Source organism: Triticum urartu, chromosome 6A (assembly GCF_056163025.1).
Source record: "Triticum urartu cultivar PI428250 chromosome 6A, HENAU_Tu73, whole genome shotgun sequence".
NCBI classification, from domain to species: Eukaryota; Viridiplantae; Streptophyta; class Magnoliopsida; order Poales; family Poaceae; genus Triticum; species Triticum urartu.
Genome location: NC_141878.1, coordinates 73,800,610 through 73,872,698, shown reverse-complemented (window position 1 = coordinate 73,872,698; position 72,089 = coordinate 73,800,610). Strand labels below are relative to the sequence as shown.

Here is a 72,089-nt window from a genome sequence, read left to right as displayed (position 1 = left end):
GGCCGCGTAGTGGCCGGTCAGCCGCATTGTACACTGGTGAATGAGGTTTCAATGCCTCCTCCTCGAGGTGAGGTAGCAACCTGCATTTTGGGTAACTCTTGGACGGGCGCGCGAGTTCATGCTCCTCGGCCGCAAGGACTGTTGGGGAACGTAGTAATTTCAAAAAATTTCCTACGCACACGCAAGATCATGGTGATGCATAGCAACGAGAGGGGAGAGTGTTGTCTACGTACCCTCGTAGATCGACAACGGAAGCGTTTGGTTGATGTAGTCGTACGTCTTCACGGCCCGACCGATCAAGCACCGAAACTACGGCACCTCCGAGTTTTAGCACACGTTCAGCTCGATGACGATCCCCGGACTCCGATCCAGCAAAGTGTCAGGGAAGATTTCCGTCAGCACGACGGCGTGGTGACCATCTTGATGTACTACCGTCGCAGGGCTTCGCCTAAGCACCGCTACAATATTATCGAGTACTATGGTGGCAGGGGGCGCCGCACACGGCTAAGAATATGATCACGTGGATCAACTTGTGTCTCTGGGGTTCCCCTGCCTCCGTATATAAAGGATCAAGGGGGGGGGGGTGCGGCCGGCCAAGGGGAGGCGCGCCAGGAGGAGTCCTACTCCCTCTGGCAGTAGGATTCCCCCCCCCCCCCCAATCCTAGTTGGAATAGGATTTGCGGAGGGGGGGGAAAGAGAGAGGGGGGCCGGCCACCTCTCCTTGTACTAATAGGACTAGGGGAGGGGGGAGGCGCGCAGCCCATCTTGGGCTTCCCCTTCTCTTTTCCACTAAAGCCCACTAAGGCCCATATAGCTCCCGGGGGGTTCCGGTAACCTCCCAGTACTCCGGTAAAATCCCGATTTCACCCGGAACACTTCCGATATCCAAACATAGGCTTCCAATATATCAATCTTTATGTCTCGACCATTTCGAGACTCCTCGTCATGTCCGTGATCACATCCGGGACTCTGAACAACCTTCTATACATCAAAACGTATAAACTCATAATATAACTGTCATCGAAACCTTAAGCGTGCGGACCCTACGGGTTCGAGAACAATGTAGACATGACCGAGACATGTCTCCGGTCAATAACCAATAGTGGGACCTGGATGCCCATATTGGCTCCTACATATTCTACGAATATCTTTATCGGTCAGACCGCATAACAACATACGTTGTTCCCTTTGTCATCGGTATGTTACTTGCCTGAGATTCGATTGTCGGTATCCAATACCTAGTTCAATCTCGTTACCGGCAAGTCTCTTTACTCGTTCCGTAATACATCATCCCGCAACTAACTCATTAGTTGCAAGGCTTGCAAGGCTTAAGTGATGTGCATTACTGAGAGGGCCCAGAGATACCTCTCCGACAATCGGAGTGACAAATCCTAATCTCGAAATACGCCAACCCAACATGTACCTTTGGAGACACCTGTAGAGCTCCTTTATAATCACCCAGTTACGTTGTGACGTTTGGTAGCACACAAAGTGTTCCTCCGGCAAATGGGAGTTGCATAATCTCATAGTCATAGGAACATGTATAAGTCATGAAGAAAGCAATAGCAACATACTAAACGATCGGGTGCTAAGCTAACGGAATGGGTCATGTCAATCACATCATTCTCCTAATGATGTGATCCCGTTAATCAAATGACAACCCATGTCAATGGCTAGGAAACTTAACCATCTTTGATCAACGAGCTAGTCATGTAGAGGCATCCTAGTGACACTCTGTTTGTCTATGTATTCACACATGTATTATGTTTCCGGTTAATACAATTCTAGCATGAATAATAAACATTTATCATGATATAAGGAAATAAATAATAACTTTATTGTTGCCTCTAGGGCATATTTCCTTCAAGGACTTCGGTCCACCTGTCTGCTAGCAAGTCTTGGTCAGCTTGAAGTTGTTGTTGCTTTTTCTTCAGGCTATTTGCCATGGCCATAAGCCGGTGCTTGAAGCGCTCTTGCTCGACGGGGTCCTCAGGCACGATAAACTCGTCATAGCCGAGGCTCGCCTCGTCTTCGGAGAGAGGCACGTAATTATCCTCCTCCGGTTCTCCATCTGCTGCCTGCTCTGGAGGGCTAGCTTGTTCATCCTTCAGCTCTACATCGTGCTGGAGGGGATTGTTGTTGTCTTCGGCACTATCCGGAGTGTTATTATCTCCTGTGCCAGTATCACTGCTCTTGCTGTGGCGAGACTTAGAGTGGCGCCGCTGACGTTGGCGCTTGGGTTGCTTCCTGGAGGGGTCATCCTACGCTGTCTCGTCGCCATTGCCTTCTTTGGGGGTGTCCACCATGTTTATATCATATGATGAGGTGGAGGTCCAGCTCCCTGAGGGCGGTGGTTCCTGTTCATCTCCGGCTTCGTCGTCCATACCGTCGAAGTCTTCGGAGTCGAAGTTGAGCATGTCGGTTAAGTCGTCGACAGTGGCTACTAAGTGGGTGGTGGGTGGGCAGCGAATTTCTTCGTCGTCCACATCCCATTCTAGCCGGACATGGTTCGGCCAAGGTTCTCCTGACAGGGAGAGAGACCTTAATGAATTTAGCACATCTCCGAAAGGTGAGTGCTGAAAGATATCCGCGGAGGTGAACTCCATGATCGGCTCCCAGTCGGACTCGACGGGCACGGATGTGAGCGACTCGAAGTCCGTGGCCGGAGATGAATCCAGTGGTTCGGCGACACGGCTCTCGTAAGGGGTGAAGTCAGTATCCAGCTCTATTGCCACTGAGAGTGCGACCTCCATGGTGGGTCCATCCCTGTGCTCTCGGATGGCGCGACTTGCTCCGGATTGATAGCCAGAGTAGTTGTGGATGCGATCTCCCGAACAATGTCCGACGGCAGAGTTACGTCATGCTCGTCGCGACTGTGTGGCGCGTCCAACATGGGCTCGAATCCGTCGAAGATCAAGTCTCCGCGGATGTCGGTCGTGTAGTTCAAGTTTCCAAATCTGTCCTGATGGCCAGGGGCGTAGCTCTCGATCTGCTCCAGGTGGCCAAGCGAATTGGCCCGCAGTGCGAAGCCGCCGAATACGAAGATCTAACCGGGGAGGAAAACCTCACCCTGGACAGCATCACTGGCGATGATCGAAGGAGCCATCCAGCCTTATGGTGATGACACAGTGGAACTCTCAATGAAAGCACCTATGTCGGTGTTAAAACCGGCGGATCTCGGGTAGGGGGTCCCGATCTGTGCGTCTAAGGCGGATGGTAACAGGAGGCAGGGGATACGATGTTTACCCAGGTTCGGGCCCTCTTGATGGAGGTAATACCCTACGTCCTGCTTGATTGTTCTTGATAATATGAGTGTTACAAGAGTTGATCTACCACGAGATCAGAGAGGCTAAACCCTAGAAGCTAGCCTATGGTATGATTGTATGTTGTCCTACGGACTAAAACCCTCCGGTTTATATAGACACCGGAGGGGGCTAGGGTTACACAAGGTCGGTTACAAAGGAGGAGATATACATATCCGTATTTCCTAGCTTGGCTTCCACGCCAAGTAGAGTCCCGTCCGGAAACGGGACGAAGTCTTCAATCTTGTATTTTCATAGTCCAACAGTCTGGCCAAAGGATATAGTCTGGCTGTCCGGAGACCCCCTAATCCAGGACTCCCTCAAGGATCATGAAGCAAAACTCAAAACTAGATCATACTAAAACTTTATTCTACTAGATCAAGATATTACCAAAAGGATCGAACTAAGAAAAACGGTAAAGGTAAAAGTGTGATGGTGATACGATACCGGGGCACTCCCCCAAGCTTGGCAGTTGCCAAGGGGAGTGCCCATACCCATGTGTTTAGGTCTCGTTCTTCGGGGTGGTGATGATGGAGTTATTGATGATGTAGGCTTGTTGTACGTCTTCCAAGGCATAGGCTCACCATCATAGAAGGATGATCGAGTCTCCAGGATCCTCAAATCTGCAGCCAAACTCATCCTCTTGAATCTATATTCATACTCATAGTTTTGGTTTTGCAGTTCATAGATCTGGGCTTGGAGGTGTTCAATTTTCTCGTGAAGCTTGAAGATGGCCTCCTCGATGTTCTTGTCATCCAGCTTGTGGTTGTTGGTGAACTCCGCAATCATTATGTGATTGGAGTCGAGTCCACGTTCCACCATCTCCTGGCACTTGAAAACTTGTTGCTCCATTGCTTCGAGTCTTGTCTCCACGCTTCCGGTCCTCCTTGGTCCCTCAACATCACGGATGTGCAGCAACCCCTCACGCATCTCAATGGTTTGAGGGTGTTGCAGCACCTCCGTGAGGTAGGGGTTGATGACCTTCTTGAAGAACTTGTCCTTGGGGGCACTTGAAGATGCCATGGCGATCTAGATCTGTCAGAAAAACAGCTCGAAACAAAGACAGAGAATATTTGCGTGGTACGGTGGTCAAAACCTTCGGGAGATTATATAATTAATTTTTACTAACCAAAATAAGTATCGTGCAAGAAAACGAAGTCCGGATAGCACACGAGGTGCCCACGAGGTAGGGGGCGCGCCCAGGGGGGTAGGGCGCGCCCTCCACCCTCGTGGACGCCTCGTGTCCTTCCCGGGCTATTTCTTATTTTCCTATTTTCTTAAATATTCCAAAACAGAGAAAAATTGCTATTAGAACTGTTTTGGAGTCGGTTTACTTACTGTACCACATATCTATTCCTTTTCAGAGGCTAAAACATTCTGGAAAGTGTCCCTTATGTATTACTTCGGGGTTACGGTCTCAATAACATTAGTTTCAACATTTATAGGATTACCCGAGATATAATGTTTGATTCTTTGACCGTTCACCACCCTCGGATTCGTGCCTTCAAAGTTGTTGATTTTTATGGCCCCGGAACGATAGACCTCCTCGATAATGTAAGGACCTTCCCATTTGGAGGGAAGTTTTCCTGCAAAAAATCTTAAACGAGAGTTGTATAACAATACATAATCACCTACATTAAACTCACGCTTTTGTATCCTTTTATCATGCCATCTTTTAAATTTTTCTTTAAACAGTTTGGCATTCTCATAGGCCTAGGTTCTCCATTCATCAAGTGAGCTAATGTCAAAAAGCCTCTTCTCACTGGCAAGTTTGAAATCATAATTGAGCTCTTTAATGGCCCAATATGCCTTATGTTCTAGTTCAAGAGGTAAGTGACATGCTTTACCATAAACCATCTTATACGGAGATATACCCATGGGATTTTTATATGCAGTTCTATAAGCCCATAATGCATCATCAAGTTTCTTGGACCAATTCTTTCTAGATCTATTATCAGTCTTTTGCAAAATTAATTTAAGCTCTCTATTACTCAATTCTACTTGACCACTAGACTGTGGATGATATGGAGATGCAATTCTATGATTAACATCATACTTAGCAAGCATTTTACGGAAGGCACCATGAATAAAATGTGAACCAACATCATTCATTAAATATCTAGGGACTCCAAACCTCGGAAAAATAACTTCTTTAAGCATCTTAATAGAGGTATTATGATCAGCACTACTAGTTGGAATAGCTTCTACCCACTTAGTAACGTAATCAACAACAACTAAAATATGAGTAATTCATAGGCATTTCTTGACGTCTACTAATATTACCAATTCTTTGACATTCATCACAAGACAAGACAAACTTACGGGCATCCTTGAAGAGAGTAGGCCAATAAAAACCGGATTGCAATACCTTGTGTGTAGTTCTATCTCCAGCATGGTGTCCTCCATAAGCCTCAGAGTGACACTTGCGTAGCATCAGTTCCTGTCATGCTCAGGTACACAACGTCTAATGACACCATCTACTCCTTCTTTATAAAGGTGTGGGTCATCCCAAAAGTAATGTCTTAAATCATAGAAGAACTTTTTCTTTTGCTGGTATGTGAAACTAGGTGGTATAATTTAGCAACAATATAATTAGCATAATCAGCATACCATGGAGCAGTACGAGAAGCATTTATGATAGCTAATTGTTCATCAGGAAAGCTATCATCAATAGGTAGTGGGTCATCAAGAACATTCTCTAACCTAGACAAGTTGTCTGCAACGGGTTTCTCAGCTCCCTTTCTATCAATAATATGGAAATCAAATTCTTGTAGCAAGAGAACCCATCTAATAAGTCTAGGTTTAGCATCTTTATTTTCCATAAGATATTTAATAGCAGCATCGTCAGTGTGAACAGTTACTTTAGAATCAACAATATAGGGTCTGAACTTATCACAAGCAAATACAGCTGGTAAAAATTCCTTTTCAGTAGTAGCATAATTTCTTTGAGCATTGTCTAGAGTTTTACTAGCATATTGGATAACATTTAATTTCTTATCAACTCTTTGTCCTAGAACAGCCCCTACAGCATAATCACTAGCATCACACATAATTTCAAGTGGTAAATTCCAATCAGGAGGCTGAACAATAGGTGCAGAAATCAAAGCTTTCTTAAGTATCTCAAATGCGTCTACACATTCATCATCAAAGACAAAAGGAACATCTTTTTGTAAGAGATTAGTCAGAGGCCTGGAGATTTTTGAGAAGTCTTTAATGAACCTCCTATAAAAACCAGCATGACCAAGGAAACTTCTTATACCTTTGATGTCCTTAGGACACGACATTTTTTCAATAGCATCAACCTTAGCCTTATCCACTTCAATACCTCTTTCATAAATTTTATGCCCCAAGACAATACCTTCATTAACCATAAAGTGGCACTTCTCCCAATTCAAGACAAGATTAGTTAATTCACATCTCTGCAAAACTCGATCAAGGTTGCTTAAGAAATCATCAAAAGAAGTTCCATATACGGAGAAATCATCCATGAAAACCTCAACAATCTTTTCACAAAAGTCAGAGAATATAGAAGTCATACATCTTTGAAAGGTAGCAGGTGCATTACATAAACCAAAAGGCATACGTCTATAAGCAAACGTACCGAAAGGGCAAGTAAAAGTTGTCTTTTCTTGATCCTCTTTTGACACAGGTATTTAAGAGAAACCAGAATAACCATCTAGAAAGCAAAAATGTGTATGTTTGGATAATCTTTCTAGCATTTGATCAATAAAAGGTAAAGGGTAATGATCCTTTTAGTAGCTTTATTTAATTTGCAGAAATCAATTACCATTCTATAACATGTAACAATTCTTTGTGGAATCAATTCATCTTTATCATTGGGAACAACAGTAATATCTCCCTTCTTAGGGACACAATGGACAGGACTTACCCACTGACTATCAGCAACGGGATAAATTATACCTGCCTCCAGAAGCTTTAGTATTTCTTTTCTTACCACTTCTTTCATCTTAGGATTTAACCGTCATTGTTGATCAACAACCGGTTTCGTGTCTTTCTCCAATTTTATTTTTTGCTGGCATAGAGTGGGACTAATGCCCTTAAGATCATCAAGAGTATATCCAATAGCAGCACGGTGCTTCTTCAGAGTTTTCAATAATTTATTTTCCTCATGCTCTGAAAGGTTAGCACTAATAATAACAGGATATATCTCTTTTTCATCAAGATAAGCATATTTAAGAGTATCAGGTAAAGGTTTAAGCTCAAACACGGGATCACCCTTGGGTGGAGGAGGATCCCCTAGAATTTCAACAGGCATGTTGTGTTTCAAAATAGGTCTCTGTTTAAAGAATACTTCGTCTATTTCCCTTATTTCATTCATAAACATATCATTTTCATGGTCGAGCAAATATTATTCGAAAGGATCATTAGGAGGCACGGCAATAGAAGCAAGACCAATAATTTCATCTTTACTAGGTACTTCTTTATCATGGGGTTGTCTACGAAATTTAGCAAAGTTAAATTCATGACACATATCCCCTAAACCAACAGAAACAATATCCTTATTGCAGTCTATCTTAGCATTAATAGTATTCAAGAAGGGTCTACCAAATATAATGGGACAAAAGTTATCTTGTGGGGAACCAAGAACAAGAAAATCAGCAGGATATTTAACTTTCCCACACAAGACTTCAACATCTCTAACAATCCCAACTGGTGAAATAGTGTCTCCATTGGCAAGCTTAATTGTGACATCAATTTCCTCTATCTCAGCAGGTGCAATATCGTGCATAATATCTTTATATAAGGAATGAGGTATTGCACTTGCACTAGCACCCATATCACATAAGCCATGATAGCAATGCCTACAACAGGTCTATGTTTATTTTTAGTATCGGGTCTAGCAATTCTAGCAGCTTCATCTCAGAAGTAAATAACATGCCCATCAATATTATCAGCCAAGAGATCTTTAACCATAGGAACACTAGGTTCGACTTTAATTTGCTCAGAGGGAGTAGGTGTTCTAGTATTACTCTTACGAACAACAGTTGAAGCATTAGCATGATCCTTTATTCTAATAGAGAAAGGTGGTTGCTCAATATAAGCAGTAGGAACAACAGGATCATTATAAGTGATAGTCTTTTATTCAACTTTAATAGGTGCAACTACTTTTACTTCAGTGGGAGGACTATATTTAAACCACTTCTCCTTAGGGAGATCAACATGAGTATCAAAGGATTCACAAAAATAAGCTACTATCTCAGAGTCAAGTCCATATTTAGTGCTAAATTCACGGAAAGCATCGGTATCCATAAAAGATTGAACATAATCAAACTTAGGTGTTATACCTGACTCCTTACCTTCATCGAGATCCCAATCTTTAGAGTTGCATTTAATTCTTTCCAATAAATCCCATTTGAATTCAATAGTCTTCATCATAAAAGAGCCAGTACAAGAAGTATCGAGCATGGAGCAATTATCCAGAGAAAGCCGAGCATAATTTTTTTGAATAATAATTTCTCTTGAGATCTCATGATTGGGGCCTGAATATAACATTAACTTAAGCCTCCCCCAAGCTTGAGTGATGCTTTCTCCTTTGTGAGGCCAAAAATTATATATATAATTACGATCATGATGAACAAGATGCATAGGATAAAACTTCTGATGAAATTCCAATTTCAATCGGTTGTAGGTCCATGATCCCATATCATCACATAGCCTAAACCATGTTAATGCCTTTCCCTTCAAAGATAAAGAGAAAACCTTCTTTTTGATAACATCCTCGGGCAAACATGCAAGCTTACATAATCCACAAACTTCATCCACATAGATTAGGTGCAAATCGGGATGCAATGTTCCATCACCTGTGAAAGGATTAGCTAGCAGTTTCTCTATCATACCCGAAGGAATTTCAAAGTAAACATTTTCATTAGGTTCAGTAGGTTGAGGAGCAACTCTTTGCTCTACTGGTCGCACTACAAAAAAATACACTTCCGTGATGATACGTGTTTGTCATAGTAGGTCGCTTTTTTTGTCATGCATGTACATCCATGACAAATTTATGACAAAATCAAGATAGTCATACCTGTGCTGTCGTAGAAGTGTTCCATGACATTACCAAAATTATCATCACGGAAGTGTCCACTTCCATGACGATAAAACGCGCATCACAGAAGTGCTTTCGTCAAGGGTGACCGACATGTGGCATCCACCGTAACAGAATGCCGTTAAGCTATCGGGTCGGGTTTTGGATCCGATAACCTGTTAACAGCCCCGACCAATGGGACATTTCCACGTGTAAAATTCTTATTAGCCGGACGAAACACATGTCAGCTCGTCAGTGGGTCAGATAGGCGCCTATGATACGTTGACACGTGGCACGGCCCAACAGAGGCCCATTCCTGTGAAAAGGCAGGCCCGTTTGACTTGGTCAAAAGGTGGCGGGCCGGCCCATGGAAAGCCTGTTAACGGCCTGTTCGCATATAGCCCATTTACAGCCCGCTAACCCAAGGCCCGTTACGCCCTATCCGAATTAGGCCTAGTAGCGTCATCTGGGCCATCCAATATGATTCCAGCCCGTTTTCACTTCTGGCCCATGTATGGCCCATGACGTCTTTCGGCCCATATGAGGCCCTATGTAACTCTTGGCCTATTAACGGCCCGTGGTGAAACTGGCCCGTAATGAACAGTGTATCACTTTATACCCATTAACGGCCCGTTATTCCGTTGGGCCGTTTCCAGCCCATGTTATCTTTCGGCCTTCTCAGAGCCCATTTATTCTTGGGCTCATTTCCAGCATTCGTTTACTTACGGCCCGTTACTGTCATTTTCTGTTTGTGGGCCAAATTCAGCTCGTGGTTACAGTCGGCCCATTTGTGGTCCGTTAATACGTTTCGCCGTTTTCATAGCGTCATCAAATACGGCCTATTAATGATGGCCCGTTACGGTCGGCCCATGAACGGACGATTCCAACTCTAGCCCGTTTACGGCCATAATGCGGCCTGTTATTGGCCCATGTTTGGCCAATCGATCATACGACCCGTATAAGGCCCATTGATGATACGACCCGTAGAAGGCCCATTGTTTCTACGGCCCGTAGAAGGCCTACTGTTTCTATGGCCCGTAGAAGGCCCACTGTTTCTACGGCCCGTAGGAGGCCCAGTGTCACTACAGTAAATATTAGCCCATGGTTATTGTGGCCTAGTTTTAAAAAATAGGTTATTGCAGCCACTAGTTAACTGCGGAAAAAGAACTGCAATGACTACAAGCAAACAAATAAACAAGACAACAAGGAAATAAATAAGCAAGCAACTAACGCTAGGCTATCACGGCTATTACACATATTACATCCACTGGGCATCAAAGTTCGCCACCAGTGCAAATATAGGGAACAAAGCAGCATATCATATACACTGGCCGTCAAAATTGGCCACCAGTGCAAATAAACGCGGCAGCAAAACAAGAGCATAACTGAAACAACTTCAAAAGAGCTCAAGAAACATTATCCTGGGTATCCACCATGCTGGCAATAAGCTTAGCAAGCTGATTAGCTTTGTCCTGTTTGGCGCTAAAATCCTCCAACGCTTGCTGTTGCACCAGAAAGTATGCATCTGAATGCTCTAGGGACTTCCGCAGTCCTTCCGCTTCTTGTCGCGGCACAGCTGAACAATGTCTTTCAGCTTGTAGTTGAGACTCAAGAAAATGAACTGATTCAGACAGTGAGTTTGAATAGCTTGTGCAAGTGGTAGTGGCCAGTAACTCCAACACCAAACCAAGACAGGATGTGTCACTATCCTGAACCTTATCTGCATTAGTTCCTTTACCGTTGCTTAATAAGGCACTCTTCCCCAATATTTTGTCAGCATTCTAAAAGAAGAAACAAGCAGACACATAACAAGTTTAGCATGTACTTGTATATGAAACTCATTTCGGTGAACTAGTTCATTAGTAAGGTGGACAGGATTAAACTACCAAGTCTTTTACTGCCAAGTACTAGTACATAATAAAAGCATCAAACAAACATATATCTATGTCCTATGGTAGCAATGGAATCTTAAATTAGAACAGTTGTTCTTCAGGTTTAGGCACTTGTTCTACATGAACAGAGTACAGTAAGACACAAGAATATAATACTTAAAAATAGAAAATGAGCTCATAGACCTTACCACATTCTTGGTTCGGGACCAGTACAGAACAATGTGTTCCCAGTCATCGTCCAGTAAATGTGTCTTAGGAGAACGTAAGGGAACTTGATGAGTTTCTTTGCCGGTGAAGTACGTTTTCTTCAGGTAATTCCGATACTGCCACCAAGCATTCTTCAAGATAGCAGAGGTATTAGCACATGTTACCTCATCCTGAGTTTCCAAATCGGTCCTTCTCTATAGAAAAAAATGGGAAAATTTGCTGTATTATAACCGTCATGGAGGTAGGATGTATGGGACGAAGCAAAGTAATTGCCATGAATAACATTACTTACACATAACTCATGGACAAACACCTGCAACTGGCATTTTCCTTCATCTTCAGTATAATATTTCCAAGATGGGAAGATACGCACATACGATTTAACAATATCAAATGCGATAGATGCTAAACTACGACTAGCTGGTTGTGCTTCCTCCACGGGAATAGGCGTACTAACTGGTGGAGTTGGGGTTCGCCGTGATAGTACTGGCCCTTTGGGCACTGGAGCTGCCTTACTAACTGCTCTTGTTTGGGAGCTCTGTGGTGGAGATGGTGTTGTGTCAATAGGAACTAGGTTACTATCGGCTGGGGTTGGGGTTAGATTGGGTGAAGCTGGTTCTCTGTCCATCGTAGTAGGGGTACAATCTGCGAGAGTTTGGGTTATGTGTGGTAGGGCTGGTTCTTGTGCATGTACAACTAGGGTGCTATCTCCACCAAGAGGTAGCACTGTTTGATTTGAAGACCGTGTTTTTAGTCCGCTAGATACTGGCATCACCCGCTCCAATTCAAATGGCTGATAAACAGGAAACATAGTTGAATGTACAAACATTGTATGAGAGACAGATGCAATAGATAGTGTGGGAAAAAGAGGGCATGAAATAGTTTACATGTATATTGTTTAACTAAAACGGATAGCATGACATAATTTCACATATATGATGTCTATCTAAACTGGATAGCATAGCATAACATAATTCAAAGAAATGATGAATAACTAAACAGGATTGCATGACATAATTCACCTACATGTTATCTAAGTAACCAGGATCGCATCATTTAATTCACATATGTGATTTATATGCTAAACAAAGGGCATTCGATATGATGTCTGAACTAAGAACATGGTGTTGAATATTGTGTATATGATGTCTAAACTATGCAATGCAAGACACCGTATGCATGATATGAGCAGTATAACTGTGCCAAGTTAGAGCATACACCTCAGTGGGGGAATAGGACTGGTCATCTGTCTCTGAATCCATCTCTGAGGAGCTATCGGGACCCAACAAGAGATCTGCTTCGACAGGTAGCACTGTCTGCTCTGAAGGCCTTGTTTTCACTCCAGATTTTTCCATCTCCCACCCAAATGGCTGATTCACGGGAAGAGTAGTTTAATGTACAAACATTGTCGACAAATGGAAATGTAATGAAGAAAAGGATGGGCAAGATATCATTCAAATATATGATGCCTGGTTAAACAGGATGGCATTGCACATTTCACATATATTATGGCTGGCTAAAAGACATGAGACTGCATAATTCCCATATATGATATAGAAACTAAACAGGTGGCGTTACAGAACAAGTATAAACTAAGTAGATGATATATATGATGTCAAAAGTAGGCACTGCAAGGCAACATATGCATGATATGACTAACATCATCATGCCAAGGTAGAGAAAACACCTTGGGGGTAACTAGGAGTGGTCAGCGGCGTCCCAATCCGCCTCAAAACAGATATCTTCCTCTGGATTACAATCTGGAGAGGGGTGGGGAGGGTTTGCCATTGAACCCACCATGGAGCGATGTCTGCATGACATTGTATTGCCGTGCAAAACTCTTCTCTTTTTCTCTACATGTTCAGCATGACTGTGTACAATATCTGACATGCATACGAAAAAAATATGGTGAGATTATGTAAGGAGAGCATGCAGAAATTTAGAGTGATGGTAACAACCAGTGGATCGATGTTTTTCCGTTGAACCAAAATAGCCCTAATGGATCGACGTTAATGTATAGTAATAAGTGATGCAACAAGTGTACAACATCTTTGCCGTAGCCGTGTCGACCTCACTATCATTGGGTTGGTCATTGAAGCAGTTGAGGCAGAGGTGGCTGTCGGACGTGTGGAGGAATATCTGAGGAATCTGTAGACGGCGTCCAGGGCACTGCTATTGATGTAGGGTAGAGACCCTAATCGCCCGATCTTTCACGAAAGGAGCGGATCCCGGGGAAAACATGAAGAACACGGGGAAGAACGGAGGGAAAACACGAGAGGAAAACACTAAACCGACACGAATAAGTCACACATGGGCTAGATCCTCGAGTACATAGAACGATACACGAATCCACGGACAACTAGGGACGACACACGGTAGCCGGTTCTTCTCCGTGAGGAGGTCTTGAATCCACAAGGGGATCTTCCCGTAAAGGGGTCTTGAATCCAAGGTGGATCTTCTCCATAGAGGGGCCGCGGTCTCTCTCGTGGAGTAGATCCGATATGGATGAGTAATGCTCTATCTCTAAAACGAGCTAAACCAATGCTAACCCTAGAAAGGAGGTGGGAGAGGTCTATTTATAGTCTAAGCGCAACTAGGGGCGAAAGTAGGGGTACATGGGCCTCGGGCCCGAATCTGGACGCAGCCAATACCGGACGTCCGCTGGTGGCCGGTCGTCCGGTGTCTCAGGAGCGGCCGGTCGTCCGGTGTCCTCCGGACGTTTGCTGGTTCTGCTCTGTGATGGGGGTGCCAGACGTCCGGAAGCGTCGATCGTCCGCTGATGTTGGTTCGAATGCAGGTGCGCCGGTCGTCCTGTCCGGACCGGACGTCCGCTCGTTTGCTTCGAGTGCAGGGGCACCGATCGTCCGGTCTGGACCGGACGTCCGCTCGCTGGGGCTCGGCTGATGCTTCTGGCGCCGGACGTCCGGTCCCGGCCGGTCGTCCGGTGGCTGGGACTTTTCCCTCAGCCCTCCTTCTTCTCCGTCTTCTCGTCCATCTTCCTCTTCTTCTTGTCCTTGCTCCTTAGCTTCTCCATGGTACCTGAGTATGCACAAAGTATCCATATGAGGTAGTAGCCATGCTTCATGTGCATCGAAGTGGAATTGTGAGAGGAGAGATGTCACCTCGGTTTCAAGAGCTCTTGCACGTGATCGAGTCATGGGTCCACTAGGCACTTGATGAGACGATGGTAGGTCCATGGGGATGACCTTGGGATGCTCCGCATCATCTCCCCTCCCTTGGGGAAGATCCGACCTCGGATCGAAATCCTCATCACCATGGTACGGGGAGAGATCTTTGATGTTGAAGATGTCGCTCACGTGGGATGTCGATCTTGTATGCGTTGTTGTTGTAGCGTGCAAGCACCTTGAATGGTCCATCGGCTCGTGGTAGTAGCTTGGACTTGCGTTCGTTGGGGAAGCGTTCCTTGCGAAGGTGTAGCCACACAAGATCTCCAATGTTGAATATCATGTGATTCTTGTTGACGTTGAGCTTGGTCACGAGTCGTTGTACTTGGAGCTCAATGGTGTGCCTTGTATCTTCATGCATCTTCTTGAGGTGGTTGGCTTGGTCGCTCGCTTCCATGTTTGTTCGCTCGTGGAGTGGTAGAGGTAGGATGTCCAATGGGGACAACGGGTTGAAACCGTAGACAACCTCGAAGGGGTATTTGCCGGTAGTCGAATGTCGTGCGCGGTTGTAGGCGTACTCGGCGATGGGTAAGCACTCCTCCCACTCCTTGGTGTGGACGCGAAAGGTCGCTTTGTTTGGAAGCGGTGCTCCGGGGATGAGGTCGATGCAGTGCTCAATGCCTCGTAGTGGAGGTAGTCCCGGAGGTAGCTCATCGGGGAAAACATCTTGAAATTCCTGCAAAAGAGTAGACAACACTAGAGGAAGAGTGGGAGAAGTGTTAGTTTGTGATACATTGTCCTTGCACACGAGGACGTAGTGTAGGGCACTAGATGGGTTCTCACACACTTCTCTCATCTCACGTTTGGTGGCAAATAGAACTAGGTTCTTGTTTTCGCTCATCGTGGAGGCACTCAATTAGGGCTTGTGGCGCTCACTCTCTTTTTGGTGGCTCACTCTCTCACCATTCTCTCCATGATGGGTGGCTTGCTTATCGGCGATCACTTGGCTTCGCAACATTGGACAGAGAACGTACTCCTTGCCCTTCATCTTGAAGATGTAGTGGTTCGCTTGGCTGTTGTGTACGACTCCTCTATCGAATTGCCATGGCCGTCCAAGGAGAATATGAAAAATAGTCATGGGAACGATGTCGCACTCCAAGGTGTCTTCGTAGGCACCGATCTTGAAGGAGACTTGTACTCGGTGCTCGACTTGGATAGTGCCGGAGTCACTAAGCCATTGTACTTTGTATGGATGTGGATGCTTCGTCTTGGACAATTGGAGCTTGGAGCAAAGATCTTCACTTGCGAGATTATGACAACTTCCTCCATCGATGATGACCTTGACGGATCGTCCATTGATGCCGGCCTTGGTTTGGAATATGTTGCATCTTTGGTCTTCTTCTTGGTGATGTTGGAGGGTCAAGACTTTGGAGACAACAAGGGCGGGACTTGAGTCTTCATCACAAAAGACTTGTTCTTCTTTATTGTTCACTTGGCGGTGCATGGCGACTTGCTCGAGGGCTTCCATTTCGCCTTCGCTCATGGAGTCATAAGTGCCATCGTCGTTTAAGACCATGGTTTGCTTGTTGGTGCACTCGTAGGACTTGTGGCCTCGGCCTCCTCAAGTGAAACACTTGAAGGAACTCGTCTTGACGGTCTCATTGGTCGGTGTAGATGATGAAGAAGCTCTCGGCTTGAAGTTGTTCGTAGGAGGATGGCTTGTAGTTGACGAAGCTTTCTTGGAACTTGACTTGTCGCCGGTACTTGGTGATTCTCTAGTTGAGGTAGGAGTTGCCGAAGTCGCGGGAGCTTGATAAGAGGAGCCGTAGGTCTTGGACGAGAACTTGGCATACTTGAAATCATCTTGCACTTGGCATTACGCTTTCGTGGCTTGGTGCACTAGCTCGATGAGGTTTGAGTATGGTTGGAAGTCGGCGATCTTCTTGATGGGATGGTTGAGGACATTCAAGAAGCGTGCCATTGTTTGTTCATCGTCTTCCGTGACATTGGCTCTTATCATTGCAATCTCCATCTCCTTGTAGTATTCTTCAACGCTCTTGGTTCCTTGCTTGAGTTGTTGGAGTTTCTTGAAGTGGTCGCGGTTGTAGTAGGTAGGCACGAGGCGTGCTCTCATGACATCCTTCATTTGTGCCCACGTAGTGATGGGTGGTTCACCTCTTGCCTCGCGGCGCTCTATGATTTGTTCCCACCAAATGAGGACATAGTCTTGGAACTCAAGGGATGCCATTGCGATCTTCTTCTCTTCTTCATAATTATGCAAACGAAAGATCTTGTCAACTTTCAATGCCCATGAAAGGTATTCTTCGGGATCGTTGCATCCATTGAACTTGGGCATGGTGAACTTGAGCTTGCCGTAGCGTTGCTCTTCATTGTGTTGGGGTCGGGGATGATGACGCCCATGTTGTAGATGATTGTTCAACTCGTGGTGGTCTTGACATGGAGGGTTGTCAACCTCGTGTTGCTCTTGTCGCGGAGGATTCCCATTGTCTTCATGCTCTTGATGAACTTGATGGTCTTGGCGAGCTTGTGGAGGAGCGCGTCTAGCTCGAGGAGGAACTAGATGATGCAAGCGCGCTTGAAATCGCCGTTCATGAAGTTCTTCGCGAAGTGCCTCCTCTTGTTCACGGGCTTGTCGGCCTCGGTCGGCAACGGCTCGACTCGAATCGTGTAGAGCTCATTGTGCCTCGAGTGCTTGAGCGTCACGAAGTTGTTGTTCTTGACGTTGAGCCTCGGCATCTTGTGCATTTTGGTGTAGGCGCGCGCGTTCTTCTTCTTCATGTTGGTGTTGTTGTTGCCGTTCTCGAGCTAGCGCAAAGGCTTCTTCGGCTTGACATCGTCGATGTTCTTGCGAGTCGGTGTCTCGAAGTGGGTTGAGGTTTGCTTGACGCTCGCTGCGCGCGGCACGTCGAAGAGTGTTTGACGACGGTGTACTTGAGCCGGAGAGGATAAAGTCGGAATGGCGGCTTGAACGGCTCCTTCTTGAAGTGGAAGAAGAGCGGTTGAGCAACAAAGCGCGAATCTCGTCCATCCTTGCGTCGTTCTCTTGCTTGTGATCGTCGAGCTTGTGGTCGAAGTAGTCCCTTGTACGTTGCTTGGAAAGTTGCAAGTCGGCGGCAAGGTTGTCGATGCATTCACTCATAGCTTGTTGCTCTTGATGCAAAGCACATTATGCACCAAAGAGATGACTTTTGGTGACAAAGGAGTTCATGTCGTCGTCTTGCTCCATGAAGAGTGGATTGGTAGAAGTACTTGGCCTATCCATCATTCCAAGACAAGTGTGAGTGGTAGAAAGAGAAGAACGAATACCAAAGGTACCTTGACCGAAGTTGTAAGTGAATCGATTATCACTCCAATGTAGGACAAGGAAATAGCCCAATTGGTACGAATTCTCGTTGGTTTCTCACACCTACACAAGTAAAAGCTTATGTGGAGCTCGGTTAGGATGGTGGCACAATTTTTAATGTGAATGTAAGCAAGATTCAATAATGTTGGAGAAGATTCGCAAGATGCAATGTAACAAGTATACCAAGCATATACGGTACACGGAGACACACGCGCAAAAAGATAAGTGGGTTGTGCAACCAAGGGTGAGCCAGAATGTGGAATCCACAAGAATGCTCTTGTTGCACAACACTAGAGATACGCTAGCACGATTGCATGATAGGCGGATACAAGAACTTGTGCACAACCTACTTAGCAAAAATGCAATGACTTCTATCCCAAATATGTTCTATGCCAGGTGTTGCTATGATATGATCCAAGATGATCGAGTATGACAATCTTAATGTTGTATGATGCTATGGTTCTTGCTTGAAAGCTCTTTGCTTATCTTTCCTCTTTGCTTAAAAGCTTGTTTGGATCTTTGATGTTTGAGCTCTTTTCTCATGCAATGCTTGACGAACCAAGATAGCAAGTGAGTATGCGATGACAACTTTGTGACACAAGAGATTATACAAAAATAGGCAACAATGATGTATGTATGTATGTATGCTATGGGAAGTATGATCACTAATGTGCACAAGTCTCGTTGCCGGCAATACTCAATGGCTAGTCTCGATGGGTAAGCAACGCAAAGGAGTAAGGCTATGATGGCTATCAATGTAATGGCAAGAGTGATATGTCCAATACCAAGATGAGGTTACCGGTCTTCCTTCCGGTATGGTGTCAAAATGGTGGCACAAATTCCAAGTCGTAGTCGATGTGGTCGTTGATGATGACGCGTCCGTGGCGAAAATGAGCAGCGGTGATGTCGATGTTGAACCGTACCTAGATAGCCGAAACACAAAAGGATACGGTACCACAACTCAAATTCTCAAACCTCAAAGTAGCAATTGGTGGAGTAGGTAGCGGGTAAGTGGTGGTGTGGGTTGGGATATTGGAAAGGTTTTTTCGGAAGTCGGTGGTGGTGTAGCGGATGATGTGGTGGAAGCCTCAACAACAATTTGAGCGAAATCAGTTTTTTGAGTAGCGATCATCCGGAAATGGACGGATGTCCGGTCGCCGGACGTCCGGTAGGTTTGGAAATCCACTAATTTCAGCTTGTTTTAGAGGTTCCGGTCGTCCGTTAAGGTCGGACGTCCGGTGGTTCCTGGGTCGCCGGACGTCCGGTAAGTTGTGGTCGTCCGGTGGGTCGGGGTCAAAATCGATATGATTTCATGGATTTTGGATGGATTTCGAAGTGGAGATGGTGGGGGATGGCTAGATCCACTTGCAACACAACAAATTCACGGATCAAAACCAACAAAACATCATCAAAACTCACAAAATATAAGAAAAATTTTTGGGGCTATTTTTGTGGGGATTTTCGGATTAGGACGAAAAACAACAAAATCAAGCTAGAAAACGAAGAGGGGGCTCTGAAATCGTGACCAACCTTGCTCTAGATACCAAGATGATGTAGGGTAGAGACCCTAATCGCCCGATCTTTCATGAAAGGAGCGGATCCCGGGGAAAACACGAAGAACACGGGGTAGAACAGAGGGAAAACACGAGAGGAAAACACTAAACCGACACGAATAAGTCACACATGGGCTAGGTCCTCGATTACATAGAACGATACACGAATCCACGGACAACTAGGGACGATACACGGTAGCCGGTTCTTCTCCGTGAGGAGGTCTTGAATCCACAAGGGGATCTTCCCGTAAAGGGGTCTTGAATCCTAGGTGGATCTTCTCCGTAGAGGGGCCGTGGTCTCTCTCGTGGAGTAGATCCGATATGGATGAGAAATGCTCTATCTCTAAAATGAGCTAAACCAATGCTAACCCTAGAAAGGAGGTGGGAGAGGTCTATTTATAGTCTAAGTGCAAATGGGGGCGAAAGTAGGGGTACATGCGCCTCGGGCCCGAATCTGGACGCAGCCAGGTACCGAACATCCGCTGGTGGCCGGTCGTCCGGTGTCCTCCGGACGTCCGCTGGTTCTGCTCTGTGATGGGGGTGCCGGACGTCCGGTAGCGTCGGTCGTCCGCTGATGTTGGTTCGGATGCAGGTGCGCCGGTCGTCCTGTCCGGACCGGACGTCCGCTCATTTGCTTCGGGTGTAGGGGCACCAGTCGTCCGGTCTGGACCGGATGTCCGCTCGCTGGGGCTCAGCTGATGCTTCAGGCGTCGGACGTCCGGTCCCGACCGGTCGTCCGGTGGCTGGGACTTTTCCCTCAGCCCTCCTTCTTCTCTGTCTTCTCGTCCATCTTCCTCTTCTTCTTGTCCTTGCTCCTTAGCTTCTCCATGGCGCTGTGGGGATGGAGCAGCCGCGATAGACGAGGTGATCGTCGGAGCAGCTCCTTGGAGGTGGAGGACGGGGCGGCTGAACCGGCGGGACGGCGAGATGGACAATGGATCCTCATCCGGGGAGGTGGACGAGGGACGTCTAGCTGTTGCGGTGGATGACGTTGTCGGGGAAGAGGCTCCGGCTGGGCAGCGGTGACGTGGCAAACGGAGGAGGGTGGGGTTTCGCGGCTGGAGCGGAGAGGTTATGGCGGCCTGGGATTTCGAATGGCGAAAAGGGGGCGATGGGAGGGGGTGAAGCATGACTTAGGAACGCGCTTGTCCAAAATGTAGGGTGTGTTACAAAAGTACCCCCCACCGATTTGAACTAGCGGCCCTTTCGGCTCAGGGTTAGAAGGGGGGTTTCGCGCGTCGGGATTTGGCAACTGGAGGGAGTTTTCGCGCGCGTTGTAATTTCGGGATAGCAAGGCGTGGGTTGTGAAGGCGCCAGTTTTGGGAGCACGATATCTGAATTTTCGGGATATAACAAGACGCGGGTTGAATTTTAGGGACAAGCCTAACGTGTAGTAATATTGTACTTGTACGTACCAAATCAATTCGCACTTCCCTCAACCAAAAAGAAAACGAAAAAATAAAACTATTCACACCACACAAAGAGAGAGTCTTGCCCCATTTTACTATACAAATGCTATTCAAAGCTACTCCCTCCTTCCATCTATATAGGGCCTAATGCGTTTTTCGATGCTAACTTTGACCAAATATTAGAGCAATGATATATGACATGCAACTTACACAAAGCACACCATTAAATTCGTCTGTGAAAGGTTCTTTCAATGATATAATTTTCACATTGTGCATGTCATGTACTATTAATCTTGTCAATAGTCAAAGGCGGTCTTAAAAATCTCATTACGCCCTATATAGATGGAAGGAGGGAGTATGAATCCATGTTATGTCCAATTAATTTTTTTTCGCTTGCTGTATAATGCATGTAACCTACTCATACCAACATTTTAGTGCATTCCAAATGTCTATACTACCGCTGCAATTCGAACTAAATTTGAATTCGTTTCTCTATTTCAATAAGAATCTACAATCATGATTGTTGCCAACTTCAACCATCATAGTTTCCTTGCTATCCGCTAGATATAAATCAGACGGCCTATAATGCAGGATGGCAGGCACACCATCATCAACAACTCCGTTTTTTATAAGAGTAGAGATAAAATATATTAAATGTAGTATACCATGTTCATAACCACACCATGTGTATTACCGTTATATATATTCACACATCCGTCGGTTTGAAACACTATGATAAATTCTTCAAATATCCGAATTCGCTTTTTATAATGAAGTATATACGATCTCTATTCGTCTTTTACACCCACACAACCCTCTTATCTTTGTAGCTAGTGCTAACTTTCTCTTGTGCATGCACACGCCCGCATCCCTCTCACCCTCCCTCAGCATTCTCTAGCTCCATTGCGCAAATTCGTCTTTTCACTTTACGTCATTCACCCACGGTGTGTGTAGGCCCCCCAGCTCCTTCTTTATGGCACACATCGATTGGTATGCCTCTCTAGCCAGGTGTGCCTAGCACAAACACAAGCTTCCCCTCTTCTCTTGTCACCGTCCATGCCTCACTCCCACCACTCCTTTCATCGTTCTCGTACTCGCACACTCCTCCCCATCGATATAGTATGCCTCTCATACCACCTCCGACATGCATCCATCTCTCTCTATCCTTCTCCTCGTGCCTCATTTGCTTCTAACATACACATGCATGTATACCGATCGATCTCCCAACATATACCTAGATCGACTTTAACTACCCCCATCGATCGACGTACCTCACAAGTTATGTCTCTCCTTTCTCTTACAAAGGGTGATTGATCTTCCTATGTAGTTACATCTTCTTACCACAGCCACATCGTCCCCCCTCATCATTCGTGCATGCCTCCTGACCCGTCTCTCACACGCATGTGCACGCACAACAAGTAGCCATCTCCTCTCTTATTGATATTGCGAGCCTACCCTCCGTTTGTCTAGCAAGCCTATCCCACCATTTGTTAGAAGCAACTCCACTACCACCCCCTCCAACACTCTAGCTCTATCTCTCTCCCAACCTTATTCATCTCCTGCACATATGCATGGATGCCGATCGATCTCCCTTAATACATGAGCCAGACCGATCTCCTTAATACATGAGGTAGGCCTCTCTCCTCCTCCACACATATACCAGCCATTGTACCTCTATAGTTAATTGGGCCTCCCTCTTCCCCCACCACACACTGATAGTCGAGTGCTGCAGGTAGGTATCCATGCCACAGAGACAAACTGCACATGTCCCATCTCACGTTCCAGTAGGCCAGCCACTCTATATCTTTGACGTGGGCACACACAAATTCGATGGCACTCTTTATCGATTGCGAGCGCGCGCGCACACACACAAACACATCATCATCCCTCTCTTCGATTCTATGGACACCTCAAGCCGATGATACCTCCACTCTCTTCTCGTGGATCGCCCCCTCTATATATATGTTATATCCAGGACTCTATTTCACACACATTGCATATGTTAAATATTTTGATTGACCCCCCAAAAAAACTCTCAAGAACCCACACACTATATCTCTCTAGGTTTGTATCTCTCTCACACAACCCCACGTAGGTGGTGTACGTATACAAGAATAGAATAGGTGCACCATGCACGTACTCACGCTTCGTGCCCAGCCACACCCGCGCGGGTACACGGTGGAGCTCATTTCTCCGCAGAAGCTGAATTTGTTTTTGAAACATCAAGTTAACAGAGACTCGAAAACTTATTTGCCCATTAGTGACTTGTCAGGGCGGTGGATTTTAGTTTGTACGATAATGCTGCATCCACCTAAAGTAACGAAAGTTCTTACATAAACTTCCTAGTAATTCCCTCTTCGTAGGTGCAGCATTACTCCTAACATTTGTAATATCAGTTTGAAACTTGTAATATTGCCGTGTCCTATTCCCGCGTTTTCAAAATCCTGCGAATCAAACAGGTCCTGAGTTGGTGATGATGTTGTGCCTCCCATCTTTCACCAATAGCCGTCGGATCTAGATCTGACGCATACAAACCAAGCTTCTCCATTTTTGCAAAAATATGCTCGCACTTGTTCCCTATTTACAAACAACTCCTTGTCTCTCACAATCAGCCTCATCACCTCCCCACCACATCTAGGAGTAGAAGGCCGTGGAAAAATCTGGCACGATGGTCGCTGCCGGAGCCGTCCACCCCCAATCTTGGTGTTCCGTGCAATGCACGGGCATCTACGCATGGGAAATTATGTTGAACAGGGCTAGTTGTAAGCAGGCTAGCTCTACAGCCATGATGATAGTGACTGCAGACGGTGAGGCTGACTATGGTATGCCGAACACGGCGCCTATACTCAGGTGTCATCTCCGGCGTAGGGTCTTGTCACTTCATTGTGAGGAGCAGCACGTAATAATTTGACCAACGGGTAGTACAGTGCTAGTACTCCTACTACTACATTGGTAGTACTACTACTAGTACTAGTAGCACCACCGTCTGGATTTAGGAGTACTACCACGATCCATCTGGATTTTATTATTTGACTAGCAATATCTAGTAATGCATGTCACCAAAAATGTACTACTCCCTCTGTAAATAAATACATGTTGTTTTATTCCTATCGGCGAGAGAACTTAATGTTTTTTTGCTACTCCTAACTAGAGTACTAATAGGATTACATGCAATGAACTAAACACTGCATGTCATGTTTGGTAGTCTCAAGTCATTGAAAGCATGCACGGCCCACATCTCTCATTGGTTGATATGTCACGAAATAAGAAACAAGGAGGGAGTTAATGCACCGTGCCTAAATATTTTGGGATTATTTGGTTTTCGTAAGGTGACTTACACAACATTTTTGTTTACATGCATTAACATTTTATTAGTTAAATCAAAGGTCAAAACTTGGCGCAAAATGCAAAGGGGACCAATAAACCAGTAAACATCAAACTTCTCTCATTTGGCCCCAACTAGAGGTCCGGTGAGATGACTATACTGCACCGGCACGGAGGGGGACGCAGCTTCATTGACTTACGGCAACTGCCTTTGGGTGAATGACACTTAGCCCCAGGGGGTGGCTGGCCCACCTATCATATAGCCAAAGGCAGGTGCAGTAGAGGGCCAAGGAGTAGTACGAAATCCTACGCACCTACGCACGCTAACCAAGGGCTGAGTGATCACTCGAATCGCAAGATCAGTTGACTAGAAGCTACGCTAGACCCATGGAGGCGATGAGCGCAAGCATCAGCCGGCTGTGCCAGATGGTCCATGACGCTGGCCTGCGGCCCGGCACCGAGGAACGTCTCCAGGTAGTATTGCTTGTGGCCACCAGGGTGAGGGGCCGCTTGGACGACAGCTTCGTCTCCTTGTTCGACGAGGTCCTCGTCAGTTTCCTCGACAAGTTCACCGTCGTCAAGAAGCTTGCGGACGACTTTGACGTAAGCCTCCAGCCGACACGCCCAGGCTCTGCGATGCCCGCCACCCTCAACGGCCACTATGGTAACAACCTCTTGGACGCACTGGTGGCTCTGCGGTTGCCCGCCGTCGCGCCGGAGAATGTCCACCTCGAGGTCGCGCTCGCCGCGCAGCGCCTGGCGCAGGACATAATCACCCACGTCTACGCACAAATCGTCCACAAGGGCTACTACATGCAAGAGGAGGACGATAGGACGCTGGCCTTCTTGGAGCGCAGGGCAACCTTGGACGGCACTGTTCAGAAGCACGTTGAGCTCGCCGCCAACGCCGCTGCTCCTCACACGTCGGTTGGTGACCCGGCGCACTAGGGCGTGAAGATGTCGTTGAACGTTGATGGATCCGTATGTATTTTTATCTTTCCGTCAAATCCATGTAGTAGTATATGATACTACAGTAATTAGCTTACCTTTCGCATCAACTTCATAATTTTCGTACGTACTCCATGCATGAACGGCGCCAGAACCAAACTTCTCATTACTCTAGGCAAAATCGTTATTTTCTATCTATCGGTCGCGCCATGGAGCAGAACCAAATTTTACAAGTTACGAGTTCAAAAGGAAAAGCCTGCCGTGTTCGCGTCGCACCCCCACATGGTTGGTCCGGCACACTACTCAAGCGGGAATGCGTGCGGTGTTGCATTTTCACTTACAAGTGGGACCGCAGTTAAGCAAACCGACTATCGGCAAACCCCCACCCCGCCCACCGCACGATGGCTGAGAAAATAGGAGGGAGAAGAGATGGTTGTAGCATGGACTCCAAGAAAATTGGTGTCGGATGGGACTCGTGTGGGTGGCGTGTGCCGTACTGCTAGACGTGAATGCTAGTTATGGCCCATGCCACCCCACTATATCGAGCCTATATCGAGGTACGTAGAACAAATTTCCTGCAGTCCGTGCTCAGCCCTCCTCTATCTCTCTTCTCAGCTAGCCAGCGGACGCGCGGAGCCCATCGTCTGTTTGCTCACATGCGGCCCCACATGTCAGTGAAAACGCAAGAGGACCCACTGAACCTGCACATCTTTCACCTCGACGTGCTGGTGATGAAAAACAAATCCAATAAAGATCTTCGGTGGCCGCTTTTGGAGTTACTCAAGAGTAGTAAGATTCTATTTACAGTTTAACCCAAGATGCACATCTCGTGGCTTCAACTACCACTCTATTTTATTTCATGACACGACCTGGATGCTGGATGTCCCACGTGTCGGCAATAGGAGGAAGAACTCGACCAAATCTTCGGTTCTGCTCTCGGATGAGATTAGTGCACTTGTTCATACTCCTACTAGAATAGAGGCTAGACATGAGACTAGATGCGAGGAAGCAACGTCTACTTCTTTACACTCGAAGAAGAAAGAAGCACGCAAGATCAAGCCTCTGCAGATCAACAATGAATGCATCGAGAAGGCACTAATCCAACTTACAGGAGTAGTAAAATGTATTCTTGTGGTTCTTGTTTTCTTTGGTCTTGCTTTTCTAGTCAAAATTATCGTTGGAGTTCATGCAAAACGGAGGTGCATTTGGGGTCGTGCGTTGGAGTTGGCCTTACAAGTGGGACCGCGGTTAAGGAAACCGACTATCGGCAAACCCCCACCTCACCCGCCGCGCGATGGCTGAAGTTAGAGAAACGACGAGGTTGAAGAGATTGCTCTAGCATGGACTCCAAGAAATAATATGGTATCAGATGGATGTCGTGGTGGTGGCATGTGCCGTACTCCTGGACGTGAATGCTTGTTCTGGCCCATGCCACCCTACTACTCCTACTACTTACTCCTACTATATAGTACTAGTATCAAGGATTCGAGGTGCTGGTTACGTACAGAGAACACATTAACATATGGCTACAGTAAAAACACCCGCCCGACGCGCGAAGCATGTGAAGCTAGTACAAATAGTGTACTACTATTGTTGATTGGCCTCATCCGATAACCTGTTGCAATGCACGTACAATTATGTATTCGGAAAATATTTTTTGCCTCGTCGCACCACTCACTCAGAGAAGCGACTCGAAAGTCATTCATAAATTTAGTAAGTTTATCACAGGCATATCATTTTATTACATACAACAGGTCATCAACCCACATCGACAACAAGGATACATTATAAATACTAAAGTTTTCACCACACAACAAATAACAAGTCATGAAATGAACTTCAACTCAACCATTCCGCAGCGTTGGAAACGCTTGCTTTGAACCACAAGTGATTCTCTGGGACGGGCCATCCGTTGTCGATCTGGAGACCAACGCAGGACCGATCATCAGGCTAAAGCAGCCTACTATATCAGTACCAGGGTAGGGAACCACCCAAATGTCCGAGGTATAGACACAGTTGCTTCTCATAAATGTGTCAACAGCAGTTGGATCGCCTTTCACCATCATCGGATAGTTTTGTCCAAGGAAGAGCGAATTTTCTCCAAGACTATCAATTCTGTGCCAGGGAGAAGGAGTTGGTGCTAGCACACTAGTATCCATCCCGAATACCATGCAACGGGTGTTGGAATAGGTCCGGAGAGTGCAACCATGGGAGACACCTGCTTCCTTAGCAGTAACATCATCAGTGGGTTGTATACACACAAGAAGAGGTGATCCATCGGAATTAGTTGCCAGGCGCCACAGAGTATATGGGCGCTGCTCGTCCTCATGCTCGTGATCATCACCATCGTCATCTCCCCCTTGGTTATAAAAATTTTCAAGTATAGGTGGTGGGATGTTCACAGGACCTTGGAAACACAAGAAGAAGGTTAATTAGTAAAGGGAAACTTGCTAGCCCGCATGCATGTGGATGAAACAATTATAATTACGGTGGAAGACAAACGTACCGAAACTACTAGGATGCCATGCAAAAACAGCGCCACAGTGGTGGCAGCAAACACAAGGCCCTCATATTGAATTGCATCACAGTACTCATCCGTGTACAGAAACTGATTTTTGAGCAATATCCATCAAGTCGAACCATGAAGGACGGCAACAAGCTTGTCGAAGATAGCAACAACTTGATAGTTGCTGTAATTCCAAGAGCGGTTGGGAACTCGACAAATTGCTATCTTCCGTAGAAGACAGTCACCATGATCATATTTGAACGTGCGTACATTACCGGTGTGCTCAACCTCTGGGTAGTGTGCTGAGATTTTTGGAAGTGGAACCTGGTGAAAAGTGTACACATTCACAAGTTCCCACTCGCAGTTGGACCCAATGTAAACAACCCAATCTCCATTTGCGCCCGCCCAAGCCTTGCCCTCAAGCGATGGCATCTTAACATAATACGTATCATTATCAAGCGGCATCAACTGGCACAGGGCGAGGCCTCCGTTGTGCCGGCGCCAGTCATCAGGGTCACGGCGAAGAAGATAGGGGAGATCAAACCGCTCCTTGACTCTTGGGTTCTTTGTAATGATGTTATTAGTTGAGTCGAGAATGGGTTTGAACGAACCTGCCATGCTAGCCGAGGTGATGACGTCACACCGATCAATGAGTTCCTCCACCACGTCATCTTTTAGATCGGGGCAAGAATAACAGGGTCGTTTTCGTCCTGTTCCCTCCATGGAGAAGACGATCGAACAATGGCAGAAGAAAGGGTGAAGGGTTGAAGGAAAATGGAGGAGGGAAAGGAAGAGCATGCGACAGCAGTTCCAAATCGAGATGGAAAGACGAAGAGTCGGTGGACGGTTGCGAGTTTGCCACAGTTCACGAAGAGGCGCCTCGGCCTACATGTCCATTCGGAAATACTCCTACTACTCGTCGTCGTCTCACTGATATGTTAGAACGGGACCACATGTCAACGAAACATGGTGTGTAATTTCTCGTGCAAAATGCGATCTGGCCGCGTTGGCCCGAGGTGCCGCATTAGTTATCGACCTTTATTTTTTTAATGGCGTGCCGATCAGTTTTGAAGCACGACTAACTGGTACTGTACGTGGAGAGGATGACAGCAGGGACCCGCCAAGGTCATGGCAGTACACAAGCAAGTGCCTCCTTATTTCAAGCCAATAAAAAATGGCTCCTCCTAGTGGATTTCTGACATCTGGGTCCCATGCCATTGTCAACGTAGTCAATAAACGAGAGAATTGCACAACGAGCGGCTGACACCAGGGACCCAGCAGCTCGCCCAGTTATTTTTGTTTTGGGTTAATTTGATAAATGCCACTCCAAATCTGGTGTATCCGAGAAATGCCACTGTAATTTCCAAACTTTGAAAAATGCCATTTCATGCCATTTCTAGTGGCATTTTTCGAAGTCTGGAGTGGCGTTTTTCAAAATTTCCAAACTGTAGTGGCATTTTTCAAAGTTTGCAAAAATTGCAGTGGCATTTTTATGAATCGCCATAATTGGAGTGGCATTTATCTAATTTGTTTTTGAGACGGAAGCAGGGTGTCAACTGGGCTGTGCGGGACACTCTGGCCTGTCTAGACAGCCTTTTCTTTTATGTTTACCATAGACCAGCTCAATAGTTTTTTTTCTTTCTGAAAATGGCTAGCCTAGTTCTTTTGTGATTTGTCAAGTCGTTTTATCACGCCTGCTGGGCTGCAAATCTTTCAAGACGAAGAGAGCTTCATTTGGCTGGCCGAGAAAATGGCCTATCAGTAATGAGAAATAGGCTGTGCATTTTTAAAACACATCAAACCGGCAATTATTTTCAAATATCTTTTTTTCATTTCGAGATTTTTAATTGCATTGATATTTATGCATGGAGAATTTATTGGATTTTATATTGATATACATTTATTTTTAAAATTAGTTTGAATGTGACTCGAAATTTCGGGATTAAAAATAGTTCAGACCGCACCGACATATGCAAAATTCCGTATAATTTTTTAACCGTGGCCACAATATGGGCTGTAATGCTAACATAAAGAATATGGGGTCCAAAAAAACCCGTAAGAATTAGCAAATGGGTTGTAAATTATTTGAAATAATGGCACATGGGCTGTATGTTGTTTTTCACAGATTTGAGGCTTTCCACAGATGGCTTGTATACTGTTGGATGTCCATCCAACGGCCGTCATGCTTTTTCAATCTCTGCTCTTCCTGCTCCAGCCGCTCAAACAAGCGCCGGCGGGACTGCCTGCTCCCTCCTCCCCGCAGCCGGCTGCGCTGCCGCGCAGGCCTCACCGGCCCACCGTACTCACATCGCTGGCCTAGCCATCCCTCTACTCACCCACACCTGCTGTTATTCTCCGGCGACGGCAGACGAACCAGTAAACCCTCGTACAGTCGTACTCCCCTCCGCGTGGGAAACAAAAACAACGGCCGAGTCTTCCCTGCCTCCGTGTCGTTCCCTTCCTAGGCCTCGCCATCGTCCACCGCCCTGGTGCTCTCGGCGTGGCGTGGTCAGCGTGGTCAACGACCGACATGCATCTGAAGTGGAGTGTACGTGGAGAGGCTGATAGCTGGGTCCACGGCCGCACGCAAGGAAATGCCTCCTTATTATGCGCAAATAATGATTTCCTCCACCTGACATCTGGGACCCACCAAAACGGCCTCTGTATTTCGCGAAAAAAATGTTACCGCCGCTGACAGCTCGGACCCACCAGCTATATTTTCGCACGCAAGGAAGTGCCTCCTTATTACGCACAAAAAAATGAATACTCCCCCTGCTAGCTGGGACCCAGTATAGTGGGCCTACTAAGTTGACGGGGACGAAGGGCTTTGTCAACTTAGTCAATATGCACGATGCTAGCTCGACTGACCGTACGATGTCCATCCAACGGCCGTAGTGCTTCTTCAACCTCTGGTCTTCTTGCTCCAGCCGCCCAAAGCAGCGCCGGTCGTGCCGCCTGCTCCTGCCTCCCATGGCCGGCTATGCTGCCGCGGAGGCCTCACTGCCCCCATACTACTCCCACCGCTGGCCAGGCCATCCCTCCACTCCACTCACCCACACCCCCTGTTATTCTGCGGCGATGGCAGCGCAGCCGAACCAGTGAACCCTCGTACTCCTCTCCGCGTGGGCATCCACTGCCACGTCTTCCCCGGCTCCGCGTCGTCCCCTTCCTAGGCCTCGCCGTCTTCCACCGCCGTGCTGCTGTCGGCGTGGCGTGGTCAATGTGGTCAGCGACTGAATTCCATCGGAAGAATACTATACGTGGAGAGGCTGACAGCTGGGTCCACGGCAGCCGCAAGGAAGTGCCTCCTTATTACGCGGAAAATATTTATTCCTCCACCTCACAGCAGCGACCCACCGGACGCCCACCAGTATATCGTGAAAAAAACGTTTGCCCCTGACTACTGGGACCCACCCGACGGGCCACCGTATTTCGTGAAAAAAAATGTTCCCCCTGCTGTCAGCTCAGACCCACCGGAAGTGCCTCCTTATTACGCACAAAAAAATGAATACCCCCTGCTAGCTGGGACCCACCTTAGTGGCAGGCTGACTTGTGGGCCTACTAAGTTGACGGGGACGGAGGGCTTTGTCAACTTAGTCAATATGAACGATTCTAGCTCCAGTGACCGTACGATGTCCATCCAACGGCCGTAGTGCTTCTTCAACCTCTGGTCTTCTTGCTCCAGCCGCCCAAACCAGCGCCGGTCGTGCCTCGTGCTCCTGCCTCCCGTGGCCGTCTGCGATGCGGCGGAGGCCTCACCGACCCCTACTACTCTCACCGCTGGCTAGGCCATCCCTCTACTCACCCACACCCCCTGTTATTCTGCGGCGACGGCAGCCTCACACCGCAGTGAACCAGTGAACCCTCGTACTCCTCTACGCGTGGGCATCCACTGCTGCGTCTTCCCCGGCTCCGCGTCGTCACCTTCCTAGGCCTCGCCGTCGTCCACCGCCCTGGTGCTCTCGGCGCGGCATGGTCAACATGGTCAAGGAACATCTTCCATCGAACGTGGACTGTACGTGGAGAGGCTGACAGCTGGGTCCACGGCCGCAGCAAGGAAGTGCCTCCTTATTACGTGCAAAATAATTATTCCTCCACCTGACAGCGGGGACCCACCGGACGGGCCACCAGTATTTTGCGAAAAAAATCGTTTCCCCCTGACTGCTGGGACCCACCGGACGGGCCACCGTATTTTGCGAAAAAACATCCCCCCCCCCCCCCGCTGTCAGCTCGGACCCACCGGAAGTGCCTCCTTATTACGCACAAAAAATGAATACTCCCCCGGCTAGCTGGGACCCACCTTGCTGGGAGGCTGACTTGTGGGCCTACTAAGTTGACGGGGACGAAGGGCTTTGTCAACTTAGTCAATATGAACGATTCTAGCTCTAGTGACCGTACGATGTCCATCCAACGGCCGTAGTACTTCTTCAACCTCTGGTCTTCTTGCTCCAGCCGCCCAAAGCAGCACCGGTCGTGCCGCATGCTCCTGCCTCCCGTGGCCGCTGTGCTGCCGCAGAGGCCTCACCGCCGCCTACTATTCCCACCGCTGACCAAGCCCTGCGGCGACGGCAGCCTCACACCGTAGCCGAACCAGTGAACCCTCGTAGTCCTCTCCGCGCGGGCTTCCACTGCCGCGTTGTCCCCTTCCTAGGCCTCACCGTCTTCCACCACCGTGGTGCTCTCCGCACGGCGTGGTCAATCTGGTCAAGGAACGACTTCCATCGGAAGAGTACTGTACGTGGAGAGGCTGACAGCTGGGTCCACGGCCACAACCCAGTTTTATTGTGATTTGCCAAGTAAGTCGCTTTGTCAGGCCTGTTGAGCTGCAAATCTTTCAAGACGAGGAGAGCTTTCATTCGGCTGGCCGAGAAAATGGCCCATCAGTAATGAGAAATGGGTTGTACATTTTTAAAACACATCAAACCGGCAATTAGTTTCAAATATCTTTTTTTTTCATTTCAAGATATTAAATTACATTAATTTTTATGCGTGGAGAATTTGTTGGATTTTATATTGATATACATTTATTTTTAAAATCAGTTTGAATGTGAGTCAAAATTTCGGGATTAAAATAGTTCGGACCGCACCGAAATATGCAAAATTTCGTATAATTTTTTAATTGTTGCCATAATATGGGCTGTATTGCTAACAATAAGAATATGGGCTCCAAAAAAACCTTATGAATTAGCAAATGGGCTGTAAATTATTAGAAATAATGGCAGATGGGTTGTATGCTGTTTTCCACAGATTTGAGGCTTCCCTAAAAAAAAGGTTGACGCACAAGCACTGACTGTTGGATGTCCATCCAACGGCCGTCGTGCTTCTTCAATCTCTGCTCTTCCTGCTCCAGCCGCTCAAACAAGCGCCGGCGGGACTGCCTGCTCCCTCCTCCTCGCGACCGGCTGTGCTGCCGCGCAGGCCTCACCGCCCAACCGTACTCCCATCGCTGGCCTAGCCATCCCTCTACTCACCCACACCTGCTGTTATTCTCCGGCGGTGGCAGACGAACCAGTAAACCCTCGTACAGTCGTACTCCCCTCCGTGTGGGAAACAACTGTCGAGTCTTCTCTGCCTCCGTGTCGTCCCCTTCCTAGGCCTCGCCGTCATCCACCGCCCTGGTGCTCTCGGCGCGGCGTGGTCAACGTGGTTAAGAAACGACTTCCATCGGACGTGGACTGTACGTGGAGAGGCTGACAGCTGGGTCCACGGCCGCAGCAAGGAAGTGCCTCCTTATTACGTGGAAAATAATGATTCCTCCACCTCACCGCTGAGACCCACCGGACGGGCCACTGTATTTTGCGGAAAAAAAACGTTTCCCCCTGACTGCTGGGACCCACCAGCTACATCTTCGCACGCAAGGAAGTGCGTCCGGGCAAAAAAAACGATTCGCCGTCTGACTGCTGGGACCCACCAGCTACATCTTCGCAGGCAAGGAAGTGCCTGACAGTCGGGACCCACCTGGTCGAAGCATACGTAGCGTTGTCATTCTGCGTGCACGTAGCATGTACACGTACGTACAGCGGCCAGGGTGCAAGAAAGAAAATACGGCCACGTATGTGTACATACAGGCGGGGTCTCGAACGCCTACTCGCGCATACGTACAGCCAGGGCTCGTGTACATGGCTGGGTCGGAACGGAGAAACAGCGTCGTCGTCGTGTTCATGGGAAGGCAACGGAATGCGTCGTGTTCATGGGGAGGCAACGGAATGGGTCGTGTTCATGGGGAGGCAACGGAATGCGTCGTGCTCATCGGGAGGCAACGGAACGCGTGGGAGCCAACCGGCTGGGTCGGAACGGAATGCGTGGTCGTGTTCATCGGGAGGGCTTGGACAGAACAGGCGATGGAAACGAGGCCTGGCGTATCGCACAACGGAGGAAACGGACCTCCTACGTTCGGAACGGGGTCCTGTTGATCGGGAGGGGTCTGGCGTACCGCAAAACGGAGGAAACGGACCTCCTACGGTCGAAACGGGAGTCCTGTTCATCGGGAGGGGTGTAGCGTACTGCAAAACGGAGGAAACAGACTTGTGTTGGAGCGCTACGGTCGAAACGGGGGTCCTGTTCATCGGGAGGGGTGTGGCATCCCGCAAAACGGGACTCCACGGGATACTGTTCATCTACACCGTCGACCCCCTCCAGCCTCCACGAGCTACTGTTCATCCACCGTCGACCTCCTCCAGCCTCCACCTGCGACTGTTCATCCACGGGCTCCTGTTCATCCAGCCTTCACCGCGCGCTACTCTACCGGCTACTTTTCAACCAGCCCTCTCCACGGGCTCCTGTTCAACCACCCCTCCACGGGCTACTGTTCATCCTGCCCTCCACCATCTACTGTTCATCCTGCCCTCCACGGGGTGGTCCTGTTCATCCAGCCCTCCACGGGGTCCTGTTCATCCAGCCCCAACCGGCTCGATCGATCGGGGTCCTGTTCATCCAGAGGCAACACCACGGGGTCCTGTTCATCCACCCCCACCGAGAAGTATTCATCCAACCCCCCCTGCAACGCTCACTGTTCATCCAGAGGCAGCATCGATCGGCTTCAGTTAGCAGCAGTAGCGAAGGAATCGCTCGATCTGGTTCAGTTAACAGCCATCGATCGATCGCTCGGGTTCAGTAATGCATAGCCTGCAGTGCAATTGCTCGAATTCAGTTAGAGCCCAACGCCTCGCTCGGGTTCAGTTAGAGCCCACGCCTCGCACACGCGCGCGTACGTGTACGAGAGAAGCGCGCATCGCTCGGCCCCCGACCTCCCACCGTAACCGGGAACTCCCCGAAATTTTCCTCGCCCTCGCTTCTACCACGGTTTTTTCCGTCATGGACGGCCCAAAGAATGTCATGCAGCTGCGTCTCCGCCCCGCCCAGGACGAAAAACCCATTTTCTGTCATAATTTTTTGTCATAGAAGTTGGAGCCCACCACATCTATGATGATATCGGGTTTTGTCACAATTATAGTCATAGAAGTGTCATATGTATGACAGAAAAAAAATTGTTCGGCCCAAAATGTCACGGATGTGTCTTTTTTTATAGTGTCGGGGTGAAGATACCCCGAACAAGCCCCTCAAAGGATTATGTTCCATAGTAACAAGTGACAGTAAATTTCAGCACACTATATAGCTTTTTCCTTACCAAATTCCACCTACCAAAGGTGCTTCAGTCCCCGGCAACGGCGCCAGAAAAGAGTCTTGATGACCCACAAGTATAGGGGATCTATCATAATCCTTTCGATAAGTAAGAGTGTCGAACCCAACGAGGAGCAGAAGGAAATGATAAGCAGTTTTCAGTAAGGTATTCTCTGCAAGCAATGAAGTTATCGGTAACAGATAGTTTTGTGATAAGATAATTTGTAATGGGTAACAAGTAATAAAAGTAAATAAGGTGCAGCAAGATGGCTCAATCCTTTTTGTAGCAAAGGACAAGCCTGGACAAACTCTTATATAAAGGAAAGCGCTCCCGAGGACACATGGGAATTATCGTCAAGCTAGTTTTCATCACGCTCATATGATTCGCGTTCGGTACTCTGATAATTTGATATGTGGGTGGATCGGTGCTTGGGTACTGTCCTTCCTTGGACAAGCATCCCACTTATGATTAACCCCCCTTACAAGCATCCGCAACTACAAAAAAAGTATTAAGGTAAACCTAACCATAGCATGAAACATATGGATCCAAATCAGCCCCTTACGAAGCAACTCATAAACTAGGGTTTAAGCTTCTGTCACTCTAGCAACCCATCATCTACTTATTACTTCCCAATGCCTTCATCTAGGCCCAAACAATGGTGAAGTGTCATGTAGTCCACGTTCACATGACACCACTAGAGGAAAGACAACATACATCTCATCAAAATATCAAACGAATACCAAATTCACATGACTACTTATAGCAAGACTTCTCCCATGTCCTCAAGAACAAACGTAACTACTCACAAAACATATTCATGTTCATAATCAGAGGGGTATTAATATGCATAAAGGATCTGAACATATGATCTTCCACCGAATAAACCAACTAGCATCAACTACAAAGAGTAATCAACACTACTAGCAACCCACAGGTACCAATCTGAGGCTTTGGGACAAAGATTGGATACAAGAGATGAACTAGGGTTTGAGATGAGATGGTGCTGGTGAAGATGTTGATGGAGATTGACCCTCTCCCGATGAGAGGATCGATGGTGATGATTTCCCCCTCCCGGAGGGAAGTTTCCCCCGCAGAACAGCTCCGCTGGAGCCCTAGATTGGTTTCGACAATGTTCCGCCTCGTGGCAGCGGAGTTTCGTCTCGTGACCTAGCTTATGATTTTTTCTCCACGAAAGACCTCATATAGCAGAAGATGGGCATCAGAGGGCTGCCAGGGGGCCCACGGGGCAGGGGGCGCGCCCCCACCCTCGTGGACGGTGGGTGGCCCCCCTCTGGTACTTGTTTCGCCCAATATTTTTTATATATTCTGAAATGTGCTCCCGTGAAGTTTCAGGACTTTTGGAGTTGTGCGGAATAAGTCTCTAATATTTGCTCCTTTTCCAGCCCAGAATTCCAGCTACTGGCATTCTCCCTCTTCTTGTAAACCTTGTAAAATAAAAGAGAATAGGCATAAGTATTGTGATATAATGTGTAATAACAGCCCACAATGCAATAAATATCGATATGGAAGCATGATGCAAAATGGACGTATCACCAACCATCTCTTGAGTCCACAAGGGTAACGATGTTCTTCAACAACGACACCTTCAACAAGGAAACAGCGCTCAGGCGTCGGTGTCACTGGGTCCAATAATCATAGGCCTGGTTCAAGGTTTTCAGCCTGAAGAACAAGTTCAAGCAATGCCTTCAACATGGTAACGATGTAAAACATCGTCATCGCCAAGTATAACCCACTAGGGTCAGACCTAGGTTTTTCACCTCAGAGCTCAAGACCGGGTACTCAAAAAGCACTAAAAATCGGAGTCAATCATGTGTTGTTGTCACCATTTTTTGTGCGATTCCACAACTACTCCCTTCGGTCCTTTTTAGTTCGCATATAAGATTTGACTGAAGTCAAGCCTCGTAAAGTTTGGCCAACTTTGTAGAAAAAAGTGCCAACATTCACAATCTGAAATCAATACCACTAGATGTGTCATGACTTAAAGTTTCATATTATATAACTTTAGCATGGCAGATGTTGATATTTTTATATATAAATACGGTCAAATTTTGTGAAGTTTGACTTCAGGGAATTCTAATATGCAGAGTAAAAAGGACCGGAGGGAGTACATGCGCTGACATAGAAATCCCACCGTTATTGCTGCACAACCATATCCTCTACGTCAAATAGTCATCCATTGATTGCATCTCGCCATAGCAAGCAAACTAGACGAAGTGAGATTCCCCAAAACCCACAACAGAGCCGAATATTGTAGCAACATGACGGTGTCATACACCGGGGATGGCCTTCGACAGGGGAGCCTGCAAGGCCTACCAAGGAGTCAAAGAAAAAAGGGATCCCCAGGCGACCAACATGCCCCTCCAGGACCATCTTGGCCCTCAAGTCATCAGGGTGGCGGCCAAGATGGCATCTCCTCTATGTAAAACTCTAGCCCCCATTTGTATACAAGGTGGAGGGCTATGGGGCTCTCTGGCACATCTTTTCTCATAGATTAAACTCTCGGTAGCATCTAAACCCACCATTGTAATCCCTCACATAAGGTACCCCACCATGAATAATAATCACAAACTGGACGTAGGGTATTACTCCTCACTGGAGGCCTGAACCTGGGTAAACTGTGTATGTGGGCTCCACTGGTACTTTCAGTCGCGCTCGGCACCCTACTGAGGGTACTGACGATTTTCGCCCCGTCACAACCTCATCCCCGCGCCTGTGCTCCAAAGCATGATGCGATGATAACGATGACACCAAGATGGGGCAAGCCGTACATTACCACCCCACTCCATTGCCGCACTTCCTCAACTGGTCACTCGTTGTTATCGTCGCGTCATTGTTTTCGCTGACTAAACCACCAAGCCATCCTCAAGTCATCGCCAATCTGACACGGTGTGTCTTCGATAACCACGGCAGCCGACTACCACCGGCAAGATGGCTTCATGGCCTGGTTGTAGCGGATTGGGAACACAAGTAGAGGGCAGGCATCCTGGTGCCTTGTGCTAGGCATTGGCAGATGCAACAATCAGGAGCGGTTGGAACACATCTCCCAGAGCGTGCACACGCATGAGAATAGGGAGATGTCGCCTGCCGGTGGTAGTCGGCTGCCGTGGTTATCAAAGACACACCGCGTCAGATGGCAGTCAGCTGTCGTGGTTATCACCATCTGAAGCCGACCACCACCGGCAAGATGCCACCTGAAGCACGACAAACGGCACTTCTTGGGTGTTGCTACCCAATTAAATTGATCTGCTTTTGATCGACGGAGAGCATGCCGGCAACCCTCGCCATCTGAAGATCTGACGTTCGCCACCAGGGATCCGCCGTGACGATGCTACCACGCCGCCAGCCGCCATATGAGGAGCGGCCATCCGCCATCTCAATGCGAGAACAGAGATCCTCCGTCACCGCCACCGTTGCACAGACTTCTCCCGACGATGGCCTCTAGTAGCTGCAAGGAGGAGCAGGCCGGAGTTTGTGCAGATCGGACCGCCGCCCATGACGCCTGGGGTCTAGTGAAAACCTAAATAACTTAAAATTGAATGGTCGCTCATGTGCCTCGGTTGATACATCCATAACACCAAAATGTGCATTCCTTTTGCCCATGTGAAACCATGGAGATGAACATGCATACGAGCCTAGATTCCATAAAACACAGCTAGCCAAGCCAGTGCCCATCAGATTCCATGGACCAAAGCCCTTCCAATGCCAAAAGGGTAAACAACACATGATGAGATGATGCACCAAAACAAGAAGAACAATGATACTACTCTAACCGTAACTTGGAACATAAGCATCGCCCAATCACTTTCAACCCACATGGCATTTTCCCCCTCGGTCGGGGCCCACGAAGTTAATCATTGCCCCTCCTTCCACGGTCTTATCTCTCTGCCAACAAGCAAGCAGACCATTTCACTTCGCTGTCTCCAAGCTTGCCCACGTACTCGGATCGCTACAAGCATAAGAAATACAGGAAATAATTCTCTTCCACTTCTTCCTCTTCTTCTTCCACGGGTCACCACTGGTTGTTGATCCACTTGCGGGCCGGACCAGACAGATAAACTGCCAGATAAGAGCATTGCCGCGGCAAGTCCACGTGATCCCATTTATATACGGGCACATACATACGCCAATCCCATCCTCCTTGACCTGACCTTGAGATCTTGATCGGATCAAGCTGGTCCAAGAAACAGGCCGGCCACAAAGCTCTGGTCTGTTGCCGGCCAGGACAGGCATGGAGGAAGACCAGAGCCCGGGGCTCGGGCTCGCCGGAGAGACGCCTGGTCTCAAGCACGGCAATGGCGTCGGCGACAGCCCGGAGGACCCTGCAGGGAGCGCCGGCGACGGCATCAGCTCCCTGGAGAAGCCCCTGCTGAAGAGAAGCAACACGCTCACCTCCAGCCACCTCGCCATGGTCGGCGCCAAGGTCTCGCACATCGAGAGCCTCGACTACGAGTGAGTATTCCACCGCTCGATCCATCCTTGGGTGCCAGCTTACAACTCTGTTCGTGCAATTTGGTTGGCTTGCTTAGTGAATTGAGCTGCCATGTCCGCAGGATCATCGAGAACGATCTGTTCAAGCACGACTGGAGGAGCCGGTCCAACGTGGAGGTGCTGCAGTACATCTTCCTCAAGTGGTCGCTGGCGTTCCTGGTGGGGCTCCTCACCGGCGTCATCGCGTCGCTCATCAACCTCGCCATCGAGAACATCTCCGGCCTCAAGATGCTCCACATGGTCCACCTCGTCAGGGAGAAGAGGTACGGCGAGATCTATCTACAGACGGCGGGACCAGAGCTGCTGGTCGGGGAATTGATTATGTTCGATCTGTGCATTCAGGTACTGGGCCGGCTTCTTCTACTTCTCCGGCTTCAACTTCGTGCTGACGTTCATCGCCGCCGTGCTCTGCGTCGTCTTCGCCCCCACCGCCGCCGGCCCCGGCATCCCCGAGATCAAGGCCTACCTCAACGGCGTCGACACGCCCAACATGTTCGGCGCGCCGCAGCTCATTGTCAAGGTACTAATAATAAAGCCTTGATTCCTTTCTGCATTTGGAATGCGTGACGCGAATACTCGAAGCTGCAAGAGAGACATTAATGGATGGAATTTTTTCCGTACTTTGGTCAGATCATAGGCAGCATCTGCGCGGTGTCGTCGGGGCTGGATCTCGGCAAGGAAGGCCCGCTGGTGCACATCGGCGCGTGCCTCGCCAACCTGCTCAGCCAGGGCGGCTCCGGCCGGTTCCGCCTCCGCTGGAGGTGGCTGCGCTACTTCAACAACGACCGCGACCGGCGGGACCTCATCACCTGCGGCGCGTCGTCGGGCGTGTGCGCGGCGTTCCGGTCGCCCGTGGGCGGCGTGCTGTTCGCGCTGGAGGAGGTGGCGACGTGGTGGCGGAGCGCGCTGCTGTGGCGCACCTTCTTCAGCACGGCCACCGTGGTGGTGGTGCTGCGCGGCTTCATCGAGGTGTGCCGCGGGGGGCGGTGCGGCCTCTTCGGCGAGGGCGGGCTCATCATCTTCGACGTCAGCGACGTCACCGTCCGGTACCGGCTGGGCGACCTCCTCCTGGTCACGCTCGTGGGCGTCATCGGCGGCGTCCTCGGCGCGCTCTACAACCACGTCCTCCACATGGTGCTCCGCCTCTACAACCTCATCAACGACAAGGGCCGGATGGCGAAGCTGGCGCTGGCGCTGGCCGTGTGCGTGTTCACGTCGGCGGGGCTGTACGTGCTCCCGTTCGCCGTGCCGTGCACGCCGTGCGACCCGGCGTTCGGCGCCGCGTGCCCGGCCACCGGGAGGAGCGGCAACTTCAAGCAGTTCAACTGCCCCGCCGGGCAGTACAACGACCTGGCCACCCTCCTGCACGCCACCAACGTGGACGCGACGCGCAACATCTTCTCCACGGGCACCCCCGGCGAGTTCCGGCTGGACTCGCTGCTCATCTTCTTCGCCATCTACTGCGTGCTGGGGCTCTTCACCTTCGGCATCGCCGTGCCGTCGGGGCTCTTCCTCCCCATCATCCTCATGGGCGCCGCCTACGGCCGCATCGTGGCGCTCGTGCTCCAGAGCACGGTGGCGGCGAGCATCGACCACGGGCTCTACGCCGTGCTCGGCGCGGCGGCGCTCATGTCGGGATCCATGAGGATGACCGTCTCGCTCTGCGTCATCTTCCTGGAGCTGACCAACAACCTCCTCCTCCTCCCCATGACCATGTTCGTGCTGCTCATCGCCAAGACCGTCGGCGACGCCTTCAACCCCAGCATCTACGAGATCATCCTGGACCTCAAGGGGCTCCCCTTCCTAGAACCCAAGCCGGAGCCGTGGATGAAGGACCTCACCGTGGGCGAGCTCGCCGCCGCCAAGCCGCGCACCATCAGCCTCCAGGTCGTCGAGAAGGTGTCCACCGTCCTGGAGGTGCTGCGGAACACCGGCCACAACGGGTTCCCGGTGGTGGACCGGCCGCGGCCCGGCCTGTCGGAGCTGCACGGGCTGGTCCTCCGGTCGCACCTCGTGGCGGTGCTGAGGAAGCGGTGGTTCCTTTTGGAGAAGAGGAGGACGGAGGAGTGGGAGGCCAGGGAGCGGTTCTCGTCGGTGGAGCTCGCCGACAAGAACTGCAAGATGGACGACCTGGAGCTGACGCCGGAGGAGCTGGAGATGTACATCGACCTCCACCCGTTCACCAACACGACGCCCTACACCGTGGTGGAGACCATGTCGGTGGCCAAGGCCGTGGTGCTGTTCCGCTCCGTCGCGCTCCGGCACATGCTCATCATGCCCAAGTACCAGGGCCCCGAGGTGAGTCCAAAATCAACTCCAATGGCTTTTCAAGCATCATCAAACTGTTCTTGCACATTTGGATTTGGATGTGATGATGGATCCATTTTGGTGTGCAGATATCTCCGCTTGTGGGGATCTTGACGAGGCAGGACCTGCGGGCGCACAACATCCTCGGCGCGTTTCCTCACCTCGCCAAGAAGAGCAAGACGCACTGAAGCTGAAAGCTACTAGCACCATTTTTGTTTTGGGAATTATTACTGTCGACGTGTTTCCTGTCTTGAAGCAAGAGCCACGATTCTTTCTTTTCTTCCTCATTCTTCTCTGTAAGTAGGTTCAGGATTTGCTTGCGTCCCATTTTTCTTTTCTTCGGGGAATGGCTGAATAATTTGCTGCCCATGTAAAATTACACATACGCCTAAGATGCAATAAGCAGAGTTGTTTCAATTTTTTCTAACTTTGGAAAGCAAGGTGTTCCAACATTTTGTAACTGATTTTTTTTTTGTTTTTTCATCTTGTTGGCACTTCTGTCGGATTTCGTTGTCAGCTTTGACATCCACGTTAGAACACGCAATCGTGCACGCACACCCATAATTGTTTAAGGTGTATATGCTGGAAAGAATAGTCAAATACAGTACTCTCTTCATTCTAAATATAATATGTTTTGAATATTTTAATATAAACTGTTTAATAATGTGTTTGTGTACAGTCGATTCACTAGAGCATCTTATATTTGTGAATGGAGGAACTAGTTTTTTGTTATGTTTAGATCCACGGAATGTGGAGTCGGTTTCACCTAAATTTCCCTGATAATTATGAAGACATGTACAGAAACTTCTCAACAAGATCATTTTAGTTACTGAACTTGGAAAAGTGTAAATTGCGGGGCATAAATTTGTATCGACAGGATTCTTCGTGCGTTGCAATAGGTTATAAATAGTCTGGTATATTGGCACCGATTTAGTTTCCCAATTTAATGTGGTCATGTAAAAGTAGGATTTTATTTGGTAAGAACATAATTTTTTGGGTAAGGCAATAAGAGATGTGATATTTGAGGCGTTTTTATGAAAATCATGATGACAAAAGAATAAGAGAGGGGAGAGGGGAAAAATCCTTACCAGGCAAACAAGAGGAAACACACTAAATCTGTAAGCTAGCACCAATTTTTAAATCCATGACCATTTTAAGATTCATAAAGTTTTTGAAAATCATAAACATTTAAAAATATGGATATTTTTATAAATTGATGGAAAACAATCAAATTTGGGACGAACTTTTTTTCAGATATATGATTTTTATTTTGATTTTTTATTAAGAATTGAGTACTGATATAGAAACTGACTAAAAACCAATCAAACTACAAATACGTCAAGACCGTTCGGCCCGAGAGCATGAAGCGTTACATGGGTCTCGTCCCACCGCGTGATTTGGTGATAAGCGACAAATAGAGTCGGCAGAACAAAGAAAACATGAACGAGAGATAAGAAGAAAATTTGAAGTGCCGAGAGAAAAATAGAGCTCAAATCCACAACATTATTCACACTCCCACCATTCATTAGCAGTGATCTCATCACGTACCATTACTCACTATTGTATTGTTCTTATTTGCTTGAGAAAGTGTCCATGAGACTTTCTTCCAGTGAAAAAGTCCATGACTTGTTCTAGGTGATATGAGGTTGAACATAATTTAGAAGAAAAAAATGCAAGGGGGTACATGAAAGGTGGAATAAATAAATAGCATGACCCCTTCTTTCTTCGAGAGCATGACCGATACATATCTATTCTTTATAAATTATATTGGGTTTTAGAGGTATATTAATTATTATATGAAACCAAAAAGAAGAAACAACAAGAAATTTTTATATAGATGAAGGAAAAAAGTACAATGTTGAAAACAACAGAAGCGACCCCCCACAAAAAGAAAAAAGAAAGAAAAACAAGATGAGAAACTTGACACGCGTCTACAGTCTGCATCGACCCAACATGTTGGTCTCTCACAATGACTCCATCCCCTTTCCCCGCACCCCGGCTACTCCACAAGGAGCATGGGAGGGGGAGCATGTGCCCCTTGCAACCCTCTTTGCCCTTGAGCTAGCTCAGCTCAACTCGAGGGGTCCTCGCTCGGCCTCTTCGCATCCCTGCAGCTACAAGGTGTATAAGGCCCTGCACTATGTAGACCAAAATTGGTGTCTAGTCTTTGAGCATCGATGCCCTACATTGCCCAACCGGAGCCACAAACACAACTCCAGGCATTGAAGCAAGTAGGTGCTCTGGTGCCAAATTCTCCAAAACTGGCTCGAATGGCCCTGGCAGCTAGATCAATGGACTTGTTTATCAATTATTTTATAAGGATTTCCACACACACACACAAAATGGTGCCCTACATGATGAAGCTAGTGCTATAACTTTTTTTCAGGCATTGGTGATGATGTGACATTTTCTTGACCAATGTGGCGCCGCCGCGCCGGTAACATAGTGAAAAGGCCTAAATAAAAGGACGTGGACTTGCCGCTTCGATGCTCTTATCTGGCCTACAAATGGATCAACGGCTTCTAGTGACCCGTTGGCAAGAAACAAGATTGTTCTCCTCCCATCTTTTGGTTTTATGCTTGCAGCGATCTCCGTGTGTGGGCAAGTAAGGATGGCAATTTTATCCATGGACATGGATATCCGAACCGAATGGATAGGGTTTGGATATGCTTTTGTGTTCATGGGCGGCGCCCAAATCCGACCCAATTGTTCGTGGATAGGGCATGGATATAATCTTGTACCCATGGATATACCCAAACCTAACCCGATAGTATGACTTAATGGAGGAAAATCTGCTATCCCTGCCCCATGGTCATATGTCCCACAACAATTTTACACTTTTTTTAATCTAAAACATGCATAAGAAATTACACAATCCCCATCGTAACTTTTTGTAGTTGACATTCAATCCCCTCTATAACATACTCCAACACCCCTTCCCTTATTTTTACCTCCTTCTTAAATGACTCGTCATTCTCATCTGTTAGAAAAATACTATATGATCTTAGGTTGTTAGTGGATGTTGATTTACCATAAGTGAAGCCTAGCCTACCACAAGGTGAGGAATGGAAGAGTTTATGTTAATATTGTGTTATATATTATTTATATGTCTCGAGATGATCCAATGGATATCCAATGGGTATGGATATCCATCGGATTTGGACATGGACACAATTTTTCACCCATGAATTTTTTTCATGGGCGGACAAAGACTGTCTTCATGGACATGGATATGGATTTGAGATTGTTCAACCCGATCCAAACCCAATCCATTGCTATCCTTATGGGCAAGTTTGAAGAGAGCAATACTATCTTCTCCCTGTGTCAACTTGTTGCGAGAGTTTTTCTTCTCTTTTTTTGCGGGTGCAGAATTGTTGAAATGGCTGCCAAAGAGAACACTATCCTTGAACAGGACAATGGGATATCATACCATTTTGCCCAATCAACAGTGATGCCTCTAGCCAGGGAGACAAGGCCGTAGAAAAAAGGACAATGATTAATTCGTGGGCCGTGTTCAAAAATTTGATGTGTGCTGGAAGTGACTGGTCCATATGCTTGTGCTGGGAGCAAGTTACAGTTAGATTAGCATCATTGTCTCCTTGGGGGCATCTCGTGATGTGGTTCACCTTTCGGGCCTCGAAAAGGTTTTGGTCCATGGAATCCAATGGACAATCGCTAGCTGTATTTTCTGGAATCCAGGCTCACATGCACCCTCGAAAAAAAAGGCTCACATGCATGTTTATCTCCACTGCATTAGGTACAGGTGCAAGGCTAAGCCTGTAAGCCATACATGTATCAATCAATTATCATGTTATAAGTTCATCTACACTGCATTAGGGACAGGTGCTGTTGGAATTTTGCTAGTAGGCCTTTGGCCCAAAGCCCAACTAAAATTCCAAAATTCTCTTGACCCATTTATGCACACAAGTGAGTGGAGTGAGTGAGGCTAAAGTTTAGTCCCACCCCGAAAGTTGAGAGAGAGTTGCACCTCTTTATAAGATGAGCTCTTCTACCACTTGTATGAGCATGAAAAGAGGAGACCTACACGGGCGCTCCTCCTCCTCGCTCGCCTCGCCACGCCACGCCACACCTCGTCACGACTATGGTTTCTCACCACTATTCCAGATCATTGCGCCGCCAAGCAAGTCTTCTCCATCCCTTCTTCCGGCGTGCACCGCGAGAAGGGACAGCAGGCCTCCGGAACCCCGCCTCTCGTGATCCTGTACGGGAGAGGGGCGGGGACAGCAGGCCTCCGGAACCCCGCCTCTCGTGATCCTGTACGGGAGAGGGGCGATCAGGTTTTTGGGGAGCGCACTCGCGCGACTGCTGGCAGCGACGACTTCGCGAACGACGACTTCTTCCCCGACCTCGGCAACCTCGTCCTCGACGACATGGGCGACAACGTCAACGCCGGCGGTGCTGCACCCGCTGCACCGTATGTGATTCTATCCTTCCTGTTCGAGATCGTGGTAGAATTCATGTTTCTAGTATGTGCCCTAGATGTGATATGTTCATCTGCTATGCTAGTTCGCATGACTAGTTTAATCTCTGCTGCTGTTGTCATGATTTATCTTCTGTTTATTCGGATTAAATCTCGTAGTAATTTGCTCATATTTCCAACAATCCAAAAACCTGATTATAGGCAATTTACTCCGAGTGGTTTTGCTGCGCATCTGAAGCCGCCTGCCTTTAAGGGGGCGCAATATAAGAGGTGGCGCACGAGAGCAGTCTACTGGTTTCAGACCATGGGCTGCTATGATGCCACCAAGGGCAAGCCTGAGGGCGATCTTAATCCAACACAGTTGGAAGCTTTTGAGAAGATCGATACCCTCTTTAAAGGCGCTCTTCTGAGTGTTCTTGATGACTCCATTGTGGATTCGTATATGTCGTTTGACAACGGCAAGGACATGTGGGCTGCGCTCGAGGCCAAGTTTGGTGCCTCGGACGCCGGCAGCGAGTTGTACGTCATGGAGCAATTCTATGACTACAAGATGACTGATGAGCGCCCTGTTGTACAGCAGGCTCATGAGATACAGTCGCTCGCAAAAGAACTTGAGTACTTCAAGTGTGTGTTGCCGGACAAATTAGTTGCCGGAGGCATCATTGCCAAGCTTCCACCTTCGTGGAACAATTTTGCTACTTCCCTGAAACACAAGAGACAGGAATTTTCCGTTGCGGATCTCATTGGTACTCTTGATGTTGAAGAGAAGGCGAGAGCAAAGGACACACGTACTCGAGTTGCTGAGGGAGGTTCTAGTGCCCACATGGTATGAATTTAATTCCGAAAATCTCTATTGTCAAAGGCTCCAAGTGCCAAGTATGTGTGCAAGCTAAGCAACCTCGCAAGTCCCATAAGACTGCAGAGGCAAGAGACTTGGCGCCACTAGAGCTTATACATTCTGATCTTTGTGAGATGAATGGCGTGTTGACAAAAGGTAGAAAGAGATACTTCATGACGTTGATTGATGACTCCACTAGATATTGTTATGTGTATCTTCTGAAATCAAAAGATGATGCTTTGACTTTCTTTAAAAACTATAAAGCTGAGGCAGAGAACCAACTTGATCGAAAAATTAAACGTCTTAGGTCCGATCGTGGTGGAGAGTATTTTTCCAATGAATTTGATCTGTTTTGTGCGGAACATGGTATAATCCATGAGAGGACGCCTCCCTACTCACCCCAGTCAAATGGGGTATCCGAAAGAAAGAACTGAACTCTAACTGATATGGTTAACACCATGTTAGACACTTCGGGTCTATCCAAGGAATGGTGGGGGGAGGCGCTAATGACTGCGTGTCATGTCCTAAACCGAGTTCCCACAAAGCATAAGACCATGACTCCATTTGAGGAATGGGAAAGGAAAAGGTTGAAACTCTCTTACCTACGTACTTGGGGTTGTTTGGCGAAAGTCAATATACCAATTCCCAAGAAGCGCAAGCTTGGACTAAAAACCGTGGATTGTCTTCTTCTGGGCTATGCTTTTCATAGCATCGGCTATAGATTTTTGATAATAAAATCTGAGGTATCCGACATGCATGTTGATACAATTATGGAATCAAATGATGCAACTTTCTTTGAGGACATATTTCCTATGAAGGATATGTCGAGTTCATCAAATCAGGAGATACCTACTCCATCTAGTGAGGAATTCACTGTAATTCCTGAACCCACCATTGCGATGGAACACGTTGAGAATCCTGTTAAGGGTAACAATGGAACTCCTGTGAGGAGTAAGAGACAGAGGACTTCAAAGTCTTTTGGTGATGATTTCATTGTGTACCTCGTGGATGACACACCCAGGACTATTTCAGAAGCCTATGCATCTCCTGATGCTAACTACTGGAAGGAAGCTGTACGTAGCGAGATGGATTCCATCTTAGCTAACGGTACCTGGGAGATCACTAACCGTCCTTATGAGTGCAAACCTGTAGGATGTAAGTGGGTGTTCAAGAAGAAGCTTAGACCTGATGGTACGATTGAAAAGTAGAAGGCACGGCTTGTGGCCAAGGGTTATACCCAGAAAGAAGGTGAAGACTTCTTTGATACTTACTCACCCGTGGCTAGACTGACCACAATTCGGGTGCTACTATCACTGGCTGCCTCACATGGTCTGCTCGTTCATCAAATGGACGTTAAGACGGCTTTCCTCAATGGAGAGTTGAAGGAGGAAATTTACATGGATCAGCCAGATGGTTTTGTAGTACCTGGTCAGGAAGAAAAGGTGTGCAAGTTATTAAAGTCTTTATATGGCCTTAAAAAAGCTCTTAAGGAGTGGCATGAGAAGTTCGAAAGAACATTAACTGCTGCCGGCTTTGTAGTAAACGATGGTGACAAGTGCGTGTACTATCTCTATGGTGGGGGCGAAGGAGTTATTCTTTGTCTGTATGTCGACGACATATTGATCTTTGGAACCAAACTTGATTTAATCAAGGAGGTTAAGGATTTCTTATCTCGCTGTTTTGAGATGAAGGATCTAGGAGTAGCTGATGTTATCTTAAACATCAAGCTGTTGAGAGATGAGAATGGTGGGATCACACTGCTTCAGTCTCATTATGTGGAAAATGTCTTGAGTCGTTTTGGGTATAGCGACTGCACGCCTTCTCCAACTCCATATGATGCTAGTGTGTTGCTTCAAAAGAATCGACGGATTGCTAGAGATCAACTGAGGTATTCTCAGATTATTGGCTCGCTTATGTATTTGGCGAGTGCCACGAGGCCTGACATCTCTTTTGCTGTGAGCAAGCTAAGTCGGTTTGTGTCAAAACCGGGAGATGATCATTGGCATGCGTTTGAGAGAGTTATGCGCTATTTGAAAGGCACCGCGAGCTATGGGATTCACTACACCGGGTATCCAAGGGTACTGGAGGGTTATAGTGACTCAAACTGGATATCTGATGCTGATGAGATTAAGGCCACAAGTGGTTATGTTTTTACACTTGGTGGTGGCGCTGTTTCCTGGAAGTCTTGCAAGCAGACCATTTTAACGAGGTCAACTATGGAAGCAGAACTCACAGCATTAGACACTGCCACTGTTGAAGCAGAGTGGCTTCGTGAACTCTTGATGGACTTACCTATGGTTGAAAAACCAATACCCCCTATCCTGATGAACTGTGATAATCAAACTGTGATCGTCAAGATAAACAGTTCTATGCACAATATGAAGTCCTCAAGGCATGTGAAGAGGAGACTAAAATCTGTCAGAAAATTGAGAAACTCCGGAGTTATTACGTTGGATTATATCCAAACGTCGAAAAACTTGGCAGATCCCTTCACAAAGGGTCTATCACGTAATGTGATAGATAATGCATCGATGGAGATGGGTTTGAGACCCACCGTATGAGTTGTCCATAGTGGTAACCCACTCTATGTGATCGGAGATCCCGTGAAGTAGAAGTGGGAGACAAGCTGTTGGTCAGCTGGGAGGAGAGTATCCCTATATTAATTATCCCACTCCGTGAAGATGCGATACTCTCCTGATCTGCATGGCAGGTTGATACTTATCTTAATGCGTTCCAAGTGGCTTATTCGGGTAAGCAGAGATGTTGTCCTGCAAAACATCTTCTGAGGAACACACCTATATGAATTTGACTGTTAACGTCGCAGTCTGTGAGAATTGGGTGTTCTCTAATAAATTCATGAAAGGCCCTGGAGTATGACGTATACACTCCACCCGCGGCGAAACCTTGCGGCAGCCCAGTATCGGTCAAGAATTTGTGTGAAACTAGTTTCACAGAAAACTTGTAGTTCAAGGCATAGTCCACTATTCAAGTTGTGATCTAGTGTAGCATAAATTTCTAAGTGGAAGTTCAACTTCACACTCTCCACTAAGCACCAATATATAAAACAATGTTTTGGAACTAAATGATGAGATGTGCCAATGAGACTTTGTGGGGGATTGTTGGAATTTTGCTAGTAGGCCTTTGGCCCAAAGCCCAACTAAAATTCTGAAATTCTCTTGGCCCATTCATGCACACATGTGAGTGGAGTGAGTGAGGCTAAAGTTTAGTCCCACCCCGGAAATTGAGAGAGAGTTGCACCTCTTTATAAGGTGAGCTCTTCTACCACTTGTATGAGCATGAGAAGAGGAGACCTACACACGCGCTCCTCCTCCTTGCTCGCCTCGCCATGCCACGCCTTGTCACGACGCGCCGCGGGTTGCGGGATTGAGCCGAGCCGAGGACAGAGCTATGCACGTTGTCTATATTTTTCTGCATGGGAAAATTAATGAGTCATTAATTAATAATTAACGGACGCGTTAATTACTGAACCGTTTCCGATTCTTTTGGATCGTGACGACTCGGACGTGGGGTTTACTCCCACGACCTACCCGGCCCGCACTATATAGTCAGGCAGATGTCTACCCTAGCCGCCGCCGCTTCGTATGGTTTCTCACCACTGTTCCAGATCATTGCGCCGCCAAGCAAGTCTTCTCCATCCCTCCTTCCGGCGTGCACCGCGAGAAGGGACAGCAGGCCTCCGGAACCCCGCCTCTCGTGATCCTGTACGGGAGAGGGGCGATCAAGTTTTTGGGGAGCGCACTCGCGCAACTGCTGGCAGCAACGACTTCGCGAACGACGACTTCTTCCCCGACCTCGGCAACCTCGTCCTCGACGACATGGGCGACAACGTCAACACCGACGGTGCTGCACCCGCTGCATCGTATGTGATTCTATCCTTCCTGTTCGAGATCGTGGTAGAATTCATGCTTCTAGTATGTGCCCTAGATGTGATATGTTCATCTGCTATGCTAGTTCGCATGATTAGTTTAATCTCTGCTGCTGTGGTCAGGATTTATCTTCTGTTTATTCAGATTAAATCTCGTAGTAATTTGCTCATATTTCCAACAATCCAAAAACCTGATTATAGGCAATTTACTCCGAGTGGTTTTGCTGCGCATCTGAAGCCGCCTGCCTTTAAGGGGGCGCAATATAAGAGGTGGCGCACGAGAGCAGTCTACTGGTTTCAGACCATGGGCTGCTATGATGCCACCAAGGGCAAGCCTGAGGGCGATCTTAATCCAGCATAGTTGGAAGCTTTTGAGAAGATCGATACCCTCTTTAAAGGCGCTCTTCTGAGTGTTCTTGATGACTCCATTGTGGATTCGTATATGTCGTTTGACAACGGCAAGGACATGTGGGCTGCGTTCGAGGCCAAGTTTGGTGCCTCGGACGCCGGCAGGGAGTTGTACGTCATGGAGCAATTCTATGACTACAAGATGACTGATGAGCGCCCTGTTGTACAGCAGGCTCATGAGATACAGTCGCTCGCAAAAGAACTTGAGTACTTCAAGTGTGTGTTGCCGGACAAATTTTTTGCCGGAGGCATCATTGCCAAGCTTCCACCTTCGTGGAAAAATTTTGCTACTTTTCTGAAACACAAGAGACAGGAGTTTTCCGTTGCGGATCTCATTGGTACTCTTGATGTTGAAGAGAAGGCGAGAGCAAAGGACACACGTGCTCGAGTTGCTGAGGGGGGTTCTAGTGCCCACATGGTACAGAAGAAGAACTCCCAGCCCAACAAGTTCAAAAACAATAAGAACAAAACTCAGGGCAAAGGCAAGTTTGATACAAAGAACAAGCCATCACATTCTACCAACTTCAAGAAGAATTCTCATAAGAATGGGAAGGGACTTTGCCATGTCTGCGGTGATCCTAATCACTGGGCTCCGAAGTGTCCTAACCGCTTTGAGGAGCGCGAACATGATAAGAGCGGCAAGTCCACTAATGTTGTCATCGGTGATACTGATATGAAGGAATCAGGGTACGGTATTTTTCCTACCATCCTTTCAGTATTTCAATCCCCTGATTGGTTAATTGACACCGGTGCCAATGTACATGTTTGTGCTGACGCCTCCATGTTTTCTTCTTACCAGGCAACAGGGACTTCACCCGTGCTGATGGGGAACGGGTCACATGCCATCGTTCGAGGTGTTGGTACGGTCGATCTGAAGTTTACTTCGGGGAAGACTGTGCGTCTGAAGAACGTTCATCATGTGTCGTCCATCAATAAAAATCTCGTTAGCGGTTCCCGCTTATGTCGAGATGGTTTTAAGTTGGTTTTTGAATCCAATAAAGTTGTAATTACTAAGTGTGGACAATTTGTTGGAAAAGGCTATGAGTGCGGAGGCTTGTTCCGCCTATCTTTGTCAGATATTTGCACTAAAGTTATTAATAATGTTTGCCACAATAATGAGTCTGATATTTGGCATCCACGACTCTGTCATATTAACTTTGGTTGCATGACGCGGTTAGCCAATATGAATTTAGTTCCGAAAATCTCTATTGTCAAAGGCTCCAAGTGCCAAGTATGTGTGCAAGCTAAGCAACCTCGCAAGTCCCATAAGACTGCAGAGGCAAGAGACTTGGCGCCACTAGAGCTTATACATTCTGATCTTTGTGAGATGAATGGCGTGTTGACAAAAGGTGGAAAGAGATATTTCATGACATTGATTGATGACTCCACTAGATATTGTTATGTGTATCTTCTGAAATCAAAAGATGATGCTTTGACTTTCTTTAAAAACTATAAAGCTGAGGCAGAGAACCAACTTGATCGAAAAATTAAACGTCTTAGGTCCGATCGTGGTGGAGAGTATTTTTCCAATGAATTTGATCTGTTTTGTGCGGAACATGGTATAATCCATGAGAGGACGCCTCCCTACTCACCCCAGTCAAATGGGGTAGCCGAAAGAAAGAACCGAACTCTAACTGATATGGTTAACACCATGTTAGACACTTCGGGTCTATCCAAGGAATGGTGGGGGGAGGCGCTAATGACTGCGTGTCATGTCCTAAACCGAGTTCCCACAAAGCATAAGACCATGACTCCATTTGAGGAATGGGAAAGGAAAAGGTTGAAACTCTCTTACCTACGTACTTGGGGTTGTTTGGCGAAAGTCAATATACCAATTCCCAAGAAGCGCAAGCTTGGACTAAAAACCGTGGATTGTCTTCTTCTGGGCTATGCTTTTCATAGCATCGGCTATAGATTTTTGATAATAAAATCTGAGGTATCCGACATGCATGTTGATACAATTATGGAATCAAATGATGCAACTTTCTTTGAGGACATATTTCCTATGAAGGATATGTCGAGTTCATCAAATCAGGAGATACCTACTCCATCTAGTGAGGAATTCACTGTAATTCCTGAACCCACCATTGCGATGGAACACGTTGAGAATCCTGTTAAGGGTAACAATGGAACTCCTGTGAGGAGTAAGAGACAGAGGACTTCAAAGTCTTTTGGTGATGATTTCATTGTGTACCTCGTGGATGACACACCCAGGACTATTTCAGAAGCCTATGCATCTCCTGATGCTAACTACTGGAAGGAAGCTGTACGTAGCGAGATGGATTCCATCTTAGCTAACGGTACCTGGGAGATCACTAACCGTCCTTATGAGTGCAAACCTGTAGGATGTAAGTGGGTGTTCAAGAAGAAGCTTAGACCTGATGGTACGATTGAAAAGTACAAGGCACGGCTTGTGGCCAAGGGTAATACCTAGAAAGAAGGTGAAGACTTCTTTGATACTTACTCACCCATGTCTAGACTGACCGCAATTCGGGTGCTACTATCACTGGCTGCCTCACATGGTCTTCTCGTTCATCAAATGGACGTTAAGACGGTTTTTCTCAATGGAGAGTTGAAGGAGGAAATTTACATGGATCAGCCAGATGGTTTTGTAGTACCTAGTCAGGAAGAAAAGGTGTGCAAGTTATTAAAGTCTTTATATGGCCTTAAACAAGCTCTTAAGGAGTGGCATGAGAAGTTCGAAAGAACATTAACTGCTGCCGGCTTTGTAGTAAACGATGGTGACAAGTGCGTGTACTATCTCTATGGTGGGGGCGAAGGAGTTATTCTTTGTTTGTATGTCGACGACATATTGATCTTTGGAACCAAACTTGATTTAATCAAGGGGGTTAAGGATTTCTTATCTCGTTGTTTTGAGATGAAGGATCTAGGAGTAGCTGATGTTATCTTAAACATCAAGCTGTTGAGAGATGAGAATGGTGGGATCACACTGCTTCAGTCTCATTATGTGGAAAAGGTCTTGAGTCGTTTTGGGTATAGCGACTGCACGCCTTCTCCAACTCCATATGATGCTAGTGTGTTGCTTCGAAAGAATCGACGGATTGCTAGGGATCAACTAAGGTATTCTCAGATTATTGGCTCGCTTATGTATTTGGCGAGTGCCACGAGGCCTGACATCTCTTTTGCTGTGAGCAAGCTAAGTCGGTTTGTGTCAAAACCGGGAGATGATCATTGGCATGCGCTTGAGAGAGTTATGCGCTATTTGAAAGGCACCGTGAGCTATGGGATTCACTACACCGGGTATCCAAGGGTACTGGAGGGTTATAGTGACTCAAACTGGATATCTGATGCTGATGAGATTAAGGCCACAAGTGGTTATGTTTTTACACTTGGTGGTGGCGCTGTTTCCTGGAAGTCTTGCAAGCAGACCATCTTAACGAGGTCAACTATGGAAGCAGAACTCACAGCATTAGACACTGCCACTGTTGAAGCAGAGTGGCTTCGTGAACTCTTGATGGACTTACCTATGGTTGAAAAACCAATACCCCCTATCCTGATGAACTGTGATAATCAAACTGTGATCGTCAAGATAAACAGTTCTAAGGACAATATGAAGTCCTCAAGGCATGTGAAGAGGAGACTAAAATCTGTCAGAAAATTGAGGAACTCCGGAGTTATTACGTTGGATTATATCCAAACATCGAAAAACTTGGCAGATCCCTTCACAAAGGGTCTATCACGTAATGTGATAGATAATGCATCGATGGAGATGGGTTTGAGACCCACCGCATGAGTTGTCCATAGTGGTAACCCACTCTATGTGATCGGAGATCCCGTGAAGTAGAAGTGGGAGACAAGCTGTTGGTCAGCTGGGAGGAGAGTATCCCTATATTAATTATCCCACTCCGTGAAGATGCAATACTCTCCTGATCTGCATGGCAGGTTGATGCTTATCTTAATGTGTTCCAAGTGGCTTATTCGGGTAAGCAGAGATGTTGTCCTGCAAAACATCTTCTGAGGAACACACCTATATGAATTTGACTGTTAACGTCGCAGTCTGTGAGAATTGGGTGTTCTCTAATAAATTTATGAAAGGCCCTGGAGTATGACGTATACGCTCCACCCGCGGGGAAGCCTTGCGGCAGCCCAGTATCGGTCAAGAATTTGTGTGAAACTAGTTTCACAGAAAACTTGTAGTTCAAGGCATAGTCCACTATTCAAGTTGTGATCTAGTGTAGCATAAATTTCTAAGTGAAAGTTCAACTTCACAGTCTCCACTAAGCAACGATATATAAAACAATGTTTTGGAACTAAATGGTGAGATGTGCCAATGAGACTTTGTGGGGGATTGTTGGAATTTTGCTAGTAGGCCTTTGGCCCAAAGCCCAACTAAAATTCTGAAATTCTCTTGGCCCATTCATGCACACATGTGAGTGGAGTGAGTGAGGCTAAAGTTTAGTCCCACCCCGGAAGTTGAGAGAGAGGTGCACCTCTTTATAAGGTGAGCTCTTCTACCACTTGTATGAGTATGAGAAGAGGAGACCTACACGCGCGCTCCTCCTCCTCGCTCGCCTCGCCACGCCACGCCTCGTCACGACGCGCCGCGGGTTGCGGGATTGAGCCGAGCCGAAAACAGAGCTATGCACGTTATCTATATTTTTGCTGCATGGGAAAATTAATGAGTTATTAATTAATAATTAACGGACGCGTTAATTACTGAACCGTTTCCGATTCTTTTGGATCGTGACGACTCGGACGTGGGGTTTATTCCCACGACCTACCCGGCACGCACTATATAGTTAGGCAGACGTCTACCCTAGCCGTCGCCGCTTCGTATGGTTTCTCACCACTGTTCCAGATCATTGCACCGCCAAGCAAGTCTTCTCCATCCCTCCTTCCGGCGTGCACCGCGAGAAGGGACAGCAGGCCTCCGGAACCCCGCCTCTCGTGATCCTGTACGGGAGAGGGGCGATCAGGTTTTTGGGGAGCGCACTCGCGCGACTGCTGGCAGCGACGACTTCGCGAACGACGACTTCTTCCCCGACCTCGGCAACCTCGTCCTCGACGACATGGGCGACAACGTCAACACCGGCGGTGCTGCACCCGCTGCACCGTATGTGATTGTATCCTTCCTGTTCGAGATCGTGGTAGAATTCATTCTTCTAGTATGTGCCCTAAATGTAATATGTTCATCTGCTATGCTAGTTCCCATGATTAGTTTAATCTCTACTACTGTGATCATGATTTATCTTCTGTTTATTCGGATTAAATCTCGTAGTAATTTGCTCATATTTCCAACAGGTGCAAGGCTATTAGAATAAGCTGTGTATCATGTTATGCTCATCTCCACTGCATTAGGTAGTAGGTACAGGTGCAAAGTTAAGCTATGTATGTTGCTATGTCTTGCCGTCCCATTGTCACTCTACAGGTGTTCCAGAAAACTGAAAATAACAATCATTATTGTATGATTTTTTTTCGAAAACACTAACTCCCATACGTGTGGGCGTCTGGCAACTCGCTCACACGCATGGATTCTCGTCCAACCAATTCTGCATGAATCTTGGCGCGTTCTAACAGTTTTTGTGTGCCACATAGGACTAAACTGGTGTGTGGACATTCATCCGGCCGCCCACACGTCCTTTTTCACCACACGGGTGGCTGGTGTGTGGGTGTTTAACAATTCGCCCACACACCAGTTTTCACGCATGCAGAGGGGGCTGGTGTGGGCGTTTATCACTTCGCCCACACACCCGTCTCCTCACCCACACCCAAAGCTGACAGTTGCCATGTGTTTCTGCAGAGTACATGGCAACTGCCCTAGCTTTGCTTGTAAGCAGATGACAACTCTCTTTTACCTGAGTTGCCATGTGTTTTTGCGTGGTACATGGCAACTGTCCTAGCGTGCACATAAGCAGATGGCCCTCTTCCTCTTTACATGGCAACTGCCCTAGCGTGCTTGTGAGCACACGACAACTCTCTCTTTTATTCGAACATGTTTTTTTGCCATGCCTTTTTGTAGTGCTACACGGCAACTGCCTAGTGTTAGTGGGTGGCAACTTCTAAAGTTTTGAAATCATGGCAACTGCAGTAGACCAGACCATACATGGTAACTGCAGTTGAGCAACCATGGCAATTGTAGTTGTCCGACATAGCGACCGAAGTTCAGCGACATGGCAACTACAGTTAAACGAACATGGACGAGGGTCTGGACCATGGCAACTGCCCTAGCGTGCACGTAAGCAGATGGCCCTCTTCCTCTTTACATGGCAACTGCCCTAGCGTGCTTGTGAGCACACGGCAACTCTCTCTTTTACCCGAACATGTTTTTTTGCCATGCCTTTTTGTAGTGCTACACGTCAACTGCCTAGTGTTAGTGGGTGACAACTTCTAAAGTTTTGAAATTATGGCAACTGCAGTAGACCAGACCATACATGGTAACTGCAGTTGAGCAACCATGGCAATTGTAGTTGTCCGACATGGCAACCGAAGTTCAGCGACATGGCAACTACAGTTAAACGAACATGGATGAGGGTCTGGACCATGGCAACTGCGGGACACGCGGTGACTATCACGCGGGGCGTGCGGGACCACGAGGTACGAGGCCTGACGTACGGGGCGTGTGGGCGTTATCTATTTCGCCCACACGCACACGTGTGAGAAGGATCGGGAGGGAAAAAAGAGGTGTGTGAGCATTACTTGTTTTGCCCACACATAGATGTGTGAGCTGTTCCTTTTATACACCATACAAAATGTATAGGCAGACCCCTAACACCCACATGTGTAACACTTATCGGCGTCTTTTTTTTCTCTCCCCTTGTATATCACATGCGCAAACGCAACATAAAAGTCCCTAAACATATTAGTATACGGCACGTGCTAAACATGTGGTGTCTTGGTCAAACTGCAAATAACATCCCTTTCCTTGCACGAAAATCAGCAACAGAAGATCTTTGATACTTGGCTGGCAACTTTTCTCATCACCATCACGTGACGAGGCAAGCTGTGCAACTGCAGGTGCAGCTCTGCGGTGCCTCGATGACTCTCGAAAAAAAACTCGCCAGCCTCGTTTTGGCGCGCGACTGCATAAGCGAATCTTGGAGACTACAACCGTTGGATCAATTGAGTTGACTGTGATAAACGGTAGAGATTCAGTCCGTCGAAAAAATCAACGGCTAATAATTGCCTCTACGTCATGACTGGTGGCTAAAACAAGTTCAAAATTTCTTGCACTATAGTAGTAGAGATACCTATGTCCGGGTTGAATAGGAAGATAGATAAAAATTTTGCTACGCATATTTCTATCGAGACACATTTGCATGCATTTGAAATCTGGCATGACCATGGAAGGAGCACCTCCTATCTGTTTTTTCTTTTGTGAAAAGTGTCAAATCTATTATAAAAATGCACCGAAAATACAAAGCATCTCAGACATAACGAAAATTATAGCGAGATTCTGAGACCATCCAATGATAACTATTGCCGCAAAAACGCGCCGCTGATGCCGCTCCCCTATTTGAGCCGGATTGACTTTGTCGATGACAGCCAAGAAGTCATCGTTCACGTGCCCCTAAGGACCAACACCCTGAAGGCGCAGTCAACATCGTTGAACCCCTTGCATAGATCTAAAGCACCTGACATTAAATGTCGCCGCATGATGAGAAACTCTAACCTCATTGCCCTAAGAAGACGGCAGAAATCTATCGTGGAGCTCCGTCGACTACGTCCAAACGGACGAATCCGAGGAGGATCGAAGCCCGGAAGACAAACTCGAAGAAAAAACACCGCACCTGCGAGAACTAAAAAACCATAGCCTAAACTACTAACCTGAGCAGAGGCACCGAGATTTCCCTCTCCACCACCACCCGCCGGAGCGGCAAGCAGGGGGAAGGCGAATCTACGGGCTCACTTGTGAAGCTTGGAGGGGAGAATTTACCCTAGCCGCCTGCCTGTTGGGCATGCATATTTCTTGAATGGAAATATTGAAATATTTGATCATGAAAGAAAGCAATGATAACTAGTGGAGTAAGAGCAAAATTGAGGATTTGGTGTCGTCGAAGAATAGGGCCTAAGTGTTTTTGACGGAGCATTTCATCTAGAATATGGTACTTTTTCTAATAGGAATGAGCATAGGTTTTTTTTTTGCGATTAGGATTAGGGTTAATCGTCTATCTCGCGATGTGCCAACTTTGGAGCTTGGACGCTGCGAGCACAGCTGGCTCTATCAGTTTTCCTTTCTTTCTTTTCTAAAAACGACTTTATTATGTTATTCTCTGTTTCTTCTTTTACTTTATAATTTTTTTAGGACCCTGATAAGTATCACATATGTGCCACGAAGCAATTTCGCTTTGACGGTTTTTTATGGCAAGTTTAGTTATAAGAGGATGACAACTTTAATTGTAAAGCATGGCAACTTTTCTGTTTGGATGACAAGTTTCAATTTTTTTAGGTTTGTTTTGTTTTTGGGTGACAACTTTAGAGCATCTCTAACAGGCCCGTATACTCGCGCGAACTGTAAAATTCCGGCGACTATATGGGTTTAGCCCGGTTTTTGGGCCAGACCAGAGCCCGTATAGTCACCCGGCCCGTAAATAATTTTACGGTGGCCCGCAACACACACACACCCCTGACGTCGCGAGTATATAGACCAAAACCCTATCCCCCCGCCGCAGTGATTCCCCATTCCCCTCTCCAATTTCTCTTCGCCGGTGAGAAATCCACCACCCCCGCCCTCCGGTTTGCAGCGATGTGGAGCTCCAGCCGGCGCGGTGGCGGCGAAGACCCGGAGCGCAGGCGTTGCGTCACCTCCGACGTGATGCCCAAGCGTGCGGCCAAGCGCTACACCAAGTACGGGCTCCCGGTGCCGGACTCCCTCCTCCGCCGCAAGACGGAGGAGTACGGCCTGTGAGGCGCTCCGGTGCGGGGAGCTCTTTCGGCGCGGGGCTACTTCCGGTGAAGAGGGAGAGAGAGAGTCCGGCGAGCTCCACGACGTCAAGATCGAGCCGGAGAAGGAGCTCCGCACCGTCAAGATCGAGCCGGGGGAGAAGCGGTCGCGCGGTCATCAGCCCGAGGACTACCTCGCGGGCCTGGCACGGACGCCTTCGAGGCGGCGCTCGTCGAGCGCACTGCACGCGAGCAGGAGGAGGAGGACGCGTGTCGCTGGCGGGACGAGGAGCTCAGCGGCCTTCTCTTTGAGCAGGCGCTCGCCACCGCGTGCGAGTTCGACGAGAAGCAAGCTGCATGGCGCCGCGAGCAGGAGGAGCAAGACAAGAAGTACATCAACCTTGTGTCCTCCTCCTCCGACTAGTGAGCACCGCCGCCGCCGCAGGGTCACCGCTGCACCCAGAGAGCTTTGGTAAGCTCTGATTTTGCCTAGATTAGAGTACGGCGGCATCGCAATGTAATATAACTTTTCAAATGTACCTATGATCAAACTATGCATGTAGTATGTGTTCTTCAATTTCACCCGCGAATGCTTTCTTTTAAAGTTTACGTTTTCAAATACGGTTTCTGTTCGGCCGCACAAGAATTCATCCCTCAAACCTATGATCTCTCGGCTATACAGGGGTTGTTAGAGATGCTCTTAGTGTAAAAAAACGTCAGGACGGTATTACTTTGTGCCCCATGTGTGGCACTTATCATTTAGGTTTTTCTAATACATGAACATTTTTACTCATGATTTTTAAAAATCTGTAAAAGGAAATGTAGTTGGTTTCTTTGGAGACAGGAACCACCATTTTTTTTCCAACCGGTTTTGAGCTAGCACCGATTTTTTTCCGGTGTTGGGCCGGCCCACCGCACGTTTAGCGACACCTCTGTGCTAAACACCACCGCGCGTTTCGGGAGCAACCCACACGCGTCTACACGGAGCCAGCCCACCGGTCTCTCAGAACGACTCCATCCCCTTTCCCTGCGCCCCGGCGACTCCACGACGCCGCGCGCACCGTACCACGGCGGACGGAAAAGGAGGCTCGCCGTGCCGGAGCGCCCCTGATTGATTGAGAGCGAGCGACGTCTCGCCTCCCTCTTCGACATCGGTGCGACCGAGCGGAACTCGAGGAGCCCTCGCTCGGCCTCTCCGCATCTCTGCAGCCACAAGGTGCCACCGCCGCTCCCTCCTCCTTTCACCTAGAAATCTAGAATCGTGTTGGATCATAGGCTTTGTGCAATTTTATCTTTCCTGTAATGTCTTACCTTACGGATGTGAAGAGCCTTAGGACCCTAGAAAGGCACACCTGTTCTGCGACGAACCATAGAAACCCCAAATCCAAACCCTAGGATTTGATTTGATCTTGATTCTTTCGGCTGGTTGTTAGAACATTCTGCAGGGGCGTTGCACGTTCCTTTGGTCCAGTAGACCGCCTGTCGCGATTTCGGCACCGAATCCCCGTGCGATTTAGGGATGGAATGGCTGCATGAGGTTTGCGCAGATCCTTTTTTCCCCCAAACATAAAAATGTCGCAGAACCTTTCTGCCATCTAGTTCCTAGTGCTCGGAATGCCTTCGTAGTTTTATTTGTTCGGACATTAGTTTGAAATGGCAATGGCACCTCTTTTATGGATTATTATTGGAGGTGGTGGGCAACACCCTTCAGGGTTGCTTCAGAGTCTGCAGTTCTGCTGCAATTTAGCTTGTACAAATGTGATGCTGAGCACTGACTGATCAATGGGTTCATTTAAACGCAGTCCTTTGTTTGATCTTATTTATTTTCTTCCTGCTCTCTGGCATATTGTTTGTCAGATATGACCAGGAATACAGTATAATTCTGCATTCTCTGAATGTAGCTTAAGACATTTATATGCAAGTTTTTTTTTTTGCTTTGCTTTGTGTCCTGTACTCTCTCTCCCTCAGGCTTGTCAGTACAATCGTCAATGACAGCAAATCTAATCTATGAATTTTTGTTGGCATACATGTTGGAATCCTTGGCAGGAGCTTTTGACTCAACTTGGAAAATACTTTGTCACGTTCAGGATAATACTACCAGATTTTGTGGCAGGCTCCCATTTTAGAAATTATACGGGCATGGTCCACCTTGTGCCTTAATAAGAGTTACTGATAAGTATCATTTGGTGCGTGCCTGTTGATTGAGCTCATAATCTCTATAGAAGTTGATTCTTTATCTTGATCTCAGGTGTGCTGAACTAATGTGCTCTATGGTAGCCATGCTTGACCAGCTCATTTTGTTTTACTTGATCACTAGTTTGCTGCTCTGCTGAGAAGCTGATTATCACAATTAATCACAGAAATAACTACTTCCCTCTTTTATCTTTGCTCTAGTTAAATACGATGGCATTTTCCCAGGCTTCATCTTTTACACTAAACTTTCATGATCTGATTACATCTATCTTACATATGTATGTCTGTGCTGCCTCTTCTCTAGCCTTATGAACCAATTTCCCCATTGTCAATTCAATTTTTCAGGTGCTGTACACCCCTTGCTTGCTAAGGTGCTGCTCATTGCGGTGAATGACCATGATTTCTGAAGATGGAGATATCTCAGCTCTGCTCACCGAACCAAATCTAGACGAAGAGCAGGCTGTGACTTCCGGATCCGATGATTTCTTGCCTGCTATTTTGGAATCAATTAAGTCAAATGAAAAGGAAGTCGAACTTTCACCTGAGGAGGCAGCTTGGGCTGATTCGTGTTTTGTGCAGACTTCTGAACTGTCAGATGAAGACTGGGGTGCAATGAAGCAAGCCTTGCTTGACTCCCTTCAAGAGCCAATGGAAGATTCCCGTGATACCACTGAGGTCATGCTTGACCAAGGCACCCATGTACTTTCAGAGGCAGAATCCCACACTCTGCATGTGGAAAAAGATACTCAGGATGATAATGTAGACATGGAGCAACAAGGCAATAGCGATGATGACAAGGATGCTACTGAGGTTGGGGACGGTACAAATGTAATTAGAGGTGCAGATGAGCATGGCAGGCAAATGGACGGATACACTGCAGATGAGCTGGTTTCATCTGAAGTCATCGAGCAGGCAGAGTCAAGGGATTCTATCTTCAAGGTTTGGGATCTAGACGTGTCGTTCTCCGAGGATGAGAGCGAGCTCGAACTCATCAAGGACCTCAAGAAACTCCTCAAGGGCAAGCCTCAGGATGCCACGTATCCGCCTCCTGGTGACGCAGCCAAGGCTCTGAGCGAGATAAACATTGATGAACTTGTGGCAGGCTTGAGTAACTTGTCGCTGCAGCGAAACCAGTAGTTAGCAGTTTGTTCTTGGTTCCCATGATCCTCTGTGCATCTCTACCGTCCAATGGTGATGTTGTGGCTGCAGAGCAGTGAGTGACGGTTTGTTTGTTGGTCCAGCCGGGTCCTCTGTGCATCTTGACCATCAGGTGGTTGATGTCGTGTCTACTGTCTAATGGGCGCATATTACTTCTTTCGTAGGCTTCTTTAGACTTCAGACTTAGGTCGACTTTTGATATTTGTTTTGTATATATCTGGACACCCTTGAAACATGCTGTTTGAGTTCAATTCAGGCAGATTTTGGAGAGCTCCTCAGGCCCTTGTACAATTCAAGGTGCTTAGTATATCAGGGCACATAGTGCCAGTTTTCCTCCTGGCTCCCACTACTGATTGACCTTGGCCAAGGCCCGTTAATACTGCTTATCTGTTCCTTTTCTTTTCAATAAGCTGGCTTGCTCACCTTTACTGCAGACCTCTCGCCTTGACTGATAACTTTTAAATTTCCAAATTTGAAACCATTTTGTGAAAAAAAGTTAATGGATATGAAAACAGTTCATGGATTTGAAAAACTGTTCATGAATTTCAAAACAGTTTGTGAATTTAAAAAACTTCGATGTATTTAAAAAACTTCCATGTATTTAAAAAACTTAAATGTACACCAATTTGAATAAAAAAAACTGTGCATTTGAAAGAAACTTCACAATTTTTAAAAAAGATCACGAATTTGAGGACCTTCACAATTTTGAAAAAAATCATGAATATGAAAAAAAACACTACGCATTTGAAGGGGAAAATGAAGAAAAACATAACAGAAAACGAAACACAAAATGCAAAGAAAATAAACAGGCTCTACTCAAGCTGCGGGAGCTTCCTCGAACCATCCAAAAGGAAGCCAAATGGCCATCCCATCTAACACAGCGGTCCTTCCAGCATGGGCACTCGCTGGCGGAAAAAATGCTAAGTGGCGCTTAACGCTCTGAATAGGGATTTGGCCAGATTTTGAATCTGCTAGCTATCATCATACTTTCTTGTTTTCGTGCAAACCCGACTACATGCGTTTGTTGGTGCAAGTTTCAGGCACGAGACAAAGCACACACATACCCTATTTGGCGCTTATAACGCTATTTATACCACCTCGGTCTCGGTGAATAAGTCATTTGCATAGTTCTATATCGACGATTTAACTATCTAAACATATATTATATCTTCTCCTAATAGTAAAGCAGCTATCCTTTGTTCTGTCATATCCAGACGCTTCCTTTCGAGAGCGGTGGACGGCGGCGACAGCTCCGAGTGGGCTCGTGGGCGAGCATGCCGCAGGAGGCTTCGCGGCGGCCGACGGACGTGTCGCAACCTGCCTCCATCCTCGGCCTCTTTCGTCGTCCGCCCGCAAGATCCCGTGGTCGTGGTCGCATCGAGAAGAGGTGGAGCGAGGCAGGGGCGGAGATGGCAGTACCAGAGGCAGTCTGGCGCGGACGGCAAAGGGCGGCGGCGGCCATGGTGCTGGTCGCCAGCGGGGAGGAAGCGGAGGTGCGGCGCATGGGGCTCCTGCTCCTCTCTATGTGCGTGTGTGAATGGCTATTTTGAGGCAGTGTTTCGTTTTTTTGCAGGGGAGGCCATGGCAGGGAGGCGGGGAAGGAGCGGTGAGATGGCTCCTCGATGGGGACTTGTGTGCTTTTTCTTAATGATGAAATTGTTGGGTTTTTTTAATGATGAAATTGTTACTGCTACCGACTAGAAGCTGCTGGAGTTTTATTTATATTTGATAGAGATTTGAGGGGAAGCTGCTGGATGTTGCTATGTGTGCTAACCGTGCTAGCATTGGCTACAATCTTTTTTTCCGGATGAGCACCAAATCAACTAGGAAGGATCCCTACGAGTTCCCAGCTGATTGTCGCGTGCATTTACACCAGCGAAAGCTTTGTCCAAAGATTTAATTTTGTTAATAGACAAAAGTCCCTGGTTCCGTGAAGAATGTGTATTCGACCTTTTAAAAATTATGTCTATAGTGTTACTTAGGTTAAGTGTCTATATCACTCACAAAAAAATGTGTCTATATATTTCACATTATTGTTGGTGGTTTTGCCTTATTTATGACAAAAGTAGCATGTTTTTGCAGAATAAAGTATTACTTCATCAGCAAGGATTACATGCTCCCTCCGTTAATGTTGTTTATTTAATGATTGACAAAATGATGGTTTAACGAAGTCTCGAGGCAGAAGGTAGTATTATTAGCTTTTAAGTTACACGTTTTGTGCTTATTTCAAATTGTGGATCTTCTCTTCGTTGCCAACACCAACTCCCTACCTTTGCCAACAAAAAACTGAGTCCAATGTGTCTGATAGAATATCACATCACTCTTTTCTTGCGAGTGCCAGGTACAAGACACCAACGTGCCAAAATTGCAGTGTGCTAGCAACATGGAGGCAGAGTAGCTCAAATGTTTACCAGATGCATTACTTTATTTTCCGGAAACTCTTATTTTGGCCATTGCATGTTAATGATACTCCATCTTCAGTAGTCTTTGCAAATCTAAGTAAAAAGCAAAAGGGGAATTAGTCCAGCCCACATGGAAAGCAAGCAGCCCACATGGTGAGCTTTCTACACATTTTCTTATGCCTTATTATGGATCTCACGGTCTATGGTTTAAGCACATGTAATATTTTTGTAGCACATATTTGCCTCCTATAAGGCTATAGTTTCAAATTAGAGCCCAGCCAGCACATGAAGAGTAGTGGTGAAGGAGAAGGAGGAAGAGAAGAAGATTAGTAGTTTAATGGTAAAAAGAATTTGACAATGCCACCTGAGATAGATGAGGGTCCATATGATGTTTTTTTGCAGGGGGTCCATATGGTGTTGAATCATTCGAATATGTATGCCCCGTTGCAACGCACGGGCACCTTTACTAGTGTGACAATATATATATATATATATATATATTTAAAAACTACAGCTGTGTAGAAATCTAGTGATATACTTGATGACCCACAAGTATAGGGGATCTATCGTAGTCCTTTCGATAAGTAAGAGTGCCGAACCCAACGAGGAGCAGAAGGAAATGATAAACGGTTTCCAGTAAGGTATTCTCTGCAAGTACTGAAATAAGTGGTAACAGATAGTTTTGTGATAGGATAATTTGTAACGAGCAACAAGTAACAAAAGTAAATAAGGTGCAGCAATGTGGCCCAATCCTTTTTGTAGCAAAGGACAAGCCTGGACAAACTCTTATATGATGTAAAGCGCTCCCGATGACACATGGGAATATCGTCAAGCTAGTTTTCATCACGTTCATATGATTCGCATTCGATACTTTGATAATTTGGTATATGGGTGGACCGGTGCTTGGGTGCTGCCCTTACTTGGACAAGCATCCCACTTATGATTAACCTCTATTGCAAGCATCCACAACTACAATAAAAGTATCAAGGTAAACCTAACCATAGCATGAAACATATGGATCCAAATCGGCCCCTTACGAAGCAACGCATAAACTAGGGTTTAAGCTTCTGTCACTCTAGCAACCCATCATCTACTTATTACTCCCCAATGCCGTCCTCTAGGCCCAAACAATGGTGAAGTGTCATGTAGTCGACGTTCACATAACACCACTAGAGGAAAGACAACATACATCTCATCAATATATCGAACGAATACCAAATTCACATGACTACTAATAGCAAGACTTCTCCCATGTCCTCAGGAATAAAAGTAACTACTCACAAAGCATAAACATGTTCATAATCAGAGGGGTATTAATATGTTAAACCAACTAGCATCAACTACAAGGAGTAATTAACACTACTAGCAACCTACTAGCACCAATCCCGGACTTAGAGACAAGAATTGGATACAAGAGATGAACTAGGGTTTTGAGATGAGATGGTGCTGATGAAGATGTTGATGGAGATTGCCCTCTCGCGATGAGAGGAGCGTTAGTGATGACGATGGCGATGATTTCCCCCTCCGGGAGGGAAGTTTCCCCGGCAGAATAGCTTCGCCAGAGCCCTAGATTGGTTCCGCCAAGGTTCCGCCTCGTGGCGGCGGAGTTTCGTCCGAGAAGATGGCTTATGATTTTTTCCCATCGAAAGACTCCATATAGCAGAAAATGGCCACCGGAGGGCCACCAAGGGGCCCATGAGGTAGGGGGCGCGCCCAGGGGGTAGGGCGTGCCCCCACCCTCATGGGAAGGGTGTGGCACCCCTAGTGTTCTCAATATTTTTTATATATTTGGAAAACATCTTCCGTGAAGTTTCAAGACTTTTGGAGTTGTGCAGAATAGGTCTCTAATATTTGCTCCTTTTCCAACTCAGAATCCCAGCTGCCGACATTCTCCCTCTTTATGTAAACCTTATAAAATAAGAGAGAATAGGCATAAGTATTGTGACATAATGTGTAATAACAGCCCATAATGCAATAAATATGGATATAAAAGCATGATGCAAAATGGACGTATCAACTCCCTCAAGCTTAGACCTCGCTTGTCCTCAAGCGAAAAGCCGAAATCAAAAAATATGTCCACATGTTTAGATATAGAGATGTCGATAAAAATAAAATACGGACATGAGGGCATCATGATCATTCTTAGAACAGCAACTCATATAATTCTTTGTCATATAATCTCTAATGCTAGAGTAATAATTCAATCACAATATCAAGTATGAATCGTAAACTTCATTGAAAACTAACAAACTACAATCTCAGTCATTGAAGCAATTGCAATTTATCATAACATAGGAAAGAGTCAATGTATAAGAGCTTTTCAGCAAGTCCACATACTCAACTATCATATAATCTTTCACAATTGTTGACACTCACGCAATACTTATGGGTATGGAGTTTTAATCGGACACAGAGAAAGATAGGGGCTTATAGTTTTGCCTCCCAACGTTTTATCTCAAGGGTAATGTCAACAGTAATAGTTCATGAAAACTCACATCCAATTAGCCATATATACCAGGATCTTTCCAACATATTGTGCTTGCCAAAGGATAAAGTGTAAAAAGGAAGGGTGAAAATCACCATGACTCTTATGCAATGTAGGAGATAAAGGTAAAAGATAGGCCCTTCGCAGAGGGAAGCAGAGGTTGTCATGCGCTTTTATGGTTGGATGCACAAAATCTTAATGCGAAAGAACGTCACTTTATATTGCCACTTGTGATATGGACCTTTATTATGCAGTCTGTCGCTTTTATTTCTTCCATATCACACGATCGTATAAAGCTTATTTTCTCCCACACTAATAAGTCATACATATTTAGAGAGCAATTTTTATTGCTTGCACCGATGACAACTTACTTAGAGGATCTTACTCAATCCATAGGTTAGTGGACTCTCATGGCAAAACTGGTTTAAGGGTATTTAGAAGCACAAGTAGTATCTCTACTTGGTGCAATGAATTTGGCTAGCATGAGGGGGAAAGGAAAGCTCATCATGTTGGAAGATCCAAGACAATATAATTCATCTCAGATGTAAGAAAACATAACCCATTATGTTGTCTTCCTTGTCCAATGTCAACTCTTTAGCATGTCATATTTTAATGAGTGCTCACAATTATAAAAGATGTGAAGACCTATCTTTCTTTATTACTTCCTATTAATTGCAACGATGACCAAAACTGTGCTTGTCAACTCTCAACAACTTTTATTCATCACACTCTTTCTATGTGAGCTCATTACTCTCCATATGATTCACATGATCTCTTTGTTTCTTTTTATTTCTTTCTCTTTTCTTTTATTCCCTTAGGATCATGGCAAAATAATCAAGCCCTTGACTCAACACTAATCTTTATTATATAGCTCACGAACTCGATTACATAGAAGGATGATAAAGCAAAACTCACAACTAGATCATACTAAGAACTTTTATTCTACTAGATCAAGATATTACCAAAAGGATCGAACTAAGAAAAACGGTAAAGATAAAAGTGATGGTGATACGATACCGGGGCACTCCCCCAAGCTTGGCAGTTGCCAAGTGGAGTGCCCATATGTAACGCCCTCGATGCGGCTATATCTCCCACGTGTCGAAGCACGACTTAGAGGCATAACCGCATTGAAAGCAATGTCGCAAGTGAGGTAATCTTCACACGACCCATGTAATACATAAGGGAAAGAGATACATAGTTGGCTTACACTCGCCACTTCACACAAATACATGAATAAAGCATTACAACATCCAAATACAATCAAGGTCCGACTACGGAACCAAAATAAAAGAAGAACCCCCAAATGCGACAAGGTCCCCGATCGACCCCAACTGGGCTCCACTACTAACAACTAGAACGAAACAACACAAAGGACAAGATCTCCATCGAGCTCCTCCTGAGCTTGGTTGCGTCATCTGCACGGACTCATCGGCACCTGCAAGCTGGGTTTGGAAGTATCTGTGAGTCACGGGGACTCAGCAATCTCGCACCCTCGCGATCAAGACTATTTAAGCTTATGGGTAAGGTAAAGGTAAGAGGTGGAGCTGCAGCAAGCGACTAGCATATATGGTGGCTAACATACGCAAATGAGAGCGAGAAGAGAAGGCAAAGCACGGTCGATAAAAGTATGATCAAGAAGTGATCCTAAAACAACCTACGTCAAGCATAACTCCAACACCGTGTTCACTTCCCGGACTTCGCCGGAAAGAGACCATCACAGCAACACACGCGGTTGATGCATTTTAATTAAGGTCAACATCAGGTTTTCTACAACCGGACATTAACAAATTCCCATCTGCCCATAACCGCGGGCACGGCTTTCGAAAGTTCAAATCCCTGCAGGGGTGTCCCAACTTAGCCCATCACAAGCTCTCACGGTCAACGAAGGAATAGACCTCCTCCCGAGACGTTCCGATCAGACTCGGTATCCCGGTTCTACAAGACACTTCGGCAAGTTAAAACAAATCCAGCAACACCGCCCGAATGTGCCGACAAATCCTGATAGGAGCTGCACATATCTCGTTCTCAGGGCACACTCAGATGAGCGCTCCGTACAACTAAAACCAAACCTCGAGTTTCCCCGAGGGGGCGCTGCACAGGACTCTAGTTCGGACCAACACTCAGAGGAGCACTGGCCCGGGGGGGTTAAAATAATGATGACCCTTGAGTCTGCAGAACCCAAGGGAAAGAAAAGGCTAGGTGGCAAATGGTAAAACCAATGTTGGGCATTGCTGGAAGAGTTTTATTCAAGGCGAACTGTCAAGGGGTTCCCATTATTACCCAACCGCGTATCCGGGAACATAACACCGATATGACGGAAACTAGGGCGGCAAGAGTGGAACAAAACACCAGGCATAAGGCCGAGCCTTCCACCCTTTACCAAGTATATAGATGCATTAAGATAACAAGACAATATAATGATATCCCAACAAGTAAATAATGTTCCAACAAGGGACGGTCTCCAATCTTCACCTGCAACTAGCAACGCTATAAGAGGGGCTGAGCAAAGTGGTAACATAGCCAATCAACGGTTTGCTAGGACATGGTGGGTTAGAGGTTTGACATGGCAATTTGGGAGGCATGATAAGCAAGTGGTAGGCATCGCAGCATAGGCATAGCAAAAGAGCGAGCAACTAGCAAGCAAAGATAGAAGTGATTTCAAGGGTATGGTCATCTTGCCTGAAATCTCGCAAGGAAGAAGAACGAGTCCATGAAGAAGACAAATGGACGTAGACGAACGGGTCCTCACAAACGCGACGTTATCGGAACCAACCCGAAGAAGCAACACCGGAAAGAAGCAAGCACCATAGTAAACAACCAACACATAGACATGGCATGATGCACAATCAAGTATGATGCATGTCCGGTTTAATGAAGCATGGCATGGTAAAGTGCACAAACAACCCTACAAATTAAGTGGGGCTCAATATGCAACGGGTTGCATATTGACGAAACACCACATCAAGTTATTTAGTTCGATCTCGTTTATGTACCCAACAATATTAAATGTTGTTAAACATGGCAAGAGGGTGAAGCAAAGTAAAACTACCTATCTAGTCAAGGTTAAATGAGGCCGGAAGCAACGAACAACAATTCCGGTAAATCCCCATGTGCATATATTAGGTTTGGTCCTGTTCTTCCCTAAACCATATTTTAAAGTTGTTAAACATGCAAAGTGATGTCATGATGATAAACTAGGCAAAATTCTACCCCATTTACATATAAAGATTATTTAAATCTGAGCTACGGTTAATTAGTTATGAATTAAATCATTTTAGCAAGTAATTTAAGAAAATTTAAACAAACAGAATTTTAAACATTTTGAAC

At 46.9% G+C, this 72,089-nt stretch overlaps 2 protein-coding genes across 3 annotated transcripts; both read left to right on the top strand.

The window, feature by feature from the left end:
- The first annotated feature begins 39,282 nt into the window (after positions 1-39,282).
- Positions 39,283-42,537, top strand: LOC125517295 (chloride channel protein CLC-b). Its single transcript, XM_048682486.2, has 5 exons — positions 39,283-39,764; positions 39,866-40,066; positions 40,146-40,323; positions 40,434-42,101; positions 42,200-42,537. The coding sequence occupies exons 1-5, from the start codon at positions 39,544-39,546 to the stop codon at positions 42,296-42,298; spliced, it is 2,367 nt and encodes a 788-aa protein (XP_048538443.2). The 5' UTR covers positions 39,283-39,543; the 3' UTR covers positions 42,299-42,537.
- An 18,948-nt stretch (positions 42,538-61,485) lies between these two features.
- On the top strand, positions 61,486-64,145 carry LOC125515856 (uncharacterized). Of its 2 annotated transcripts, none has more exons than XM_048681349.2 (2): positions 61,486-61,740; positions 63,063-64,145. In XM_048681349.2, the coding sequence occupies exon 2, from the start codon at positions 63,108-63,110 to the stop codon at positions 63,852-63,854; it is 747 nt and encodes a 248-aa protein (XP_048537306.1). In that variant the 5' UTR covers positions 61,486-61,740; positions 63,063-63,107; the 3' UTR covers positions 63,855-64,145. The 2 variants fall into 2 exon arrangements, with proteins under 2 accessions (XP_048537306.1, XP_087382783.1); XM_087526657.1 differs by lacking the exon at positions 61,486-61,740 and adding an exon at positions 61,764-62,710.
- The last annotated feature ends 7,944 nt before the right edge of the window (positions 64,146-72,089 follow it).

What these genes read in the sequence shown, in the direction of transcription:
- LOC125515856 (XM_048681349.2), top strand. Translation starts at nt 63,108, where the DNA reads ATGACCATGATTTCTGAAGATGGAGATATCTCAGCTCTGCTCACCGAA.
- LOC125517295 (XM_048682486.2), top strand. Translation starts at nt 39,544, where the DNA reads ATGGAGGAAGACCAGAGCCCGGGGCTCGGGCTCGCCGGAGAGACGCCT. An exon ending in CACCTCGTCAGGGAGAAGAG is followed by an intron (nt 40,067 to 40,145) that starts GTACGGCGAGAT and finishes CTGTGCATTCAG; the next exon opens with GTACTGGGCCGGCTTCTTCT. An exon ending in CCAAGTACCAGGGCCCCGAG is followed by an intron (nt 42,102 to 42,199) that starts GTGAGTCCAAAA and finishes TTTGGTGTGCAG; the next exon opens with ATATCTCCGCTTGTGGGGAT.